General features: G+C 37.7%; 1 protein-coding gene and 1 non-coding gene across 2 annotated transcripts; both read left to right on the top strand.

Moving 5' to 3' along the window:
- The first annotated feature begins 9,327 nt into the window (after positions 1 to 9,327).
- LOC134750783 (octopamine receptor beta-1R-like) lies at positions 9,328 to 42,993 on the top strand. The gene is made up of 4 exons (XM_063686026.1): positions 9,328 to 10,222; positions 38,591 to 38,788; positions 39,591 to 39,758; positions 42,825 to 42,993. Exons 1-4 carry the CDS (start codon positions 9,435 to 9,437, stop codon positions 42,991 to 42,993), a joined length of 1,323 nt encoding a protein of 440 aa, XP_063542096.1. The 5' UTR covers positions 9,328 to 9,434.
- A 27,141-nt stretch (positions 42,994 to 70,134) lies between these two features.
- Trnaa-ggc (transfer RNA alanine (anticodon GGC)) lies at positions 70,135 to 70,206 on the top strand. Its single transcript has one exon. It is a non-coding gene; the product is annotated as a tRNA-Ala (tRNA).
- Positions 70,207 to 72,089: the final 1,883 nt, after the last annotated feature.

Consider the following 72,089-nt stretch of genomic DNA (forward strand, 5'->3'; position numbering starts at 1 on the left):
AAGAGAACAATATAAGAATTAAATTAATTTATATCACATGCACGGATGGGTATATGTACGCATTTTTTATTGGTTTTAATAATGATAATAAATTATTACAGACAACATCTTTCTAGATAACTACATTATATCAAGCCCCTATTCCCTAGCCTCTTTTACTTTCTGTAATAATATTTAATTCAAACTTGTTAATGGTTTTTAGCTATTTATGAATTTAGAATTACTGGTTATTTAAAATTTTCATCTCTCCTTCACGGGACAGGCATTGCCTTAGTGTGGAGGTCAGCAGAATCTGTATCCAAGTGAATATTTACTGGAAATAAACGATTTTTAGGGTTCCGTAAACAAAGGGTAAAATCGGGACCCTATTACTAAGACTCCGCTGTCCGTCTGTCTGTCCGTCTGTCACCAGGCTGTATCTCGTGATCTGTGATAGCTAGACAGCTGAAATTTTCACAGATGATGTATTTCGGGTGCCGCTATAACAACAAATACTAAAAACAGAATAAAATAGAGATTTAAGTGGGGCTCCCATACAACAAACGTGATTTTTGACCGAAGTTAAGCAACGTCGGGCGGGGTCAGTACTTGGATGGGTGACCGTTTTTATAGTTAATGGTACGGAACCCTTCGTGTGTGAGTCCGACTCGCACTTGGCCGATTTTATTTTAATTTTATTTTTTCCCATGATTAGACTAGTCACTATAATTATTCTTGTTTGAAAACGGATATTTAAAAATCCCAATGATATATATGTGTCACTTTGGCTCTAAACCGTGGCTCGCTTTGTGTTAGTAGATATAAAACGGTTGTTCATATAGTTATATCAATCAATCAATCAATTTTTCAGGTAGTATGGCTCCATCGATACTGTCGATGATTTCGCCAACGTCAAAGTGGGATCCACGTGGGATCGAATTAATATTTCTTTATTAAAACATATCGGCCATCGGCCATAGCCAGTGTACGGTAAACAATAAAATTATGGGCCTCTAGGGCTCTAGCCAGACACGGTTAGAGGTAGAAATACCAAATGCTCTTAGAGCACGACGTTGTTCGGTGGTTGTTGTAGTTGTCTCGTAAAACCGATAGCTGGATTTTACGAGAAGCACGTGGACTACCGGCCGTTGACTCCAAAATGGTGGTTAAACACGCTTTGAGATTAATTCTCCATTCACTGCACACTACCACATTAGATTACTTTATCTATCGACAGCTATCGACATTACACATTAAACAATATTTATGAGCGAAAAACAAAGGAATTAATCACGAGGCTACTATCAAGATGGCGTTCGAACCGGAAGCCTATAGTTATATCAAAATTCACAACATTTCCTTGAATTGCAAGTCCCGGTATGACAGCATTGACATCACTAGTCGCACTCTGGCTCTAAGCCTTCATGCTTTGTGTTTGTGGTCAAAAGACCTTCTTGGACGTCTAAATTCGTAGATTAAAATTTCCCAATACTTCGTTGCATTGGGATTTTGGGATCACGGCTCTAGTCACAATCGTCTGGTTCGAATCCGTCACATGCTTTGTGTCTCTGGATAAAAAGATTTTGGACGTATCGATATTAAAAATAAACCAACAAAAAATGAACCAACAATACGTCTTTGAATGAGGAAATATAAAAGTAAAATCTTATACGTATCAATAGCAATCGCGAAAGTGCTCAACAGTTTAATAAATATATATTTCTTTATTAATACCACGTCGGTGGCAAATAAGCACAACCGACTAAACTCGAGTGTAACATGTCCATGCCCGTTGCCGATGCCGAACCTTTATGGACCAGAACACTCCTTTTTGAAAGTCATTAAAATATTCCCAATATTTCCCCAAACCCGGATTCCCGTGATCGCATCACTAGCCGACTTGAAAGAGTTACACGAACTCTTTGTGTTTGAATGGGAAGGCTCTGCACAAACAGATAAAAGGTTACGGAACGTTTTCAGTATTTATGTGTCGAGAATTCAGCTTTTCAAATTGGAAGTTTTGCTCCGCTTCTCCGTATTTTTAAAGATTTCTCGGTCGGAAGGCTACTTACGACAGCTGTTTGTTCGGTTAGATTTTAAGATAGCGGATAAAAATGCCTCATAAAAATGTAGCAATGACTGAGACGGTTAGTGAAATTAGAGGTAAGAGGTAGCTTAGTTTGGGATTGGGACTAAACTGACTAAGCTCGTCTAGTCACTAGACTTTACCTAAGTACTCGTATAGGAATCGAAATTATCCATTTCCAAAATGAAAGATGCCTTTGTTTCCCGTGAAATTTTCTTGAAATTTCCGAGAACCTTTTCAGCTTTTGTAAAGCGAGGTTTAGACTAGCAAGAACTTGCATGCAATTTAAGTTACATTGCAGAGTACTAAAGTAAACTGTATTCAAAAGTTTGATCAGATACCGCAATGTAACGAAAATTGCATGCAAGTTTTTGCTAGTCTAAACCTCGATTACACCTAATTGACCATAACATCTCACCAACGTCTTTTAAAACCGGTAGGTAGGCCAATACGGAATATCACGCGAAGCTCTGCGTAGGTGGCGCCACTACTACAATCCATCACAATCTGAGGGTCTACCGCAAAACAAGAAAATCGAAATTTCGTTATCTAACCCCTCAATCACTTTTGTATATTCGAGCGATGAAGAGGCAACTAAATTTCGATTTATGCGATTCCCGGTAGGCCCTTTCTAAACACAACCGCCTTGATGCATCAATGTCATATTTTATTATTTGTGAAAACTTGTCAAAAAACAGTTTAAAACACAGTATGCATCTATGGTTTACGATGGGTGCTAGTGCTGCACTCTGGCGGCAGAAGCTATTAGCTGTCATTATAGGAGATCTATTCTCCTTTCCTCTCCTTCTTATACTTATTCATAAATCTCAAAAAAAAGCTCAATAAGGCTCAATTAAGGGTCGAAAAAACCATCCTCTATTATATATGTATACAGGGTGTACAACGCCGACACCTAATCGTAACGATCTTAGTAATTACAGCGCTTAAACTCCGAAACACCTGTTAATCAACAGTTTAGTTAAGGATTGTTTGCATTCCAACTTAAGTTCAATATATTCGAGCTTCTACTTAACAAGCATCCAAATAATATAACAATCATTTTGTAGTTTTCATTCATTTTCTATTCATCCATTTCATTTTGACAAACCGCAAGTCCACCGCGAAATCATAAAACAAGCAACATATTTTTATGACCAAGTTCTTTTCGTCTGATAACTTGATGTAGTGTAACGTCAAACGAGATGTAGCATGACACCTCGTAAACGTAAGCTGCTACTCCGTTGGATAATGAAGGTAGCCACCAAAGCACGTATAAAAAATGTCATTAGTTTCCAACCTCTCGGGTAGTCGGGCAGAAATAGCATTCACAGTATTTATACCTACAATTAAATGTGGCAAATTTTCTGGAACAGCCCGCTCAGCATGACTTGCGTTGTCGCGCGCGACATCATACTTGAAGTCGCGCTTGACTTATTTTATGCGAGTCTCGCGCGACATCGCACGTCATGCTAAATTGATTCCTGTAGTGTTATAAATGCATCTTATTTCACTGCGTGAATCACTACACTATATATAAAACATAGTTCCCGTCGCGTCTGAGACGTCTGAAAGTTCGCGATAAACTCTAAAAACTACTTTTAACGCGGTTTTCACCTATCAATAGAGTGATTGTTGACGAAGGTTTAGGTGTATAATTTGTTAAGGCTTTGAGTCACTAGTAGATGTAAAAGCACCTAAATACGAGGAAGAAGTTCTTAGTGAAGAAAACATTTGGTACAATATCAAAACAAAAAGACAAGCCAAAATTGCTAATTGAAAAATAACTCAACAATTTCCTTCGTATCGTCTTAATTATCAAAATAGACATTTAATATCGCAATATAATGAACGCAAGTAAAACAATTTAGCAAGATCATTACTTCGAGCCGCGATCTGATCATTATTGCGGAGAAATTGTACATTATAAAATGTTAGGTTACATTCGGATTGCGACCGCAGCCGTGTTGCTGTTGCAGCGTTGTTAACTTGTTACAGTGCTGATGCAGGCGATATCAAAGTCAATCTCTTAGATAAAATCGTGTTCTAATCACGACAGTAATGCGACATCGATACGACATCAATGCAATTTGTCAAGGATTTATTTTATTTTAATGTGGGGACTCCCACATCGTCCCAATGTCGTCGTGGCATCTCGTGCGGCCAAGAGAGCTTATCTGGGGCGACTAACTGGGAGACGTCCGGTCGGAAGGCCTAGGTACCGGTGGATCGATGAGGTCCAGAAGGACCTATGTGACATCCAGGCTGAATGGCGTCGGATCGCACAGGATAGGAACGAATGGCGAAACCTAGTATCGGAGGCCAAGATCCACTTCGGGTCGCTGAGCCAGCGAAGTAAGTAAGTATATATAATGCGGGGACTATCTTACACAGATCAACCTAGCCCCAAACTAAGCAAAGCTCATACTTACTATAAATACATATTTACATTCATAGCATCCATATTTAAATCAGGAACAAAATGTTAGAGTTAGACCAAGAAAAGTCAGCAGAGATTTTGACAGCACACGCAGTGCCAGTATTATTTATGTATACGTCATAATTTCATAGAAGTTTGACACACTTGAAGTTTGTTTGATTGAATGAACACACAAGTAAATGCCCTTACCGCGATTCGAACCCGGGACCTCCTGCTTCGTAGGCAGGATCCCTACCTGCTAGGCTAGGAGGCCGTTAAACTGACAGTGGTATCTCCCATTTCCCACACACTGCACCAACACTGAAAGTTGCAGTGTTACCATAGCGTTGACGGGCGTCAATTTCCTTGATAAATTGCGTTGACGTCGTTGTCTCAGTACAAACAGTAACACTCTTAAGGATGATTCACGTTAGACCGGGCCGTGTCCGGACCGGAGCTTCCGGCGCTTACTTTTCTATGACATGACAGGTGATCACGTGATGCCTTCCATAGAAAACAAAGCGCCGGAAGCTGTTTAACCTGTCCATCGGGGGACCATATGCCTTTTGTAATAAGGTTTGCCTATGGACAGTTAACAGTGTGGGCGATGTTACTATCGCGATTAGGCAATTCCATTCGCCACTCATTTTATCTAGGACATTGACAGTAAGATCAGCCGCAGTGACGCGGCAACAATACTGCTGTTGCAGTCACTATCCGAATGCCACCTTAATAAGGAATGCGTTGTTTATCAAATTGTATTAGACTTAGCGCTTTTATTAAAACCGAAATTGAGGTGGTATTTGGATCTGGAGGGAGACATCGAAATTAAAGGAATGTATAATTATTTATTTTATACGAGTGTATGACTATAATTACAACCTACCTAGGACAAGATATCCAGCTAGGTGATTCCAACTTTCAGAAAGAGGTCGCTCATCGAATCCAACTCGGGAAAAGTTACGTAACATTTTTTCGTCCAAAATACCGCAGTGTCTTAAGACGAAGGTTTTCAACCAGTGTGTGTTCCCAGTGATGACATGTGGAACTAAGACGTGGTCGCTCAAAATGGGTCTCATAAAAAAGCTCAAAGTCACTCAAAGGTCTATGGCGCGAGCTATGCTCGGGGTTTCTCTTAAATGAGGAATGAAGAGATCCGGAAGAAAACCCAGGGTACTGACATAGGTCAGAGAGTGGCCAGACTAAAATGGCAGTGGGCGGGACACATTGCTCGTAGGATCGATGGATGGCCGATAAGATAAGATCAGATAAGATAAAAATCATACATTTATTTGCATTAAATATTACCAGGTACAAGGTGTTAACACCTTCGTACCTATTACTTACCGTATTTATTTTGATTAGTAGTTATTTATGCTTGAGACAGCATCTTATCTCCGGTGTTGGGCGACATTAACGTTATCTTATTATCTTTGTTTCTTCAACGAAAGGGCCTAGTACGCAGTGTGTTCCAAAGCTCGCTACATTGTGACGAGTTGATAGCATGAGGTTAACCAGTATAATATGCTGGTGTTTATTCAAATTGGAATGTGAGAAAACTAAGAGAAAAACAGAAAATAAGAAGCAAGCTTAGTAACTAGTACGGGAGACGATCGATGCGCGCGATCTAACGGCCTGGCCACGACATCGCGCGGCGGCGGCAGCGGCGAGCGGCGGCCATAGGTTTGGAGCGAGACACAGTGATCGGACCTTTCGTTCCCACCTATGGCCGCCGCTCGCCGCTGCCGCCGCCGCGCGATGTCGTGGCCGGGCCGCGTATTTACAAAAGCTAAACTATTTCAGTCACGCCTCAGATTATAATCGGGGAGCTTTTGTTTATGTATATTAGTTAACAATATCTATACCGTTTCGGTAAAAAGTAGTCACTCAAATGGATTAGCTTTTTGCTTACATATTTTCGAATATTATTCACGACAAAACCTAGTCGAGTTTAGTAACGTCAGTATCGTTTGAATATGATATCTAAATTTTTATAATACTTATTTACTCAAATATTCAAACATTTTGCTCTCACAAAACCTAATAAGAAGTACGAGTACCCTTTAGTACCGTTTGGTAACTAAAAATTGGTAACCGGCTTCGAAACGGGAAAAATAAATCCCGGGATGTAACTGTTTACAAAATGGAAATCTAAAATTACACTAAATCAGTAGGTAGGTTAGGTTCGTTAGGTAGCTTTAAATGCCCGAAGGGCAAACCACCCAGAAATAGGAGCCCCGCGAAGCGGGGCTCCGTCTAGTTAGCTGGAGTTCGTCGGACTGTTTCATTAAAAAAAATGAGTTCACAACGTAACTAGACGGAGCCCCGCTTCGCGGGGCCCCTATTTCTGGGCGGTTTGCCCTTCGGGCATTTGAAGCTACCTAACGAACCTAACCTACCTACCTATTGATTTAATGTAATTTTAGATTCCCATTTTGTAGCCAGTTACAAAACTTATTTACCAAACGGTTCCACTCTGGCCCAATTCGTAACTGGCTACATACAAGGAATTTTTGATTCTTGTTTTGTAGCTAGTTACCAAATTTAGTTACCAAACGGTAACACGCTGGCCCAATACGTAACCGGCTTCAAAGTAACTGGAAATCTTGATTCCCATTCTGTATCTGGTTACGAAATTTTGGTTACTCGTACCTATCAACTGAAATAATTCTAAAAGAAAAAAAAATCTTACGCATAATTAAGTAATTTGCATAAACGGTAATTTATTTAATACAATCGGAGTCGTTACTAAAATATTATTCAAATTTTAGATCGCAACAGACTAGCATTTGTAGTAACAATATCCGTATGAATTTAGTTAATAAAGTCTATACGATTTCAGTAAAATTCTATACTATAATAGATTAGGGTTTTGTTAAGTTTTGTCCAAACAAAAGCTAATCTAGTTCAGTTCGCATCTGAACCATATCAGTATAGCCTTTGTAAATACGCGGCCGGGCCGTAATGCTAAGCGCCTTCAGCGCCCTCATACTAAATGGATCGGGCGTACGCGCGATCGAATGCCGGGCGCCTTCGGCAACTTGATTCCCAAAAGAGTAGAGCGTAGCCTAACGCACAGTGCGCGTTTCAATATGCTGGGCGCATAAAAGCGTCGGCAGTGGAATAGCTGCCTAAGCATCATCTCCTATTTGTACGGCTATATTCACGTTGGATTCGCTCCGGTGTGTGGGATGTGTACTTATCAAGCTCGTACGCCGGAGCAACGTTTGAATTCGCATCAGCGATAATCTGATATTCTGGTTTGTCTGAGCTGATTCTCATAACTGCAATGGGAATAACAGTGATAAGATAATCTCATAAAAATACAAACAAGAAGACGAGCTAAAATTACGCACTCATCGTCACGTTTCGCAGTCGTGTTGTTTTATTGAAGGTGATTCAAGGTATACAGAATTACAGATATAAATAGGTAAATAGTAAGAATTGGCGTAGACACTAAGGGCCACTTTCACCCTCTCACTAACCCGGGGTTTATTGGTTAAACCTGGAGTTACCATGGTTACCAGTACAATTTGACACTGGGTTAACGGTTTAACCGGTTAACCCCGGGTTATTGGGGTGGTGCAAGTGGCCTTATGCCGTATAAGGATTAGTCCGGTATACTCACGATATTTTCCTTCACCGAAAAGCGGCTGGTAAATATCAAATACTATATCGTACATAAGTTCCGAAAATCACATTGGTACGGGGTTTGAACTCACGGCCTCCGGATTGAAAGTCGCTCGCTCTTACACTTAGGGCCACCAGCGCACTAGAAAATTTCTATAGAAAGTTTACTTTGTATGGAGACTAATACTAACATTAAAACTGACATTAAAAGACGCATTCAATTGTTGACAACCTATATTATTTACTAGTCCTTGCTTTAAGCCTCTCAAGTACCTACACCTTATCTTTTTTAAACGTTTTAAATCTCAATACAATACAACACAGTAATTCTAAACTCCAAGGCAGATAAACGTTTTTTCTGTTAACTTTTATAATTCTAAAGTTAGTTCAAATATTGAACTAGGAAAGTTGTGAAATCGTTTTCGTGTTCTGTTAGCATTTCGGAAAGTCGGCAAGGCTCGTTACTTTAAGGTACCTAATTAATATTCTTTCTACTTTTATTTAAGTGACTATGAGATTTTAAATCTTTAATTATGACAATAGATAAACCATTTATATTGATTTAAATTTAGGTCTCTAATTTTTAATCTTTCTTGTTAACTCGGAGGATTATTATTGTATGGTTTTGGGAAAAACTATGTGGTAATCAATTCAAGCTTATGAACTTATGCATTATGTATATTAATGAATTAATGAATTACTAATAAATCATAAAATAAAAGTGAATAACCTCTTAGAACCTTAATATAATATATCCTTATCAATATCATCCACTATGAATGGTATTAATTAATTTCGGATATCAGACTACTGTTATTTCGGGGAAACTATCGAGATATCGTGAGATTTGATATAATACGAAATTGTGATATCAGAGTTTAATAGATAATGTGAATAATATTATTTGTACCTTTACAGTGGCTAAAAAATAAGTGCATTCCCGTTGCCAGGGAGGTTTTGGAATTATACTGAGCAACTTTTACTATGGGACCAACCCCGAAATCTCGAAAAATTTTGGCTGTTTCATACATTTTGGCTGGTCCATTTTCTATGGGAGGGTAATTTTTTTTTCGCGATTTCGATGTTGATCCCATAGTAAAAGTTGCTCAGTATAATCCCAAAACCTCCATGGCAACGGGAATGCACCATCTCTGATAAAAAAGCAACCTAAGATATTTGTATTCTTATTATTGCAAGTTCTCAAAAAAAATATTTTGTTCCAGATCGTACGCCATGCTGCTTCGGACCGAGCGCCGCCGCCGCTCCACCTTTATCTTAACCAAAGAAATTAATCTCACATAGACGCCATATAACATGTGAACCATGAAACTGGACCTACTCTTCAATATCGACACGTTCGACAACCGTACTGTAGACTTTAGAGACCTCTCCACTTCCATGTATCTCACGGATTCTTACGTCAACAAATCTTTAGACATTAATGAGACAACCAACGACTTGGTCTACACACAGTTTGATGACAACCCGACAATTGTGGCTATAGTTGTCATGAAATGTCTTATTATGCTGTTTATTATTCTAGCAGCGATTTTCGGGAACTTACTAGTCATAGTTTCTGTCATGAGACACAGAAAACTGCGCGTCATCACGAATTATTTCGTCGTGTCACTCGCGCTAGCTGACATGTTGGTAGCTATTTGGGCGATGTGCTTCAATTTTAGTGTGGAGATTACCAATGGAGAGTGGCTGTTCGGGTATTTCATGTGTGATGTGTGGAATTCCCTGGATGTATATTTTTCTTCTGCATCAATATTGCATCTGTGCTGCATTAGCGTGGATAGATACTACGCTATCGTTCAGCCGCTGGACTATCCTTTAATAATGACAACGGGGAAACTAGGGATCATGCTGGCCGTAGTATGGTGTAGTCCAGCTTTGGTCTCCTTTCTACCGATCTTCATGGGATGGTATACGACGGAAGACCATCTGGACTTTAGGAAAAGACACCCAAAAGTGTGCAGTTTCACTGTGAACAAAGTGTATGCCGTGATTTCGAGTAGTGTGAGTTTCTGGATCCCGGGAGTGATAATGTTGTTTATGTACTATAGAATATATGTGGAAGCTGATCGACAGGAGAGGATGTTGTACAGGTAAGACTATATTTTTATATAATACCCACAATTAAAAACCAAAGACCGACTCAAATGAACTGCTCAGCTGCAAATTTAAGATGGCCATACACACTAGGATATGCCTGCGCAGTTTTGCCAAGTTTTGCGCATTTGTGGTATTCGACTGTGGAGTTTTCTAACCAAGCCGAGTAGCCAACACGCCAATCGCTTACGCTCCGTAGCGATCGAAACGCAACTGTCACTGTCGCATTAATATGGAAGAGTGATAGAGAGACACAAGGCGTTTCGTTGTCGAAGCGATAGCGGTTGTCATCTTGGCTAGGCCGGCTGCTTCGACTGTGCAGTTGAACTGTACAGGCAAAACTGCGCAGGCGTACCCTTGTGTGTATGGCCAGCAATGGTGCGTTGGTGTGTAGTCCGTTTGTATCTTTGCCGAGAAAATTCCGACGCGTATCAGGTATTCCAAAATATATTTGTAATGTAGAACAAACTTTAAACTAACATTATATTAATCGTACAATGACATAGGTACAGTCTGCATCAAAATTAGTGGATGAAAAAATCCACCAAAAATATCTGCCATAGAAAAAAGTAAGTCATTTATTGTCGCAGGACTCCTGGACTACTTATCCATTTAAAGATATATCTTCATAGTACGCGTGTAAAAGTAAATCTCTGTGACAAATACATTGTTTGATTGATTCATTGTCTATTTTATTAAACTATTGATAATGGTAGACTTTTGACCTTTTTCTCCTTGTATAAAATTCTCGGGGCAATGAATTAAGATTACTGGGAAAAGTTTATAATATAGTTAGGTAAGTTTGTATAACATATATATTATAGTTAGGTATGTCTGAGATCAACCTAATATTTAATTACACGTACGAATTCCGAGTAACTGCTCATAAAATCAGAATTTCGTGAGCAGTTACCTTTTACTATGGGACCAACCCCGAAATCACGACAAAAATATCACCCCGTAAATTATTGCAGGTGACTAAAAAACACCTCTATATGTGACGTTTTCAACCAAAAGGTACCACATTGTCGGTTGTCGATAAGGTTGATTTCTAATTGAAGCTATATGGAAATAGCGCCTTACTGACAAGCGACAATAAGTACCCTTTTGGTTGAAAATGGCACATATCCGATGTCAACCTGCCACCATACCATGTAGGCATCTATTTAAAAATAAACCTTTACCCCAAATTGAGAACCTATATCCCTTACATTTTTAAGTCGTTTAAAAATACAAGCGTTTATGGACGATTGCATCCATGCAAAAAAATAAATAAATTCTCAACTGTATTTTACGCACAAATTGAACTTATAACTTATAGGTAACTTCTGAATCTCTAATGTAAATCGAAAAAAATCTGAATGGAGAGATGAGCTAGGGAACTTCGACAGATACTGGTGGAGAACAGCTCAGAATAGGAAAGAATGGGAAAAACTGGGGGACGCCTTTTCCGCACACGCGACATGCAATCAAATACATATATAAAATTGTAATTTAATATAATTGTAAAAAGAAGCATGAAATAAAGGCTATAACTATTACTAGCTTCTGAATATGTAGCTAACGAAAAACTTGCGGAACCACATAAAGCTGAATTAGATTTAAGTTTTTATATCCCTCTATTGTATAGTTTCCGTGTAACTTCTTTACGTGGCATTTTAACCAGTTTCGAATTCCGTTTACGCTAGGATTTCCATATTTTTCAGTTGAGCGGAAAATTTGTTCTGCGAATACAAATAGTTGCAAATAGTGATTACACGTGACTTTGGCTCGTTGGAGTTTATTGAAATCTAAGCTGGAAAATGTAGCATTTCGTAAGAACTCTCAAAGAAAGTTGATTACAATCTGCTTTTAAACGACCTCTTAGTCTAGGTAGTAGGTACGGTAGTCCCTGCGAAGCAGTAGGTCCCGGGTTTGAATCCCGTTTACTTTTATTATGTTAATTAAATTCAATATCAGATTTTTGAAGCTCAAAATGTATACGATGAGCATCGATAGTAGCGGATGAAATAACGCTCCAAATGCATATGCTATCCTAACTAACTAACTAACTAATATGGCACAGCCCAAAGAGGGTCTTGGCCTCCGAAACGAGAGCACTTCACTTTTCCCGATTCTGCGCCATTTTCTGCCAATTATCGGCTTGAAGCTGACGCAGATCCGCTTCTATTACACTGTCTCCCCAGCGGTATCTGGGCAGACCAAGTCTATCCGCAATCCTGTTTTTTTAGGGTTCCGTACCCAAAGGGTAAAAACGGGACCCTATTACTAAGACTCCGCTGTCCGTCTGTCCGTCTGTCCGTCTGTCTGTCTGTCACCAGGCTGTATCTCATGAACCGTGATAGCCAGACAGTTGAAATTTTCACAGATTATGTATTTCTGTTGCCGCTATAACAACAAATACTAAAAAGTACGGAACCCTCGGTGCGCGAGTCCGACTCGCACTTGGCCGGTTTTTTTAATACAAATATATAATTTTATCTCTACAGTTCGCGTTCTAAAGTACCTGTCACAGTCTAATTGATCTACATACCGGACTTATACAATTTTGTTAATCTATTAGATAATGGTAAATATTATTGACGCATAATCTGATCCGTTACTTTGATGCTGACAGTACTCGTACGTGATCAGGTGATCCATCTGCTCGTTGGCGTTCTATATCATAAAAAAACCGGACAAGTGCGAGTCGGACTCGCCCACCGAGGGTTCCGTTCTTTGTTGTTATAGCGGCAACAGAAATACATCATCTGTGAAAATTTCAACTGTCTAGCTATCACGGTTGATGAGATACAGCCTGGTGACAGACAGACAGAGGAGTCTTAGTAATAGGGTCCCGTTTTTACCCTTTGGGTACGGAACCCTAAAAATGAAGGTCCTATTTTCTATTCTGTACTTATACGGCTAATGTAGACTGGCCGAAGCGCCGAGCGATGAAGCCACGTTGTTTTTGAGGGAACATCGACCGAATGTAACGTGTTCGATGCTATCTCCCGACACGATCGTGTGTTTTCGAGGATTACCGGGTATTTACTAACGGAGTTTTGAATGGTGTGTGAAGTTGGCTTCATTTTTAACTAAATGACAAAGGGTAATATCAAACATCCATTGAAGGTGATACGTAAAGTCATAGAATAATCCATACTTCCATACTAATATTATAATTGCGAATGTCTGTCTGTCTGTCTGTCTTTCTGTCTGTGTGTTCCCTGTTCATGCTTAAACCGCTAAATCGATTTAAATAAAATTTGGCATAGAGATAGGTTAAGTCCCTGAGAAGGACATAGGATAGTTTTTATCCCGAAAAACATCTCTTAAGAAAGTAAAAAGCGGGGTGGAATTGAGATAATTAATGAAATGCCTGCTGATTTGTGTGCATAATATGCTCAAATTGAATGATTGCTATGATAATTTTTCCAGGCGCTATACTTACTTTAGCTGCTGTTACTAAGTGTTACTGTGTTACGCAGACAAAGTCGCGGGCAAAAGCTAGTCATACATAGACGGCTTATCTCCTTGACATGCTTGTAACCAAAATACATACTGCTTATTTTCGTAGTCTACATCGACTTATATCAGTAAGTATCGCTGTCGCGAGTGTCGCGACAAACAAAAAACCGGCCAAGTGCGAGTCAGACTCGCGCACCGAGGGTTCCGTACTTTATAGTATTTGTTGTTATAGCGGCAACAGAAATACATCATCTGTGAAAATTTGAACTGTCTAGCTATCACTGAGATACAGCCTGGTGACAGATAGACAGACAGACGGACAGCGGAGTCTTAGTAATAGGGTCCCGTTTTTATCCTTTCGGTACGGAACCCTAAAAAGTGTAGAAAGCCGTTGAAAATAGAGTTCCAATCACCATCGTCATCATCCCACGCAGACGAAGCGAAACTAAGCAAAAATAATTATACAATTTTACATAGTATTTAAAATTCATTCATTCTTCTTCTTTTTTTTTTCTTTTTTCTTTTTTTTTTCAATTTAGGCATTAACATAATAAACATATGAATGTCAAAAAGTACAGTTGTACAAAATTAAAATTAAACATTCATTCCAAATACACAAATCACAACATACATTACAATTTACATACTTAGAAAATACAGAATTATTAATAAAATCAATTTCAATTACCTATTTAATTTTACCACTTATATAGGTTGTCATAACCCATTTTCAGTCAACCAACCCTATTTACGTATATTTACGCGCATCAAATTGCCTTATTAGGCTAAATAGCCAAACAATTGTTATAGTTACACAGCCTTCATTAACAATTTCACATTTAATAATTCGTGTTTAATATAATTACGTAAAGTTTACACTAGCAATTAGTGCTATGTTCGGTAAGATTATTGAAGTAACACCTACAGGGTGGGAATTCAGATGAGATCAGAAATCACTTTCCCTTACTCACAGGCCACTTTGAACGTACACTGAATTCAGAATGATATTTGAATCACGTTAATTAGTTGTCGTACGTCTCGCCCACGCCAATACATGTACGGACAAGTACGAGCGAAATGTACGATATCCGAATGACGTCAGTTAGATGTCATTCTGATATCAGTGTACGTTTGAATTGGCCTGTCAATTATTGCGAAGTTTTCAGGAAAGAGGCATCTCATTGTCAATTGTGGATATCTCTTCATGACAGTATCGCATTATTTACAATTTACAATGCTTTCTTTTTGGCTGGATACGGCTTAATTGGATACAATTTGTATGCATTAGTAGTTAAATAATATAAATTAGTTTCTTGTTGGCTTGGAAATATAAGGATCAAAAAACAAAACAATCATAGACTATTAAATAAATAAGTAAATTTTACTTTTCACACATTACTAGATTATTGGCAAGTAACATGCCTACTTTTGCGTTGCGAAGTGTAACGTAACTAGCTCATTTATATTTATTTAAGATACAAGTGCGAAAAATAGGACATTCGCAACGAGTGGCGAATTTTAAAACACGACTGACCAATGAATACTCATTATTTTGTAATTCTACTTTACCTATCAATTCTTGGCCACTTATTTTATTCCTCACTAGCTTCTACTCGCAACTTTGTCTACGTGAAATGATGATGATGATTGATAAAAACTATCCTATGGCCTTCCTGGAGCCTCAAATTATATCTAAACCCAATTTCATCTAACTCGATTCAGCGGTTTTAGCGTGAAGAGGTGGCAGACATACAGTTACTTTCGCATTTGTAATATTAGTAGGGGTACCGTCTCAAAATTCCCCCTGTATATTGATAATTGCCGTACGTTCCTCCTAATTACGTATTAAAACCCCACGCATTGCATCTCAACGTTATTTACTATACAATTTTGAACCATACGCCACTTGAAACTAAGTCGATATTCCTTTAAAACCGAATTGCGGTTAGATCTTTTAAGCAAATGGTGTTGTTTAAAATTTCAGTAATTAATGGTTGCGAAGTTATAATATAATTAAAGTTCGAGCCAAGGCGGTGTTCGCATATAAAAATATGATATTTATAATAATAATAATTGATTCTTACAAATCTTAACTTTCTTGGTCTCATTCTACTCAGAATCGTCAGCATTCTGCATCCTACGATTAAAAAAAGATGTCCCAAAATGTCCGTTCCATTACGTCACGTTTTAGAGTGAATTTTTCCACTTGTATGTGCGTGACGTAGTGGAAACTAAAATTTCCAGTTTTTTTTTGTTTTTCTTTTTGAAGATCAGGATGTGCGGGAATCAGGTTTTAATTTTTTTTTTTAAACGTTCAATTTATTAGTACGAGCGTGATGCATAGAGAGCAATAATTATTGCGCCGTATAAATATTAATTCACTAATCGATTTTTTCAATCTGAATGCCACCGGTTGTTAAATCGGTAAACTTGAGGTTATCTATTAATTGCGAATTAGTTTTATCACTTTGGATTACATTACAATCTCTCTAATCCGGCACTAATGCTGACACACGAGAGCCGGATTACTGAAAAATTAGGATTACTGGAATTTAGAGCAAATCTGGATATTATTTATATATTTTTAGTATTAATTATAGGTATACTTAAAAAACACTTTATGAATCTTTTGTACAGTCGCCATCAGATATATCGGAGCGGCCGAGGTGCTCACAAATATCTGAACACGAACAAATATCTATTGTCAAGGGGCTAGGTGCGTGTTCAGATATTTTTGAGCACCTCGGCCGCTCCGATATATCTGAAGGCGACTGTACGATAGGCGAGTGAAAACTGTATCGACTAGTGGACTAAAATAGCGAGTTTTTATTTTTATTTTTAGTCCGTTCGATTCCCGGGCGAGACTTGGGGATAAAAAAAAACTTTGAATGCAGTTTTGTTTCTTTTTTTACAAATATTATGCCTACCTACACATACGCACACAAACAAATATTCTCGGTCCGACAGCTAACACGGGGCTCCGACATGGCTGAATTTATCGGAAGCGCCTTTCCGATATCGGATGTCGGAAGGCGCCTATGATGAAAAAAAAGCTGCAAGAAAGTGCCATTGGCATTAAGTCCGCCTTTTTTGCGTTATTTATTGTTTTTTAGTAATAATAAATAAATACAGACAAACACATATATGTATCTTAAATTTTACTTCCTTCCGACATCCGATATCGGATTGGACAATGTGAAAACTCTCTAACGCGAGGTCTATAGCTCAGAGCCCCTAGTATAAAAATGTAGATTTATAATAAATCGAGAAAACAATCGGATATTGAACTTGGCGCATGCTCTGCCGTGCACATGAATTGCCCTTTTTTATTTTAGGCACGTGCTGTTTATAGCGAAGTAAACTTTAGGTGAGGTATTATTTTTATATTGTTTTAGGTTAGGCACTCTTCTATTTATGTATTAGCATAGAGTAACTTATACTAGAGCGGTACTGTCATAGTAAATTTTGTAACCCCAGTAAATTCACTGCCATCTGTCGACACACTTTAAAACTAAAAATGAAGATTCATAAAAATACGATAAAATGTATTTAAATATGGATAAATGATTTTTTTTATTTGCATTAATTATTTTTATGATTTTGACCCGTGTTCTTTCACTGATATGCGTTAAAATTGTTAAATAAGAAACCGTCAACGCCATCTATACGACTGTAGGCCAAAGCTAGTAGCGCCCTCTGAACGAGAATCAAATTTTTCTTGATTTTCGAGGCACGTTTTTTCCTTAGACTGTATCCATCTATTACGGAGTTATATCTATCTTTGGTATTAGGTTTTATTATAATTTAAGAATAAAACATTGTTGTCGTAAGATGTATTTTTAATTTTCACCACACTAGCTGGTAAAGGCTCTCTTGATTGTTCAAAAACTGATAAGAAAGTTGCATTTTATTCACATGTGACTTGTGAGACAAAGTAATCAAATGCAAATTTTGAGTTTTCTTATGTTTGCTGGTAGAACGATAAGGATACATTTCGAAAATTAGACTTTAAGGTCCGTTAATTTATGATATTGACAAGAAAGTCGCATAACCTTAAAGGATTGCAATAATATGACTCACGCTAGACCGGGCCGGGCCCGGGCCGAGGCGTCAACACGTCATTTTCTATGCCGTCTGATCGGTGATCACCTTGGTCCTTTCCATAGAAAACGAAGCGCCGGAAGCTCCGGCCCGGCTCCGGCCCGGTCTAGCGTGAGTCAGCCTTAACTCAAACAAAAAACGTTTTTGTCCCACGTACGTACGAATCGCAGCTTTCGAACGCCGCTCCTATAAATAATACTAGGAACATTTAATAGAATTTTCGAGAAAATTATCCCATTCTGATTCAGGAACTTTACTTAGGCAGGAGAAAACAAAAGAATATCCAGTGAAAAACATTACATGCTATTGACAAAAGCACTGAATAATTCCCAAGTGCCCATAACCGAAAGCAATAATCACCGCTACAGGATACAGCGTACCTACTGCGTTCATCGACACAGAGCACTTATCAACTAGATGAAGCATTATGTTTAGGTACAATCGAACAAATTGATTTGCGACCCACCATAGATCGTTTTCACAGTAAGTATCATCCATGCTTATATTAATAAATGCGAAAGTGTGTCTGTCTGTTTGTCTGTTATCTCTTCACGCTTAAACCGCTGTACCGATTTAGATAATTTCCATACCGTTTGTGGCTTTGTTTGTTTGTAGCCCAAGGAACGACATAGGATAATTCATCATCATCATCCCACGCAGACAAAGTCGAGGGTAAAAGCTAGTAACATAATACTTTTGTTTTTTAAATCAATGTAATGACGTATTAAATGTGATAAGGTTTCACAATGCGACAGTTGCTCGATACTACTTGCGTGCAATTTATACAGGGTGCCCCCTGATTCCTCGAGTATATCTTTCGTTGCAAGTTTCGCGTGGCGCTCCATTTTGTTTCATTTTAATTTCCCTCTTAAGTAAGTCACTTTGAATACGGCAAAACATGTCCAACCCAGGAGCAGTCAGGGCTACATCGGAAACTTTAGTTTTGGCGCGCAAAATACATTTTAATTCGGTCGGCATAGCATGGACAACTGTTGTATGAAACGGTAGGGTGCAATTATTGAATCATGCTTTTTATGCGACTAAGTACCTAGTTACTTTACAAGTTTAAGAATATTTACGAGTATTTAAGTGTAACTGCATGTCTTTGTAAATGCTTAAGACGAAAGTGGACGACCGCCGCGATACAAAATCGCCTTTCCATACAAACGTAGTCGCCGTTTTCCTCTCTGGATATCAACATTTTTCAATCAATCAATCAATCAATCAATAATAAAAAATAAATCATAAAAAGCCAAACAGAGGGGCACGGGCATGGCAATATACATCAAATTATGCAAGTATATTTTCCACAGTGTCAATATCCAGATAAAATGGGACTACGTTTTTGTATTAGATAAGCGGACGTTTTTCTCTTAACAATGCGGAGTCTGATGAATGAAGTCTGTGATCACAAGATATCAGAAGATAAGGAATTTAATTAAAATTAAATAATGGCCCGAAACGCTATGGCTATTTAACGAGGCCATTTTTGCCCTTGGAGGGATAAATTGCTTATAAATTGTTTGTTACAAATGTTAATGACGATACTTAATAATTCTTTCGACTTTTTACTACTTGCTAATTGAAGTAGGTACAGTAGGGCCTCGATAATCCGTACACAGAGTAATCCGAACATCGCTGTAATCCGAACTGCCGAGTGACCCTTTAAGGGACAATTGAGACAAAGCCTTGTCTTGGTCAATAAAGAGAACCCGGCAGACTAAAATAAATTAGATGAGTTCTTAAAATGATTTCGCGGTAAGAGCATGCAACTTTTAATCCGGAAGGTGAGCATCTAAGCCACTGTAGTCCAGTATTAAAGTCAAAGCCGACCCGGAACGGATTCACTCCACCCCAAATTCCCTAATAAAACAAGAAATTTGCATAGTATTAGCAGGTACAAGTACTTAATTGCAAAGACTGATACCCTAGTTCTGCACGTGCTTTTATTCCTCAAGTGTTCTGTGGCAATTGGTGAGCGAGGCCGAAGAAAGAATGGCCGTAGGGACCTCGCCACCAGGCGGCCTAGCCAAGGTATCAATCGCTTGCGCTTCGCCATCGAATCGCTTTGTGTCTCTCTATCACTCTTCCATATTAGTGTGACAGTGACAGTTGCGTTTCGTTCGCTACGGAGCGTTACGCAGCGTACTACGTAGGTGAACGGCACGCGAACGCGAAGCGAAGCGATGCGGCGCGAGGTGAATCAATCCTTTGAAACCTATAGAAGTGTCCTACGTGGGCGATCTCGTTGCGAACGCGAACGCCGTAGGCCCGTGGCGTCGCTTCGCTTCGCGTTCGCGAGTTGTTCGCTTACATAAGACGCTGCGTTACTTGCAAGCCCTCTGGTGGTGCAGGTGTCCATGGGCGTCGGTTATTGCTTACCATCAGGCGTCGTCGACTGCATTTACCTGCAATATATATCTTAAAAAACGAAATAACCTAATTTGTATATGCACATTGATTGTCTACAATTTACTAGTCTGTGCTGGAACTGACGAAACCTCTCAGATTTCCCTAAGAAAGCGAGCCATGACAAGCCTGTGGTAAAAATTAGCATAGTATTAGTTTCCAGCCCACTGGGTCTTGCTATTCTGCTTTAATATGCTCCATAAATTTTTTAATGGATGTTAGTAGGAACGGTTTTTGTATATTGCATTTGCCTTTTGTAATAAAAGATGTAGGTATTTAAGGATGAGTCACGTTAGACCGGGCCGTGACCGGGCCAGAGCTTCCGGCGCTTACTTTTCTATGACATGACAGGTGATCATGATGCTTTCCATATAAAACGAAGCGCCGGAAGCTCCGGCCCGGACACGGCCCGGTCTAACGTGAGTAATCCTTTATTTATAGAACGGTCCGGGTTCAAATCTAGGCGTCCACCACTTCGTTGTTTGTAGAAAGCATCACGTGATCAACTGATCACCGATCACTCGTCACAAAAACGAGGTGTTGAAAGCTTCGGCTCGGACCCTGTGCTTAATCGATCAGCACTGTACAGTCATCATCAGATATATCTCAACAAGGTATTCACAATATCTGAACATTTGTGCCATTTTCAACCAAAAGGGTACTTATTGTCGCTTGTCAGTAAGGCGCTATTTCCATATAGCTTCAATTAGAAATCAACCTTATCGACAACCGACAATGTGGTACCTTTTGGTTGAAAACGTCACATTTGAACAAGCACTAACGCCTTGGCCGCTCCGATATATCTGATGGCGACTGTACATAAAGAAAAAGAAGAAAATTAAGACAGACGCCACGGGATGTTGCTGAAGGGCCGTTTATTTGAAGATAACGAAATGAACGGCGCTCAAGTGGGCGAGAAAGTGCCAAGTTCAGAGCCAAGTCGAGCAAAGCATTTGAAGTACCTGGATTGTTGATACCTTTATATTTATAACATGTTATACTTTTTACACAATTTTTGACAATAAAATATTATCTTAAGCAAAGCATTTGAAGTGCCTGGATTGTTGATACCATTATATTTATAACATGTTTCTATACTTTTTACACAATTTTGACAATAAAATATTATCTTATCTTATCTTATCTGAAGTCAATCACTGATTCAATGTTTACATTACTTTGCTATTTGAAAAACAAGACAGTTAATAAACCGGCCAAGTGCGTATCGGGCCACGCATAATAAAGGGTTCCGTACCTTCATACCATAAAAATAGCCATACCAGCAAAAGGGCGTATCTTACGTAGATTTTTTATTTATTTTAACTTCTTAATTTAAGGACGGACAGACGGAGATGACTAAACTATAAGGTTTTTGCTATTTTGGCTATGAACCATAAAAACGTTACTGAAAGAAATTATTCAGATAGCAACACAAAATTTGTGAATTTTTCTAGCAAAGCATACTAGTTTGAGTTAAGTGGCTCTTACTAAATCAAGCAGATGGTTTGCCTTAATTAGGTATACAACAATAATTATGCCATACGAATGTTTACTTAGGTACATAAGTAAACATTCCTAAGTAAACATTCCTCATATGAGAAATTTGTGCCTACATTTTAGGTCTCTCAGATTTGTCGTCAAGGGAGCAAATCTTGGTGCCGTCTAGTATTATAACTGTCTCAAGTGCATGTTCCATAAAGTTAATAACGTGATTTTCTCGGCATAATTATTTCACATTCATAGCGGAATCAACAGGTATCAAGTGGAGTGAATTGATGACAATTTAATTTTATTTTGACATCACTTATTTTATTTGACAATACTTGACGCTTCCCACATTATTTATTATTTGTTAGCATATTGTGTCCCACTGCTGGGCAAAGGACTCACCGGTCAATTCGAACAACGTGATAATTACTAGATAGGAGAACAATACGAGATCTAATTTTAAAATAGACACGTTATTTAGTTCTCAACTAGTTAACTTTTGCAGTTCGATTCGAGAAACTAATTGTCTCTTCAAGCTAAAATTATTGTGACGTTTTGGGCTCATTTTGGGATATCCATTGGATGTCTAAGTAGTATCTTAACCAAATCCAAAAGATATCGTTCAAGAGGACATTTGGAATCGTGGAAATGTCAAATTTGACGACTATCTTAAATAAGAATAAGAATAGAATAAATTTATTGAGAATAATTAGAAAGTGGCATGCACAAAAGGGTGTCCGGTAAGCCCCAAACTAGGCTGAGCCTGTATCTTGGGACTCACCAAAACAAAAAGAGTATGAAACAGTTGGAACATTAGACAAATTAAATCTAGATAACTTAAAAATTATGTGTGAGAATGGGTGATGAGGTGAAGAAGTCGTGCTTGTGAGGGTGTGTATGCGGCACTCTTAGCCCTAACCTCTGATGTCACCACATCGAGGCTGGTTGAGAACTGCAGGCAATTATTGAACAACCTTGGAGCCAGGAACAAGGTTGTTCTACGTTGGGTCCCGGGGCATGCGGGTATCGTTGGAAACGAAAAGGCCGACGAACTCGCGCGAGCAGGGGCTAAGGGGAAGAACTACAGTCCTGAGCCGTTTTGTGGGATTCCCAGAAGCCTAACGCGGCTCACCCTAAAGACCTACTGTCAATACAAAACCATTCAACTCTGGAGGGAGAAACCAGGGTTGAACCATTCCAAAGCGCTTATCAAGGCCTTCAGCAAAAAGGCGTCTTCGAGCGCCTTGGCGCTGCCTAGGAACCAACTGCGCAACTTGGTCAGGGTGCTTACCGGGCACTGCGGCCTAAATAAGCACATGCACACTATGGGGAAACGTGACATGGGGCGGTGCAGACTCTGTATGGAGGCAGAGGAGACGCCCCTACACATCCTCACAGAGTGCCCCTGCCTAATGCGCACTCGTGACTTGATCCTGGGTGGACATATATTGCGCCCGGAGGAGTTAAAGTCTCTCGAAACCAAAAAGATCCTGCAGCTGTTTGAAGTTGCAGGTTTGGATCGAGAGTTGTAGTAGGTGGCGATCACAATAGATCAGAGATGGTCGCAGTGATACATAGGCTCTGGAGCCTTACATAGCCCCTAGAAAAGAAGAAGAAGAAGAAGAAGAAGAAGAGGGTGTGTATGTGAATGTTAGTGTGTGTGTGAGTGTGTAAGGTGTAGTGTAGGAGAGCGAAGCGAGCGAGGCAGGACAACTAGAAGACAGACCTAAAAATAAGAATGTATTATATCTCGTTATCGTTTCTGTTTCATTTCTAGTGGACATCAAGTTGATATCTAGATCATTGTTCGAATTGGCCCGTCACTCTCTTTCTTCCACACAATACATTAGGCCAATCTTTCCGAAAGACGTCAAGGTCGTGCCGCCATTTCTTTCGAGGTCTGCCTTGATGCCGCACTAGGTTTGGTGTCCACTCGGCAGTTTTCCCGCAAATCATACAATATTTGTATAGAGGCGGGTACTTTTAAGTGTTTTTTATTTGTTTTTAAATACAGCGTGGGACCATTTGGTCTCCTATTGAGACCGCTCGTGATTCTGAGTAGAAATAATATAAACATTAAAAAGAAAGTGCAGTGTACAATTTAAAAAAAAATGGCCCTCCTACTTTTAATCCATTTGCTAATAATTTTCTTTGAAGATCCTGTCGGTATCCCAACGCGAAACTTCGACTAAATTAATTTCCCTTTTAAGACCTAAAATCACAGTCGTAAGGTCCAAATTAGCATGTTAACATATGATAACATAATGTAGGTCAAACATTTGTAGAATTTGTGAAATGATGTGGGTCCGAGCTATTTTAAAATGAACTTGTGACAGAAAATGTAACTATTTATTTTTTGTTTGTAGTCTTTTAGAAAATAGTAGTAGTAGTAGTAGTAGTAAATCACTTTATTGTACAAAACAAAAATTGTTAACATGAAATTCATATAAATTTAGGTACAAAGGCGAGCTTATCCCTATAAGGGATCTCTTCCAGCTAACCTTAGAGTAAATGAGTGGAAAATTCGAATTAGATAGATAGACAAACTTACAGAACGTACAATAATATTTAAAGAGGAAAACTACAATATTAACGTCTACGAATAACTAAAATACATCAATAGCATTATGCAATAAAATAAATATGTACTAGCATACATAAATATATAATACTAAATAAATATTAAATAAATAAATATATATATATATATATATATATCTATATATATCTATATATATATATATACATAATATATAAATAAAATATATATATTAGTACTCAACCAAATCACACTTCGTGGGAAAGCCAAAGCTTTTTCAGATTCACTGAGTGATGCTACAGACCGGGACTGTTTGAGCGACAGGGGCAACTCGTTCCACAACTTCACCGCGCGCACTGTAATTGAATTTGCATACGTTCGAGACTTATTCGAAGGGATAGCAAGCGTAAGATAAATTGGATATTTACCTATTATTAGTAAAAAAAACATCGCATAATACATGGTGTGATTTTGTGTTTGAGCCAGTAGAAGCTTTATATACAAAACCTACTCACATTTGAAGGCTTTGTTTAAGTATTAGTGCACACCTTGGCTGAATACCAATTATTTATAATAATGTAAATAACGCAATTATGACAATGTATTATCAATACAAATAAAGAATATATGAATATGATATACCCGATGGCGACTGTAATATCTAAAAGGAATATCTAATCTAAAAGGAAAAAACACCAGTTTAATTATTTTCTTCTACCTATTTGAATTTGGTCAGACATAACAAAATCACGGTGTATATATGTTAAATAGGATTTATTTATTTCTTACTTTTGCGTGTGACAAATTTGTACATTCTGCTTTTTTTTTATTAATGAGGGCTATCGTTTTTTTGCTCACCAGTTAGCGACTCTGTTGATGGTGGTCCAAACGACTAAAAAACAGCTGTCAGTCATTGAAGTGTCAAGTGACATTTGACATTTCGAACTATGGAAAAGACCACCATCTACAATAGCGCCCCTAGCGGCGAATTCATACGCGTTAGCCCTCATTGTAAACAAAGACAAGGAACAGAAATCTATACTCTTTAAGCTTAACGTAATATCTGTAAGTCAATCAGTAAGTACGTACGTACTATGATGGTCGTTCTTGTCTACGTGACAGCGTGATAAAACGGCGCGCGGTGTTAAAAAGTGACAGTTATTTTATCAAGTGGATAAAACCATCCATAACACGCTGGCAGGCCCCGATTGACTCAAGAAACTGTCAGGAAGTGACCACCATGTCGTTACACTTTTATATGGCGATATTACGGACAAACCGTCGCGTTCAACATATTTCTGTCACTATTAGAGTCAAATTTGGTCTCAGCGTCGCAGTGCTGCAGTGTAGGAGCTCGAATATTTTCATCTGAAATATCATGATATAATTGAATCCGGCACTACTAGTAAGAATATTATACCTCAATCATTATATAATCATCTAATTTAATTTAATCATATATCATTATGTAATTAGTTTTAAATGTTTTAAATTCATATGGTTTTTTTTTCTGGATTAAATAATTTCATTCATTCATTCATAAAGGCTTAAATATAATCCTTTCAATATCTATACCGTATTCACAAAAGAACGAAAGTGCCCTTTACTATTTCTAGTAATTTTAACCACACACCGACCTTTTAATTTTCCAAAGTAAATAAATCCATTTTTCTTTAAAATCCCGGCTTAGGTACTGGTACTACAGTGAAAGGTGAGTGAAAGAGATTTAATAATGGCTATTTTAATATTTGCTTTATTTCTCTTAACGGAGGAATTAAATTCCTTTTATCTGTGTCTGATTTCATTCAAAAGATTTCGAAATTCAATATATTGGTTACCGCAAACCGTTCAATTTTTACCTTTTAATCCGCTGATTTTTATTTTGTTGTCCTTTTTTTTAATTTCGTAAAATGGGTGGAAGATAAGAGTTCCCTAGTACAATATAACGCTACGTAAGTGAACAACTTGCGAACGCGAAGCAAAGCGGCGCGGCGCGGCGGGCCCACGGCGTTCGCGTTCGCAATGAGATCGCCCACGTAGGACACTTCTATAGGTATCAAAGGATTGATTCTCCCCGCGCCGCATCATTTCGCTTCGCGTTCGCGTGTTGTTCGCCTACGTAGTACGCTGCGTAAGCGCAATTTCCTACCTACAAAATCGGCCCCAGAGTTACGAAGACGTGTGGAATTTGTGTAACTTGACGGTAATATCATATATTCATTTCTTTGTCCCAAATTGAGATTTCCACCCAGAATGACGAGCTCTTAAAACTTATTATTATTATTACCGACGCCAAAACATCGACAAGAAAATAAAAAACGGCTTAAATAGCTTCTGAAAATACTTACACTATAAACTGAAATAGATATCATACAGTGTATGATATACACTAAAGAAAACGTGACCAAGTCCACTCAACTGGTGGCCGAGGCGGAAATCAAACCCGCGTCTTCAGCTTACGCGGCTAACGTCCTGACCTGACCACTAGACCACCCGACCACAAGTAGTCACGCATCCGTAAGTAGTTTTTTTTTATTCAGAGATAAACTAAAGTCGGGGTCGATTGCCATATCGTTCGATACCAACTAACATGTGAGATTTGTCAAAATTGTATGCAATTGACATTTCATTTCGAATAAAACGTGATCTCGACTGATATTAGAATAGAGGTCAATCTAATTCCTTTTTTTTTCAGAGATGTTCGTGAATGTCATTACCAAATCTATTTTGAATTAATTTTTAACAAGAAGAAACGTCTGCGATCGATGCTATTAAGCTTAGAATAAATTTTTCCACTTTTAAATTTATTGTAAGCTTAAACCGATTTTGATATAATAATGAAGCTATTACAACATATTTACACAAGAAAGCTGTAACAAACAGTTTACCTTAAAATGTTGGCCATTATTTACGGATTTTGAAGGCATCATAGAGGGTTTATGATATGTGTGTAGACATAAAAGATTTAAAGAAACGGACACCTGTCATTGTCAGAAATTCCGTTTACACATATTCATAATGGCGTACAACTGTGATCGAATACCGTAAATATTTGATTTGAAAGGTGTCTATTGTTTTTGTACCTCTATTGTTCCATCATGATCAATATCGAAATCGTACCTTACATTCGCCGACATATTATGTACGAAAAACAAATACGACTGACATTGAAGGATTCATTGTCGGAATGTTTACAAAATTGCGAAATTTTTAACATGGGAAAGCTTCCGAATTTTCTCATATCTTTATAATAAGTAGATATATTATATGGGTAACGAAATATTCCATACGCGGGAATGTCATCATTTGTCATAGCGGTTGTGGATGGCAATGGAACTTATCAAACATTTTCGGCCTAGGCCAGAGGATATTGATTATGATAAGTAGTTAGTTACGTATTAGTTATTAAGCGTTGGTATTTGCCTAGCGGTAAGAGCGTGCGACTTTCTATCCGGAGGTTGCGGTTTCAAACCCCGGCTCGTACCAATGAGTTTTTCGGAACTTATGTACGATATACCTATCATTTCATATTTACCAGCTGCTTTTCGGTAATAAAAAAAACATCGTGAGAAAACCGGACAATCGCAATAACCCTAGTTTCTCCTCTGGGTTGGAAAGTCAGATTGCAGTCGCTTTCATGCAAACTCGTGACTACGCCAAGTCTTGGGATTGGTTGCTAAGCGGACCCCAGACTCCCATGAACCGTGGCAATAAGCCGGGCCTAGGAAGAAAAAGATATTGTTATTATTATCACACCTCGAAAAACAAGAAACTTGTGAGGTTATACAATATTTGCTGAAGTACTTATGTTAATCACATACTTACTTACTTACTTACTTCACTGGCTCAGTGACCCAAAAAGGATCTCGGATGTTAATCACATAGAAAAAAAAAACCATTAAGACTAAACTACTTCAAATAAGATAATCTACTTAAGTGTTTATGTCATATTTTCATTTTCTTTATTTACCATCTTTCTTCTTCATCTATATTCATTTTCACTGTGAGCTAGAAATAAACCTTTATTTGTGTCTAAAACAGAAATACTAGATTGGTAGAATAAATCAGACTTAGGGCGTAAATGGTGAATAAAACGGTTAGGTAAACCTAGACAACTGTGAGGTGATTTGTCTGTGAAGAGAATTTATGAAGGCCATGCTAAAATGGACCTTCTTTTTCTTAACAAAAAATTGCTTCCATCAAATTGATGATTATTTCGTCAATGTCAATTAAAAGTGTTGTCGTAGAGCTTGACGTTATTCGGTATAGCTATAGTATTTTTCAAATAGGAAAGGTACCTACGCTGACAGTTAAACCAAAAAAAGTCTGCAGAGATTTTGACAGTACACGCAGTGCCGGTGTTATTTTAAACGTCAAACTTCTATGAAAATTATGACGTATAACACTGGCACTGCGTGTGCTGTCAAAATCTCTGCAGACTTTTCTTGGTCTAACTAGTCTAGATGCCATCTCCATACAATGTATAACCTAAAAACGCCAAATCTCGCAAAATTGTATTGAGATGACATCTATCAGATAGGCACGATGGATTGCCGGGTCTTGTCTGTTTACGTAAGACGCTGCGTAACTGAAAACTTATATTCTAATTTACATTAATAAAGTTGAGTGACTAATATCTCAAAATTATTTTTAGCTTTCCGTTGTGGTTTTTAATTCTTAATTGGTCTGTCTGTACGTACGACGACAAATCTGTAAATGTTTTTGACAACAGCTTATTACCTACTTATTCTTGTAACCACGAATTTCGTAATCTATTCATACGAGTAAGTAAATAACCCAGCCACTTAGTTAAATGGCTTGTTCCGAGGCACATTATCTAGTAAATGCTTGCCGAATATAATTTATTGGCCAATTATTTCAAGCACGCGATGAGACAGTGTGGGCTCATACTTTATAGGGTGTTGAGGAAATATAAATGTTTTCTGTTAGTGGAATATGTGACGGAATTATAGCAACATTATTTTTAATTAGTTTATTTGTAGTCTTATATACTATTATACTTTAATAAGAGCAACTACTAATCAACGTAATGCTTTACGAGCACAATTTTGACATTGGCGAAAACATTATAAAATAAAATATATGGAATCCATTTTTTAAAAGAAACATAATACAATTTTACGGAAATAATTAACGAAAAGTTACAATGCTGCGATAATTAGAATTGTGAATATTTCGTTTGTCCATTTACGTTAATCACGACAGACATATTGTCGTTTTGCCTCTACGAACAATGATAGTTATAATATCATTGTCTACGAATCGTTTTCGATACATACAGGAAAACCGTAGCTTAGCGGTAAATGAGCTTAAAACTAGCGATATACTACATATAGCATAAATCGGTATGGAATATATCATACGTCAACGTCGCGATGTGTTCTTTTGTAGAGGTAGGGTGTTATTTTTATTTATTTATTTATTGATAATAACGATACAGCTATCATAACAGTTGCCCAGTTATGTAGTGTACGATGAGTATTTGATCTTTTGACGCAGTGTGGTCCATTTTCATGATGGAAATTAATTTTACAACTTGAGTTTCTTGATATTCGACGAGCCCGTAGAGTTATTAATTTAATTTAATTTAACATTTTTCAAATCTTTACTTTTATTTTACTCGCGACGCGGCGCGCGTGCGGCGCGGAGCCCGACATCCTGGCAGGGTCGCCATGTAGAAGTAGTTCGGATAGCTAATGCATCTTTAATATACGACACAGCGGTTTATATACTCTCCCGTTCGTCGACCTACATCTAGATACTTATATGTAACTTATGTACTAACTTACCACACTACACTCTCCGCGAAGTCGCGCCGCGATTCACGCACATAGTGTGGAGGGGGCTAAAGGTAAACGAATTCAAATCGGAAAACGTCGGGCGTAGTGATTACAAAAACGTTAAATTAATTTTCAACACAGTTGCTCAAAACGACGTTTTTATTCCACCGATTTGAAGCTCATAATCCTAGATATTAAACACGCGTGCTTTTTCAGTATATTATAACACTCGTGCTTTTTCATTATATTATCTGACTGAGTTAACAAGGTAAGTGATTGCTAATAATATGCATGGAAACGGAGCCTTCTTTAATTGGTCAGACTGGCGGGCACCGGCGCGCCCGACCGCCTGCCGCGGCCCGGCCGGCCCGCCCGCGGCTGGGGCGAGGGGGGGCCGGCAGTATGACAGATTTGAGACTTTTACTAAATGTTTTAACAATTAAAATTTGATTAATATGACTCTTTTTTTTCCTCGCAAGTGTGTTGAAAAACGTCGTATGAAACGCGTGTGCATTGGTTATTACACACATCGGCTTTCTTATTGCGCGCTCGCTTACAGCTCGCGCACACAATATCGCCTCCTGTGTATAACCAACTTAGCACTATTAATTCCATGTGCGACCGGCTGGGCCCTCACAACCTTTGCCCATTATGTCCTAATCCAATCAAAGCACAAACCCGTACGAAATATTTACTCACGAAATTGATTCTAAATTCAAATAAAACCATACCACAGCTTATTTTTTATTACCCGATAATCCACCTTTAACTGACGTGTTAGGGTTCACATTTGAAAGTAGCTTTAACTGTTGATATAGATAAAGAATTATTGATATATCCCACTTTTGAGAGGTACGTCTCATTACCACGTTGTCACAAGGTAGATTATGTAATATTTTTTTCAACACACTTGCTCAAAACGACGTTTTTATTCCACCGATTTTTGGTTCATAATCCTAAATATTAAACACGCGTGCTTTTTCATTATTCTATCCGACTGAGTTAAGAAGGTAACTGATTGCTAATAATATGCATGGAAACGGAGCCTTCTTTAATTGGTCGGACTGGCGGGCACCGGCGCGCCCGACCGCCTGCTGCCGCGGCCCGGCCGGCCCGCCCGCCGCGCCGCCCGCGGCCGGGGAGAGGGGCGGCCGGCAGAGTATGAAGTATGAAAGATGCAAGACTGCATACTTTAACAATTAAAATTTGATTAATATGCAGTTTATTTTTTTTCCTCGCAAGTGTGTTGAAAAACGTCGTATGAAACGCGTGTGCATTGGTTATTACACACATCGGCTTTCTTATTGCGCGCTCGCTTACAGCTCGCGCGCACAATATCGCCTCGTGTGTAATGACCAACTTAGCACATCACAATGTACTATTACAGTACATCTGGTGCTCCATTAAGACACCCTGTGCTATAAGCACATTATGTAACTACGTCGAAAATTTAAAGGGCCATATTATTATGTACTGTAAAACGTTGTATTACGATACATGTGCGAAATTGCGAATAGGTAATTCGTAACGAGTGGCGAATTTTAAAACACGACCGAAGGGAGGGAGAATGGATTTTCTGTTTTTCACACTTGTATCGTAAATAACTATTGGATTATAATTGATAAATTAATTCAGATTTTAAAATATGTTATGGTTTTGATATTAGATATAGATTGTTCGTTTTCTAAATATTTTTTTACTAAAGCGCCTTTCTGACTAGTCTACCGACAATACGTATAGGCACATACATTTTTTTGACAATGGAAAAAACCGGACAATGCGAGTCGGACTCGCCCACCGAGGGTTCCGCACTTTTTTAGTATTTGTTGTTACAGCGGAAACAGAAATACATCATCTGTGAAAATTACAACTGTCGGTTCATGAGATACAGCCTGGTGACAGACAGACGACAGACAGACAGACAGACAGACTAACAGACTGACAGTGGAGTCTTAGTAATAGGATCCCGTTTTTACCCTTAGGGTACGAAGCCCTAAAGAGGTATGATTAGATTAGATTGAACCAAACTATCTAAAAAGTTGCCGGCTGCAAAAAAAAAATCAGAGGGAGGATTAGGTATTCGAAAATAAGCCGTATATTGCCTTTATAAGGCAAAGGGAATATGTTTCCCCACGTGATTTTGAACTGCATAAATTCTGTCACCCTTCTGCCTTATAAAGGGTTAAATTGGGAGCGCCAAGTCAAAAACATCCCATTTCAATGATATTGTGATGCGAAATCGAATTTGAATTAATTTACTTCGCTCGGTTAAGTGCTGGAGATATCACAGTGAAAAGATAGCAGTAACGCAGCGCACTACGTAAGCGAACAACACGCGAACGCGAAGCGAAGCGATGCGGTGCAGGGTGAATCAATCGTTTGATACCTAGGTATAGAATTGTCCTACGTGGGCGATCTCGTTGCGAACGCGAACGCCGTGGGCCAGCCGCGCCGCGCCGCTTCGCTTCGCTTTCGCGAGTTGTTCTACGGTAGGACGCTGCGTAAGAATCGACATAAACCGATGTAAAGTTGAAGATAGTTGATATTCGTAGTGTCAAGGGAATTCAGCGCTTTGTGTTGAAACTGTACCTATATTTCAATCTTGAAAATTTCTTTAGTGCTTCACAGTTTGACTTAATTCACCGATAGATGGCGTTAGTAGTAGCGATTTTGGAAATTTATTTGGGTTATTTTCGGTGGCAATTAATACTAAAATATTTGTAAAATTATTTGAAATAACGTGTAGGTATGTAATATTTTGTTCCCAACGCCTATTTTCTACAAAGTTTTAAGATTTTTCCGGACTTCTCATTTTTCACTATGCCTTAAATATAAATTAAATGCGACGTTTTAAATGCCTGACTGGAAATATTTAGATAGATAGCGTTTATTCGTGGCAAAAAAGAGGAAAACACGTACATAGGAAACACAACATAAATAATATAAGCCACGAAATGGTCCCGACTCAGCATGGTAATTTCGTCCCGTAATATTTTCAGAGACGATTAAGATAATTTATAGCGAGCTGGACATTTTAAATTCATTCATTCATGAATTAATCCCCTTCATTGAAGTGAATCTTGATAATTGCATGACAAGGATTATCTATTTATGGTGAGGTGAGCCTTGGTCAACATTTCAATTAACTTTATCTCAACATACATGCACTAACTCGGGGCACGAACACTAAAGAGATGTTTATTATTAAACTTTATTACTTTTAGCGCCACTTGCACCATCCCAGTAACCCGAGATTAACCGGTTAAACCGTTAACCCAGTGTCAAATTGTACTTTGTAACTCTAGCATTAACCAGTTAACCCGGGTTAGTGAATGGTGCAAGTGGCTTTAAGGGGCTCGGTAGACATGATATTGAGCCTCTTACGAGGTAATAGAGGATCTTCAATGAGCAAATGTACAAAAATGTGCTTATTCTTTGCAAATAAATACTTACTTACTTATAAATATACATTATTAAACTTTAATAATAAACATCACAAAATCCCTAAGAAGAGGAAGAAAGCCCAGAACCTAACCCCTATGACTTAGGATAGAGGGTCCTGGCGCCGCCGTACAAGGATGACCGACCCCATATAGAACTGGGACTAACGCAGCGTACTACTTAGGCGAACAACACGCGAACGCGAAGCGAAGCGACGCGGCTCGGGGTTAATCAATCCTTTGATACCTATAGAAGTGTCCTACGTGGGCCATCTCGTTGCGAACGAACGCCGTTGGCCCACCGCGCCGCGCTGCGCTGCTTCGCTTGTTCGCTTACTTAAGACGCTGCGTAAGGGGAGGAGGAAGAAGATTACTATAGTATTCGTGGCCCAAATTGGCAGACGTATGTATATCAAAGGCATTACTGCCCGGCAGCGTTGACGCGAACGATGTTACTGTCGATTTCCTTGCAGATAAATTGCTTACGCTGCGTCTTACGTAAGCGAACAACTCGCGAACGCGAAGCCATAGATGTGGTATTAAAAAAATATATGACGCGAAAATGCATCTTAAAATAAAATGACATAAATTTCTCTATGAACGTGTCACCTTAATGTCCCTTTTATTGTCACCATATTGGCAACAAAGAAGACAAATTACACAAAGTCCATCGTAAAGCGCTCTCAAAGATTTATTACACTAGAGACGCTACGAAAGCACGCTTAATCTTTACGATGCCTTATATCAGCATAACGACTTGGCCCGCGCACTACCGTGCACCCTACATCAAAATGTAATCAGGACGGTACGTTTACGTTGCTGCAGACTATATTACAGAGGATTCACTGTAATAAAGCTATAAATGCACCGAAGTTTTGATCACTGGAGTAGTTTGGAACACTGACACCCAACATTGGTTTTGCTCTGTAGTCGTAAAATAACGTTAGTAAAATTTCAAATGTTGGGGTTCCCTGTTTTTCTACATTTATAAAATTAAAGCCTTAAAATGTTTTGGAGACGAATTTTTACGTAGAGTAATTTATAAATAAAACTGATAAATAATAATTTATATATAGAAAGTTGTAGTATATATTATATGTATACTACAACTTTCTCGCGTAGGTACTCGTTATTGAAATTTTTCGAGGTTACCTACGACACTTAAGTTTTAAAACATTTGGAGTTTTACGCAAGGAGCCCATTCCTTGTTTTCAAGATTAGCAAATCCATACTAATATCCATACTGACATTATAAATGCGCAAGTGTGTCTGTATCGATTTGGACAAAAATTGGTATGGAGAGACTTTGGGCCCCGAGAAAGGATTTTTCATTTCACGCAGACGAAGTCGCGGGCAGAAGCTAGTAAAAATATAAAATAACAACTTTCTGTTAAAATTATAATCTATGACACCTACCAAACCTACCCTTTCTTACCAAATGTAGGGTAACCTTATTACGCATTCAGGTAGTGTATTTTAAAAGGATATTATATGTTTAGATGAAGGACAAGTTAATAACGAATAGGAGTTTAGGTCTAAAATGGCTAGGTAAAATCATGTTTGGGAACGGATTAGGCGGTTACATTTAATCTTTGGGAAATGGTAAATGTAAGCAGAAATGGTAAATACGGGTTCCCTCATATTCTGGCATAATACTGATTGTCAGAAATACACTTCGCATAACATGTATCGCAGAAACACCTTTTAGTCGAATGACAATTTTACATTACTATTACTACGCATACAATACATTTTGCAGCATATTATTTAGCAGGAGATTATTTTTGCCGACTTTAGTTTAGCTTAATTTTATGTACCATCATAATCATCCTTCTTCTCTTATAATGCATAATGTTTATTTCTGCTAGCAGAAAAGTGGGTTATGTAAAGTAATAAAAAACGAATGAATGCCAGAAAAGAAGGTTAGGTTAGAACTGCGACCTCCTACAAAAACGAACAGCTGCCAGATAAGTAGGTTAGGTTAGAACTGCGACCCCTACAAAAACGAACAGCTGCCATAAAAGTAGGTTAGGTTAGGTTAGATCTACGACCCCCTACAATAACGAACAGCTGCCAGAAAAGTAGGTTAGGTTAGGTTAGGTTAGAACTGCGACTCCCTACAAAAACGAACACTGCGGAAAGGAAGGTTAGGTTAGGTTAGAACTGCGACCTCATATAAAAACGAACAAATGCCAGAAAAATAGATTAGTTTATAGTTGCATAACATTAAGATACCTATCATTCGATTATCTTTTAAATTTCCCTGACGAACTTTATAGTTACTGAGTATTTTACCGTATAAACATACTTTAAAAACTAGCAAAGATCAATTCCATCAAAATTCTGTCCGAATGTCTGTTACCTCTTAACGCTTAAATTGCTTAATTGATTTAGCTGGAATTCGGTATGCAGATATTTATGTAGATGATGCTCTTAGTTATTTGTTACTTCGACACAATGTATGGTTCACATGACTGACACGTAACACTGACAGCTATTTCTTCTCCAAAAATATGCTCGTACGCAACTTTGAAAGTTACCCAGTACACAATTCCCGCCTCGTATCATTGAGGTTTTCGGAACTTATTTACGAAATATTATTTGATATTTACCAGATTGCAGTTTATTTTATTTACTTATTAGTTATTTCTTATACGTAAATTGTTACGCATTAGGCATTAGCATTAGTGCACACTAGCGCACGATCTTCTACTCGCTTGTGCTCTCTAAGCAATTGGAATATAGCTACTCCTGTTACCATCGAGTAAAGTATAGTACAATGATGTCCTTGACATGGTGTCCTATATTTTTGTAATAATGCCGATTTTGCAGGGTTATTTCGTTACACTTTGCGCTCGACTCATTTTGCTGAGTACCTTTTCTCGTGCAGTGGCAGAAGTTATTAAACGAAAGAAGGGTTTCACAACAAATTGTGCGCAAGTAATAGGGAATTTTACGCGAAACTGCGCAGGTGGCGCCACTACCACAATCGCACAACAAGAAAATCAAAATTTCGTTATCTAACATCTCTGTCACTCTTCAATATTCGAGCGATAAAGAGGCAGATAGCGAAATTTCGGATTCGCGTTTCCCGGTAGGTTCTCTGTAAACAAACCGCCTCGGTGCATCAATGTCATATTTTATTATCTCTGAAAACTTGTCAAAAACCTGTTAAAGGCACTCATGTATAAGTTACTCTATGGTTTACTAAACTGGCTAGTGCTGCACTCTGGTGGCAGAAGATTGCAGTAATTAAATACCCCCTATTTTGAAAACTTCGTCTGCTAGATTTGCTGCTGAGTGTAACTGACGAAATTCAGTTGCTACCTTTTTAAATGTAGCAGTCAAATTGTTCGTTAGAATGTTCCGGTTTCCAAAAAAGTGCGATATTAAAAATGTATAACCTTAAAACGCAAAATTTTATTAAGATGCGATCATCTAAATAAAATTTTACTACTGCCACCGTACCCAAGCTATGCGTAAAATACTATACAATGATACAAAAATCCCCAATACGGCCTTGTTTTGCAGATCGATAAAGTACCTATGTCATGGCATGTTCTTTTTCGCCCGGTAGGTATACTAGGTACGTACCTACATGTCATGTTCTTGTCATGTAGGAAACGTTGACGGTTCGACGTATTTTAACTTTTTTGAGAGAGCAACGATGCAAAATTCAATTGGATGATTTTATATCTATCCCTTTTGTTTTCTTGTTTGCTAATATCGTAGTAAAAGGGAGGACATGGTCTAGCTTCATACCCCGATAGTAGCAAACAAGCTTACAGGGTTTTGCAACTGAATCCCAAGATTTAGGCGAAGCCATTATTTTCTGTCCTGGGAGGACACGTCCACGTAGTCCCAACTTGTGTTTTCCCACAAAGTTTTCTCTTCACTAATGAAGGTGTGACTAGGGCCAATAGCCGATCACTTCATTATATAAAAATAAAACCGGCCAAGTGCGAGTCGGACTCGCGCACGAAAAGTTCCGTACCATTACGGAAAAAAACAGCAAAAAAAATCACGTTTGTTGTATGGGAGCCCCATTTAAATATTTATATTATTCTGTTTTTAGTATTTGTCGTTATAGCGGCAACAGAAATACATCATCTGTGAAAATTTCAATTGTCTAGCTATAGCTGGTGACAGACAGACAGACGGACAGACGGACAGCGGAGTCTTAGTAATACGGTCCCGTTTTTACCCTTTGGGTACGGAACCCTAAAAAGGAACTGATAAAATATCAAATGGCATTATTATGAGCCAGAATTCGAACCGCTGACTTTCGATTTGGCTGAATAAATGTAGTAGTGCTAGTTGACAATTTTTATTAATGGTATCAGTCGATCAGGTTTGTTTTGAGGATCAAATGTCTGTATGGGACCCATTGCCTTAAAGCAATACAAAAGTCACAAATTATGGTCAAAACCTGAAAAACGCTCTTTATTGACGAAACATTCCTAACAAAATATCAATACTTTGTGACGTTACTATTGCTTACAAGCCGCTTTGATGTATGGAAAACAGGGAAATTGCGGTTTTGTCGGTGAAATATTGCGTTTATGTAAGAGTTCTGTATTGTCTGTTATTAATAAAAAGTCGAATGGAACCATTATTTTTTTCCTTTATGGATGTTTAAAAAAATCTTAAATTATAAAGCTTTGAGGTCTTGTATTTTTTTATTATTCCCATACATTTTTTAGGTTTACAATTTTTTGTGATAAATTGCTCATTTTCTATCTACTACTAAATTTAGTTATAAAATTCAACATGGCTGTGTCAAGATCCCTAAGCTAAGCTATTAAGCGCCACTTGCACCATCCCACTGACCCGGGGTTAACCGGTTAAACTTTTTTTTTACACAGGGGTAAATGCATGGGGTGGTATGTGGGACTCGCTTCTCGCTCCCGTAACTTCCTCGTTGCTAGCCAGAGAAGGGGAGGACAATACCCACTACATCCCCTGCGGCGTTTCCGTCAATGCCGTTGAGGGGGGGGGGGAACCTGGAACTACCATGGCTACCAGTACGATTTGACACTGGGTTAACGGTTTGACGGGTAAACCCCGGGTTAGTGGGATGGTGCAAGTGGCCCTACGTATCTCCACTTTAGCCTCACGCTATCTTTTGTTCATCAGGAGTAAAGTAGCAGCCCTCCTGCTGGACAAGCATCTGCAGATCAACGGCATCTCCATGGGCGAGGTGATGCGAGAGCGACAGAGCATACAGATGCAGCCCGCTTGCAGCAACAAGATGAAGAGAGAGAGGAAAGCGGCGAGGACGCTGGGCATTATCATGTCTGCGTTCTTGGCTTGCTGGCTGCCTTTCTTTTTATGGTAAGTTTACTAAAATAAAAAAACCGGACAAGTGCGAGTCGGACTCGCCCACTGAGGGTTCCGTATTTTTTAGTATTTGTTGTTATAGCGGCAACAGAAATACATCATCTGTGAAAATTTCAACTGTCTAGCTATCACGGTTCATGTAATACAGTTTGGTGACAGACAGACAGACAGACTAACGGACAGCGGAGTTTTAGTAATAGGTACCCGTTTTTACCCATTGGGTACGGAACCCTAAAAAAACTGAACTTACCAGGGCCTGTTTTCCCTCGAATTTTGATATACCTATTTAGGGTTACTAAATGGATTACCGAAAGTTTTTTACCAAAATTTTATACCAAGAATATAAATGCGAAATAATCATTTCCCAACTCAACAAACAGCATAAAAATGTTTCACAACAGAATTTTTTGCAAAACAATGTTTAGACATTTCCTCATTTGGACAATTTTTATTTTACCATTTTTTTGTTACTCGAAAAGTTCCATTAACTCAATCACTGCCAGCGCAAGCTACGCGCTACGAACGTAGCCAAAACACAGGAAAATCCATATGTAGCGAATAGCGCCTACAAACATAGATCCCGCCTAATAGGTCGCTGGCAGTGAATGTATTAAGGTATGATGAAAATCCAAAACTTGCCAATCACCAGTATCGCCATTCACCACCCCCGGATTAACCCAAATCCATCCATTTCGTATAGGTCTCTATCGACTTAACAGAATAAACCAGTGGTCAACTTAGTGTTTGGGTGTTTGGGTCTTAGCGGTCGGGTTTGATAATGATTGTTCTTCAACAGGTACATAATAACAGCGCTCTGCGGTCCAGCGTGCCCCTCCCCTCCAGCCGTGGTGGCGGGCATGTTCTGGGTGGGCTACTTCAACTCTGCGCTCAACCCACTCATCTACGCGTACTTCAACCGCGACTTTCGCGCCGCCTTCCGCAAGACGCTGGCCTCTTGCTGTAGGTCAGTCCCCACCCAATGTGTTTACCTACTCATTACGGCCCGGCCACGACATCGCGCGGCGGCGGCAGCGGCGAGCGGCGGCCATAGGTGGAACGAAAGGTCCGATCGCTGTGTCTCGCTGCAACCTATGGCCGCCGCGCGATGTCGTGGCCGGGCGGTTAGTCTTAGAGCGTCTGCTAGCTGACGTGGGTGCACGGGTCGGGTGCACGCGCTCGGGTGGAATTATATTTTTTGTTAAATCGCGCATCCGCTCTGTATGCCCGCGCCAGCTAGTGGATGCCCTTGGTTTCCATCATATAATCCAGAAATGTTATTCCTGCTGTTCTCAATTTGAGCATCTAATGTCATACCGATCATCGGCACTGATAAAGGTACCGTTCAGATACACCAGCATTACTGCTGCAATATTGCAGCACGACAAAACTGCCGCAAATGTCATAAATCCGGGCAGCAACATCGATTTTTACATTTGCGACAGTAATGCAGCCGACTGAATTGCTGCAGGAAACGCTAGAAAGTTAATAATGCTAGTTAATAACAGTAACCTTAACGCTCTGACTCTGACACTCATCAGATCTCAGCTGTCGGTATTGAATACCTGAAAATCATATATATATATTGGCCTGTCAAATGGTGAAACAAGACGAGCGTAGTTTTGATTGCTCAATTTCTGCTGCATTCGGTTTCATAAAAACGCCTGTTTGGTTCACGCGGCGACGCAGAATGAGTGGTCTGCCGACTAGAATTTCTGCTGAACTTACGTAGCTTACAAATCACATGATTACGCTTGAACCCATCCTAAGTTTTTATACATTTGTTACCTCCACCATATTCCTTCCGGATGCATTTCTGATTTAAAAATCCTGCTAGGCTTTTTGCGTTAGTAAAGATTATGCCTTGATTTGTCCAATACCACAATAATAGAATAATTAGAATTACTATTGTTTCCTTACAAACACTCAGTAATGGTATTCGATTTGTCATACATATATATAAATAAAATTTATCTGACCTGCTAGCATGAATTGCGTTCTCGCGCGCGACTCCATACATCTTGGGTGACTTCAAGTATGTATGGACTTGAGCGCGCGGGAACGCAACTCATGCTAGACACGCGGTCTGAAATGCAAGTTATGATGGAAAATTAGTAGATTGTGTCACAAGGGAGCAAAATGACATATTTACGGCGAGGGCGTACAATTGAATCCTAAACGAAGCGAAGGATTCTATAATAGAATCCCGAGAGTAGCGAGGGATTCTAAAGTAGAATCCTGAGCGTAGTGAGAGATTCAAGTATGTTACGCCCAAGATGGAAATAATTTTGCTACCATGTGACACATATTGCTTTTCACATCACCTATGAGGTAATTATAATGTTTGAAAATATTATTTAAGCTAAAAATAACGCGCAATTTTTTTTTAAATAGTGTCCTAGAAGAGAAAAGTGTTACTTTGATCCCTCCTAGCAGGGAAGAAAAGTGCCACTTTGATCCTTCCTAGCAGGGAAGAAAAAGCCCTTTTTCGATTTGGTGATGTGAAAAGAAACCCACAAACATGAACGCTGAACACATACACTCCTTTTTTTGGACAGTCGTGTAAAAAACGAGCACATATAAAACGATTACATCCGCAACTCGCGTAATCTTAAACAACAGCCTGTTACAGTCAGGATTACCCACTTCCATGACACATTTACGGTCTCGTAAAAGGAAATAAAGGGACATAAAAGGATTTGCAAGGAACCGTCAACCGCTTAGGCCTTCAAAGGTAAGATCCGATATAGACGGAGAGCTAGCCTCGGAAAATGATTCACGATTTCGAGAGCATCGAAACAGTTTGCTATGAGTACTATCATTTCCTGGAAAAAGTTTTTGGGTTCAAACTTCTGGCAGCTGTTCATCGGTGGAGGTCAGACAATGCAGATAACTTGAAAGATGCAAGTTTTAGAGCTCTGGGTTTGGTGTAGTATTATTAGGGGAATTCTGTATTTAATTAAATTATATTGGAAAAAATAGGCAACTCTAATTACAGTAATTACCTACTCTAATCCTCCTACTATCTATTTACTACTTTTTTTTTAACACCAAATTTTATCTAATTCTGAGGAAAAAAGAAAAAGTAGGTACCTACAGCTTAATAAAAAGCCGCTCATTAATCTCTTCAAAACTATTCTTAATCTCAACCAGTCAGTCTTTCTCCGAGAAAATTTTAAAGCTCGGAGAAAATTTTAAACCTGAAGTACGAGTATAGGTAGCTACCCGATTGAGACGAGCCCAGTTAAATTAAATAAAGATAACATGAAATTCTTTTTAGGGTCCCGTACCCAAAGGGTAAAAACGGGACCTTATTACTAAGACACCGCTGTCCGTCCGTCTGTCTGTCCGTCTGTTACCAGGTTGATCTCATGAACCGTGATAGCTAGACAGTTGAAATTTTCACAGAAGATGTATAGGTATTTCTGTTGCCGCTATAACAACAAATACTAAAAAGACTAAAAACAGAATAAAATAAATGTTAGCTATAAATAAAATAAATGCTCCCATACAACAAACGTGATTTTTGTGCCGTTTTTTGCGTGCCCTTCCCCTTCGTGCGCGAGTCCGACTCGCACTTGGCCGGTTTTTTTATTTTATTTCGTTTTCTCAATATTTTCGGTGTTATACGGCAAATATTTCTCTGCTCCAAGTCTCTTTTGTTCCTCGCAATGAAAAGGAAGCAACAGGTTTGGCCTACCTAATATGTTTTGCGAATACGGTTATGTGAAAAGCTTTCATGTGGCACACAAAGTTGGGATGATATGCGTACAGTCAGGTATTAAACAATGTCTGCACAAGCTTTTATTCCTTTAACAATAAAGACGTATTTTGTTTTAATATATTCCTTTTATATTAAAAAATAACAATACATTTGTTGAAAAACGAAGATATATAAAATAAAACTAAATTAAAACTAAAAAAAACTAAAATACTTTAAGTTTTCCTGAGACTCTCTGAATCTCTTTTGACAGTTCTTTAAATATACCTGGACCCCAATCTTTTTTTATAAAAAATCTTTTTTTGTCCCCAGATCACTATGCGGTGATATGCCCTACCGCCACTGCTGTCCACGGCGGCGCGAGCACCACCACTCCAACGTGTCCTCAGACATCCATATGAACCACTGTGTCAAGTCAACTTCAGCTGATCTGTTGAGGGTGGTGCCCGCCTCATCGTCAAGGCCAGATGAGTGCGATTAACAACCATGTTACCAAAACTGAAACGCGTCAAATATCCATCCATAATATGAATAACTGTGTCGAGTCAACTTAAGCTCATCTGCTAGGGCTGTACCTGTGTGTAGGGCCGTGTGTAGGGAATAAAGTTTGTACCAAAACTACAACGCATTAGACATCCATCCTGAAGAACTGTGTCAAGTCAACTTCAGCTGGCCTGTTGAGGACCTGCTTCATCTAGGCCAGATGAGTCAATAAAGAAGGTTTTAACACTCGAAAGTCATTAGACATCCATACGAAAAACTGTGTCAAGTTAAATTCAGCTGACCTGTTGAGCCATGCCTGCTTCCTCTAGGCCAGATGAGTGCGATTAATAACCATGTGTAGGGAACAAAGATTGTACCAGAACTACAACGCATCAGACTTCCACCCATATGATGAATTGTGTCAAGCCAACTTCAGCTGACCTGTTGGGGTTCCTCTGGTTTCATTGTCATTTCCAGATGAGTCAGATTACCAACAAGATATTGAGTACATGATAAACTGTGTCAAGACTGTAAAGTCCATCTCAGCTCAGCTGACCTGGGTGCATAGCCAAAGTGACAATCGCTTGCGCAAGAACAACAAAGCGCTTTATGTCTCTCACTCTTCCATATTAGTGCGATAGTGACAATTGCATTTCGTTCGTTACGGAGCGTAAACGACTGGCATGTTGGCTAGGTACCCTGTTGAGATCTGAAGGCCAATTGAAACTTGCATCTTGACATCAAAATGCTATCAAATTGATGTCATTTAGTTATCATTCGCGCGTGCATTTCGCTCGTATGTATACTTGCCCGTACATGTATTGGGCATTTGGGCATGAGGCGCGGGCGAGACCCACGGGACACCATTAAGATACAAAAACCATTTAGTAACAAAATAACATCATTTAGATATAATTTTGATGTGAAAATGTAAGTTTTAATTGGCCTCCGGGCTAGGATTAACAACATTAAGGTGTAAGTAATAAAGGTTGTACCATCAATCCAACGTCATCAGACGTCTAAGTGCAAAACTGTGTCGAATCCTCCTCACCCGATCCCCCGAGTGCGATTTGAGGACTATATAAAGTGTCACAGCAGAGGTTGTGATTCATTTTATAGTTTTCCAATAAGGATATTAGGGATGTTGACTGTATGTAAATTATTTCACACCATACACGAACCATGGTGGTGGTAGTTTTTTGACACAATTCATTTTTAATAAATCGGGAAGTAATAAACCGTGATAGTTGCAGTTTAAGATTAGTTATAGTTTTGTCATATGAAATGGAAGGTTGTGATGTTTGATAATTTTCAACACGTTTAAGGCATCTTTTGAATTAAATCAGGACATCCTTAAGTCCCCGGCAAGCTCGGCCGAGTTGCACCTTCCCATACAAACGTAGTTCCACTCATTTTTACACTACGTTTTGAATTGTAATGAAACTTTGCACATACAATGACATGAGGTATATCTAGGTCTGAAATTAGTTGATATAGCTCCAGTTTATAAAACAAACGAACTAGAGCAAGAACAAGTTTTTATATGAAAAACTTAAATTCGCTTTATTTTTTTAACTATGATATCTGAAGCTACATAAACTAATTACAGACATAGATATACCTTATCCTATTGTTAGTACAAAGTTTCAGAGCAATCAAGCCATTCGTTTAAAAATGAGAGCGGAACTACGTTTGTATGGAGAACCAAGCTTGCTGGAGACCCTTAACTTCACACGGCATTGTTTGAATTGATCCCCTTCACATTTGGCACTTCTTTTATCGAATGGTTTCGACTGAAGCCTTCGCCTCTCGTGAGACTAACAAAACACTACAAAAGACAAAAATCAAGATTGTTACTGTGAAATTGTAAGTTTTCTCTTGTTCCTGTCAAGCTGTTGCCATTTCTTTGTCTAAGCAAATAGGGACTCTAGCGTTGAGTGACAAGGTCAACTGTCGTTTGTCTAAAAAACCCTGTAACGAGACTTACACTCTACGCGAACGATGTAGCATACTATTTCCTTTAAACGAGATATAAACGTATATTTCCAAGGAAAATAGAACGTTAAACTTCAGGCATAAAGTTGAGAAATGTATGTAGGATATTCAAATAAATAATGTAGGTGTTTTCGATGAGGCAGTTGAAAAAGATGTGTACTTAAGACGATAGTGGAGGACCCGCGCGAAATCGCCGTTTCATACAAACGTAATCCTCATTTACCTCTCTGGATATTAAGATTATTGAAAATATTTGAACACAAATAGTTGTATATCAACCATAGCTATACCCCTACGATTGTTGTTTTTTTTTTGTCAAAATTTGAATTATTATAAGAGTTAGAGCATTCAAAAATTTATATGAAATTTGTTTTACGCTCCTAATTTTTACAATAATCAAAAAGTTCTAACGTTCAAATTTTTTCGATTTTCTGATTATTTTTACCATACCCATGCCATAAAAATAGCTACATATATTATGGTTAATATACATTAAATTACTTAAAAATATTTTCCATAGTGTCAATATCCAGAGAGGAAAATGGGGACTACGGTTGTATGGAGAAGCGGCCGTCCCCTTTCCTCTTAAGTATGGATGGCGTGATTCAGATTTGCGACGATTGAAATCCTATTTTTGTAATAAAACGTAGCGATTTATTGGACATGTGAAATTGTGATTTGTGATGGTCGAAAATCGTTTGACACAAATAGTTTTTTCGATGTGGCAATATAGACAATGGTTTTAAGCGCAGCAACAGATTATAAACCTTATTATGGATTTCTGTTACAGAGAATATGCTGGCTATACATTATTGAATTGAATTATCATTTATTCACAGAACATATGGTATTTGAAGCCCATTGCATTTTTTTATTTATTTAAGGTATTTATCTTCGTTAATTGAAACATCCTCATCCTTAATCACAATTTTACTAAAGAAAAATTAAAGATCAGACCAATAGAATAATGACAAAAGTTAACTATTAAAAAGAACATTCAAATAAGTAGGTTAAAAGTGGCAACATTTGGACGTACATGACATTTTCATACTCCAAGGAGTATTGAAATCTGCAGGTGCGAAAATTCTTCCTGGTCAAAAATTTCATAGGGTTATTATAAATAATAAGTAGATAATTCTTTTAAACTGCGTTATTTTATATAATAAAATGGAACAATGTAATTATATTTAATTTGAAGTTAAAAAAGTAACTCGAGTTTTGAGTTTGAGTTTTTTTTTGTTTGCATTAATTTAAATTTTATTTACTTGTCTATTGCATTTATAAAGAATGCAGTTCGCAGATCCCTATTATATTATAGAAGATTGCATTTGTTTCTTTTTCCACCCTCCAGGTCTAAATTTTAGTCATGCTGTGTAACCCAATTTTCAAAAGTATTTTTACCTACAATTTTTTTTTTATCCTTACGTGATGTTTTAAAGTCCCTACCTAGCTGCCCTCCAAGAAAACCCGTGTTTATATTATCCTTGTAGCTACAACCTTTTTGCAAATAGGTTGTAAACGCCCCGCCGTTTATCCACGAGCCTCATTACGAAACGCTACAAATCACCCTAAGCTGTTAGTGAACGGGTGTACGGATACCTATACGACTTAATTTAATCACACAATTAGGTATGCCTAAAAAGACGACGAAGCTACTATGAGACTAGTTAGGAAATACGACTTTATTTAGCGTTGCTGAATTGATTATTGTTTAGTGAGATTTCATAAATTTGCTACAAGCGCTTAGTGACAAAATGAATTCGCACTAAATACTAATGAATGAGTAAATAGGTTTTAAATCAGCTTGCAGCATATTTGACCCAAACCACAGGCATACAATATCCTAGATCTGTGGCCCAACATAAGATACAAACCAAGAGCGCAAATTAAATAAAATGTTACAAAAAGATTGATTGGAATCGAAACTTTCTGATGATATGATTTCTCTCAGCAATACAAAATGTCCTAGGGCTTTACACTTGACCCTGGCCTTGCTAGAAATAGTTCATCCCCTTTCATGTCTGTTAATAGCGTATAATGAATGCGGGCGGAAAAAAACACCTAAATGGTCGCGTACTGTGCGGTTTAAGAGGAATTTCCTCCCGCGTACGCTTCGGCTGTGGAATGAGCTCCCTGCCGAGGTTTTCCCAAGGGGCTACAGTATGGGGTTCTTCAAAAAAGGAGTGTACAGGTTTTTAAAGGGTCGGCAACGCGCGTGTAATATCTCCGGTGTTGCAGGCGTCCATAGGCTACGGTAACTGCTTACCATCAGGCGGGCCGTATGCTTGATTGCCACCGACGTGGTATAAAAAAAAACACCCTAGAAAAAAAACAGCTATTGAGGGTTGAATCAGCTCCTGAAACATCTAAGCTTCTGATGCGCTCAATAATGTATTTTCAAAGAGTCTCTACAATATCCATGTGGCCAATACACAGATTGTAAATATTAAGCCAATCCATGTTACAGTAATCCAGTTAACATCTAAAATAGCGGATGTGACCACACGTCAAAAGTCCTACCGTACTCATAAAAAATAAATATTTGAAAAGCTATTAGGGTGGCAGATAGGTACTTTTAGCGCGTTGTTCTATGCGCTACTATTAGTGTCCGAACGAAATCGGATTTTTTGCCGGAACCGAAATTGAAGGTTCGGTTTTGACGAAACCGAACAACCAACGGCAGTTAGCTGAAACCGAACCTTCGGCTGAAAAAATATTTTTACGGCGAAACCTGCAGAAACTGAAACAGAAACTTTGGTCGGACTGCAGCTACTATTGATACTAACACCAATCCAGCCTTGAAAGAACAAAGACCTTCACAAAACTTACTCATTTAAAATGAATTATTCAACCGGATTGCATTGGCAGTTATAACTGTGTAATTAACATTAATGGTTCACAGGAGACTATTTCCGGATATCCGGATGCATTTAAATTGGTATTTAAAATGAGGTCATGTTCAGACATTGAACAAGTACCTGTGTTCTGGTGAATTAACCAATAAACTGATCGAATGAGTGAATGAAACTATATCATTTTTATGTATGTTTAAAAGCATTCGGACTTTAAAAATCGGTTATTGGTATGGTAATACATGCAGTTTTCTTCGATAGGTACCAATATAATTAATTATTATTGACCTGGTATTATGTCAACATTGTATTGAGGTACGACTGTTTGCGGTAATGCGGTAACTGTTGTAAAAGCCACCACTCGGCACTATTAAACCTACAATAATAGAAATGTCATAAATATTTCATTTGGCGGCAAATCTTTCATTGTTGTAGAGGCTGGGCTGGAGAGTTATTAAGTTCAAAACTATGAGCATGCACCTCTAAACCTCTGCCTATAAACCTCTTTTCGCCGAGATATATTAAATTATTAGATACTGGGCTGGGTACTGTTTCACGACTACTAAAACGAATTATTTTTTTAACAAGCAGGAACATCTGCGACCGATGGTATTAAGTTTAGAATAGATTTAAAAGCGCAAAAATACTGCCTTGGGCTTGAACTCACTCCATCTTAATTTTTCCACTTTTAGATTTATTCTAAGCTTACTAAAACGAATATTTTTATTTCAAAATATTTATCAGTACGGTTTTTACTCACTATTATTTTTAGTCGCTTTTGGCGACATGTTTCGGATTCTTTGGGAATCCATCCTCAGGCACGAGTGTCCGCGGCGGTTGTACGTCGTGCACTGCCCGCAATAATAGTGAGTAAAAACCGTACTGATAAATATTTTGAAATATGTCTCACGATAGTTTAAGTGCGAATATTTTTATTATTTAATAGATAATAACTTTTTCATCTTTATTGCTAACGACCAACATTACATAGCAGCTGAAATAACCACGAAATAACTGTAGACTTATACTACCTTCATTACTAAAATAGTTCATTATTTCGAACGTACCTATGCTATCGTGTCAATGGACCAAATAAAAAAAACTTTTAATCGGGAGTACATCTCGTCAATTATTTTTTTTATAAATAAAATCAGCATGTATCCGAAGACGGCGCGGCGCACAAATTTTGGCCACCAGACAATCTTCTGCCTTTGCATATTCTTTCAATTCAAGGGAATTTGCTTCATATACACATTACATGTTCACCTCCACAGACACAGATCTAGAACAGCGTTGATGTGCTTTGAAGTCAGGCTATAGCTTAAAGTACAAAAATATAAAGGACGGTCTTGAAAAAGAAGCCATTAAAACAATGTTTTGTGAATGGCTGATATAATTGGAATTCTTGAAATATTCTTCATGGTCCAGAATGCTCTTTCCGAGTAATAAACAAGTCCTTGGCCTTTCGAGAATAGCTCTCGTTTTATTTATAGCTTTATTTACATTTTAGCTAAAGTTATTTTTAATCAGGTATTTAGATTAGATAACTAGAGATTCTATCCGTTTTAAACATACCCCGGGAGACAGGTGTAAAATTGGATTTGACGTTTAAATAGTGTTAGGGCAAGTGATGATTAATATAAATCGATGTCGATAAAATGATGGCGTAACACAGCACCAATTTTTAAATATAGTAATCTCTTTAAAAATAAAATTAACTGTTTTATTTATTTATTTATTATTGTCTCACTGCTGGGCAAAGGCTTCCCCCTCGATTCCCATTCATCTCGACTTGCGTTAATGTCAAATGTCAGATATTTACAGTTGCAATAGGAATAAATGAAAGAGGTTTGCAAATAGATAATAGTTCTAATGCTCTTAATTAATAATGTTTACATCAATGATGAGTCACTTTTTGTTATTATGAATCAGAAATGCTTTCTACTAGTATCGATATCGATAACACTTAAGTCGATATTTAATTAATCACTAGCACGGGTACGTTTTTGCCCCCGAAAAATCGGGCTATGGATATAAACTTAGTTTATCTTGGATTAAAACACCCTTTACCGTACTCAAAATACCTATTATACCCGACGTTGCAGCATTATCAATTTCGACCGGAAGCCGAAGTAGGTCACTTCCGGAAGTCGTCTGGATCGGAAACTGCAATTCCCATTCATTTAATACCATTCACTGCGTTGTACCGAGGAGCTGAATTATACGCTTGGCTATGAAGAAGTAGAAGTTTGACGTTTATCATAACACCTGCACTGCGTGTGGTGTCAAAATCTCTGCACTTTTCTTGGTTTAACTCTGCAATAATTTGTCGAAAGTTCTAGTTCTAGTATTTTTTTTTTTTCAGTGTTTAGTGATATAAACATTTATTTACATTTATTAACATTTATTCTGGTTGCCACTTTTAAAATCTCTTAAGTATGTATGATATGTCAAAGTACAACATTACCTATTGACAATACGACACAAAAACTGTAAATTATGTGTAAAAATGATTTCGTCGTTTTACGTCAATTGTACGTAGATTAAATTAAAATTAAATTAAAAATTAAAATTAAAATTACCTACCTACTTGTAGGTACAGGTCGACGTGAAAATGTAATATATTAACACGTTTGAAAAACTTGTCGACATTTTTGTCATCGGTATTAGTATTATTACGTGAATGTACAGTCAGCAAATATATTAGCTTAGCACCTCTGCATACAAATATGTACATTTATGTAATATATGACAAGAGAAGACGCGTCAATACAGGATGGATTTTCAACGACCAATACTCTGTGCTAGGTGAAAATGTAGGTTTTTACAAAATATACAATATTATAGTTACTACGTTATATTTATACTGAGCAATCACGGAATCAAAAAAAGGGTGTTTTACAGAAAATATGATTAGATGAAAATACTGTATCAGCAAACTATTTTTTTGCGATTCGTGGCTCCATTGTAAATTTTTTAAGTAAGGCCAACATTTTCACCTCGTAGTCTCGGTCAACGTAAAAGACATCCTGTATAAGTGTATATATAAATATATACATAAGTATATAGTGTGTATATAAAGTATGGTAAGTCTGTAAGACCTTTTTAGACCCTACTTGGCCTTCAAACCGTTTCCTGTGATCACTACATTGTTTAAAGAGCTATTTATATATAGAAAATTTATATTTTCAAAAAAATTAATATAAATATATTAAGAATATGATTAAATAATTTAGTTTTAAGTTAATGTAAAAATATCTACACACTAGTATTTTCCTGCTCATGGAATAAGTTGTTAAAATGCATGGCTATTTAGAATTATCCGAATCATTTATAACCCACTAGTTTCACATTCGTACGAATGGCAACAAATCAAATGACGTGACGAATAGCAAAACGTACCTTTTGACACTAACAGATCGGATCTATAACTAATCCAGATCGAATTCGTAACCTGTTTTTAAAATCAGCATACGCCTATGTTTGATGATCACCGTTCAAAATAGCCCCATCGGCATCGGTACTTAAACGCCCCAAGCGATCTATTTTATATTTATGCAAGAAAGTAGCGGAAATGTTTAATCTAGTGTTAATAAACCTGAATTTACTAACTTTGACATATCTATAGTGTAAAATAGATAAAATAATAATTCATAAGATTATAAGTGGCAATTTGGGTGCCAAATAGATCAATTTTAAATGTGGATCTATTGTAAATATAAACTGATATTTACATAAATCAAATATGAAATGTACGGGTATTTACGAACTAAATGTATATGTAGATATTATATGTTATATATGTACAGTGAATTTAAAATATTAATCTTAAATGGGAAAAGGCTAGCGCGTATATCAGTTCAAAATGATAATTAATATATTGAAATAGATCTCTGAACAATAAATCTTATTATATATACCTAATGAGACATGGCTGTAATATAATATAATGTTTAATTTTTCCAACAACATGAGGTGTATTGGGGTAACTTCGGAAGCGGGAACTTTGAAATGTGACAAATATTTACAAAACTAGAAGCATTTTCTACTGTGTAGCAACTGTACGCAAGATGCCATGGTAAGCGTTGCAGTAGCGTAAGTGTTGCTAATTATATCTGCCATTTTCAAAATTACCCCGCTTTCGAAGTTACCTCATTGCACCCTAATATAGTCAATAGTCACAGTAAGTTAGAATGTATATACAAAGGAGCATCCCACGGGCTGTCCCGTACAAACGCATTTTATTTTGTGTATTAGAACTTTTTTTCGGCGTTTTAAGCTGATGATTATTTTTCTGCCCGTATCTTTGCCACAGAAAAAGAAACTCCTAGACTTGCAAATCTTCAGAAAATTCGCGTTTGTACGAGACAACGGTAGACTATTTCGTGGAATGCTCTAAAGTGTACCCATTTTCACGGCTCTTGAGTTTAGTTAGTAAGTCATTCACACGACAGAAAATAAGAAAATATGGTTAGTTTTTTTACATCAACACATTATGCGTATTGAATGCTGTATCATAGACTTATTAACTTTTAACCGCACAAATAAATACCAATATGCAGTTATTATTTTATGATTAACATTTTTTTGGATCTTTTCTTAATGATTGCCGCAGTAGTTCCACTAGCCTTAATGCTGCTTATAACATATCTATGTGACTGTTTAAGAGTCCTCGGCAAGCTCGGCCGAATTGCACCTTCCCATACAAACGTAGATTCGCTCTCATTTTAAAACTACGCGTTGGATTGTAATGAAACTTTGCAAATACAATGACATGAGGTAAATCTAGGTCTGTAATTAGTTTATATAGCTCCAGTTTATAAAACAAACGGAGTGTACAGGTTTTTAAATGGTCGGCAACGCGCATGTGCATCTCTGGTCCATAGGCTACGGTGACTGCTTACCAACAGGCGGGCCGTATGCTTGTTTGCCACCGACGTGGTATTAAAAAAATATCGAAATATGTGCGGGTAGGTACAACGAACCTGCTTATACCTGCTAATAAATTCGTCACTGCTTCAAGTCATTATCTGTTACGTAATGTATTAATTTATAAAACATACTATTACCTGTCTGTGAATATTTCATAAGATATGGCATTTATTTTTTCATTCCGAATATTTTCCTATAAAACTGAGGGGAACAGTTTTATTACCCGCTTTAGAAGGAATCCACAGCGATACTTACAGATGACCTCCGATTAGATAGAGCATATAAGATGAATAGCGTTTGACTTAGAAGATCTCACATAACGCCCGAATTGCCCGATGCTGTGCAATAGTTACAAAACTTGGATGTTTCATTAAAAAAAATGTTTTTATGTTTTGCTTATCTGACATTGATTGGTGGTGGCCGTGTAGAAGCGGTGGTGGCCGAGTGGATATGACGTCCGACTTTCAATCCGGAGGTCGCGGGTTCAAATTCTGGCTCATACCAATGAGTTTTTCGGAACTCATGTACGAAATATCATTTGATATTTACCACTAGCTTTTCGGTGAATCGTGAGGAAACCTGCATTCATCTGCGAACAAATTTAAAGGTCTATCGCGAATTTATTTTGTTACCTTTATTTACCGACGTTTCGACACAGGTTTCACTGGTCGTGGTTAGCCGCGACCACGACCAGTGAAACCTGTGTCGAAACGTCGGTAAATAAAGGTAACAAAATAAATTCGCGATAGACCCGTTTCTAAATGTGATTTAATATGTGTTTAAACCGCGAAAGTTTTAAATGTTAAATTTAAAGGTGTATGTGAAGTCCTCAATCCGCATTGGGCTAGCGTGGGGACTATAGCCCAAGCCCTGTCGTGCATGAGAGGAGGCTTATGTCCAGTAGTGGGACGTATATAGGCTGAATTATTAAGTATTATACATCTGACTTTGATTAAATAAATAGGTACCTTAATAGAGTATACACGGTGAAATACTTTATAAGTACATCACCAAAGCCGACATGTTAAAAAGTGAACCAAAAAGAAAGCATGAAGGACTGATATTGAAATGTAGAAATAGTGTGACAGAATGGCTTAGTTTAAACGGCGCTTTTGATAGCATCTACAAAAAGCAATGCAGATATTCCTTATATTTTCTATTTCTATTTTTATTTATTCACCATAAAAGTATATGTTCATTACATGGTATGTCGTTACAAGCATTATATATTAATTAAGATATGAAACAAAATGACAATCACATTATAACAAAAAAAGTACGACAAAAATACGATATCAATCATCCACTTATTCACGATGATTGATACAAAACTATCCTTTGTCTGTCCCCGGTTCTTAAACTATGTCCGTAACAAATTTCATCTTTATCGGTTCAGCGGTTTAAGAGTGAAGAAGTCAGTTACATTCAAATTTATAATACTAGTAGGAATGCGGTATCTATGGGAGGTGATCTGCTATATACGGAATCGAATAGCATTCACGTGGTATGCGCATATTGGATTCCGAGCTTATGGTATGTGAAATAAAAATACCATACACAAACTGCTCGTTTCATTAATAGGCTGTTCGAATTTCTTACATTTCATCAGGAAAGATATGGGAAAGATTCTCCATACAAACGTAGTTCCGCTCTCATTTTAAAACGACTAGCTAAATTGCTCTGAAACTTTGTACTTACAATAGGATAAGGTATATCTATTTCTGTAACTAGTTTGTGTAGCTTTAGATACCATAGTTAAAAAAATACAGCGAATTTAAGTTTTTCATACAAAACTTATTTTTGCTCTATTTCGTTTGTTTTATAAACATGAGCTATATAAACTAATTTCCGACCTAGATATACCTCATGTCATTGTATGTGCAAAGTTTCATTACAGTCCAACACGTAGTTTTAAAATGAGAGCGGAACCACGTTTGTATGGGAAGGTGCAATTCGGCCGAGCTTGCCGGGGACTCTTAAAATCCCGCGATCAGGAAATGGAATTGTTGAACACTGATTTAAACTTTCACGATTTTTACTCATTATTATTCACAACGACGGGACTTAATCGCTTAAAATAAGTTTTAAATTTACCTCCGACGTTTCGAGGACAGCGTTGTCCCCGTGGTCTCGGAGAAGTGGCTAAAGTTGACATCAACATCTTCTAGGCGCGCGAGTTTTTCGAACTGCCCGCACTTGGTCTTGTTTATTCACTTGAACGTTTTGCGTACTAACCAACGAAATCTTAATTCAATCATTACAGGCGACAAGTAGAAAAAATATAAAAACAGAAGTAATACTTAATTAAATTAACTAAAAATATCTTCATATACACATATTTACAAGTAAAAAATGGGAGCTAACTCGGCGCCGGGTAGTAGGGTGCCCAGAAGGCTGGACGCATTGCCGCGCTGTACGCTGATGCCAATTCGCTGGACAAGGAAGGAACCAGCCCTCTGGTCACCCGTAACATATGCAAAGTGTGTTGTTTTGGGTTATGATGATATAGTAGTGGACTTATAATTTAATGCTAAGGCGAAGTTATGTACTCAAGGCGAATTTAGGGTAGGTAGTCTTGCCAACCTTTATTTTCAATGAACTACAACATTAATAACGAGGTTTGCAGTTAGATTCCATTAGTTAACGATGGCGTTTTTTACTAAACAAAACACAATATTGCAAAATGGAAATACAATACATCTCACGTACTTTGTTCTAAAACTATATTAGGTATACCTATTATATATTTTTGAGAAGTAGATTAAATCAATAATTAAACGATAAAAATAATACTTACTAAAAAAAATACAATGCCCTTTGGAATTGTCACCAAATTATAAACAATGAACTCTGATCCACGCACAAAACTTTTTATTTTATAATTTTGTACTAAAATGGGATTGAAAAGTTTTAATAATAAGTATAAATCACGGGTAGTTTGTGTGTAAAAAGATTAGTGATTAAGTAAAATGTGCAATATTTTCAATTTATTTTGTTAAGAGTGTAAAAAGTATCGTTATAATAATAAACTGTAAAGAAAACATTACATTGTTTTATTTGGAACCTTTAATGAAACGAAAATATATATATTTTTTTTTTTCAGGGAATTAGTGGCCCAGAGATTAGGTACTTACCTTGAAACTTACCTTACTTTTTAAATAAAATCTTATACACACCCAACTTGTCAGTAGAAAAAGGTAGAAAATCGAAAATTAAATTTTCCGTAAAACGGGGTGGCTTTCAAATGCAGGGGCGACTTTGAAATGTTAGTTTTTAAGCCATAATACATTTTTAGGCGAGATTTTTTACGGTAGGTCAACATCAATTTATGGTAATCTTACTAGATACAGGAACAGTTTCAGTAAATAATGAATAATGGTAATTTTATGACTGTTTCAAAACCTAACAAAGTAACCACAAATTTTCATAAAGCCACCCCGTTTCACGGTTCTATGGGAGATCAACCCTTCAGGCCTACATTTTTTCAGTTAACAGAAGACTAATTCAGTTAACAGAAGACTAATTCAAATTTAATTGTGACATCAAAAATTATACCGTCAACCGGGGTGAAAAATGATGGCTGGGGTAAATAGGAACAAAACTTAAAATGTGATTTACATGACAATTTCTTTAAAAATACCTACACGAATTGTATCATAAAAAATCTACTACTATTTTCAATCGAATGATTATCACAGGTAACAACGCATAGGGGAGAGGAGCCAAAAGCGGGTACCTTGCCTTGGACTGGCAAAAACTTGGTGTCGCTGACGTGAAAGTACCTACTTAATTTTTTTTTTTGTACAGCAATATATTCTATATTTGATGTCATATAATTCTCTTTACCTACTATGTGCACAATATACGTGACGCACGTCAAAATCGGTAGGCTAGAAAAAAAAATTGAAGAAAGATAATTTTTTTTTTTACACAAAACTATAAAGTTTGGGGGGGCTGAAATTTTGCATACTTGTCACTAATAGAAAGCCACGTCATCAAAAAAAATACAAGCCATAACTCGCTGGGGCTATTATATAATCTGTGGCTGGGGGCAGATTCACTTAGCTTATCCTGGCATGACCTTTGCTAGAACAACAAAAGGCCAAGTACATATATGAAAATACGCTGTTTTATACTTAGAATTAATTCCATACCATTTTTTAATATATATTTTTTTTTTGCGTTAGCCCCCACTTAAAAGCATGAACTATGAAAAGCATAGACATAGTATATGTATATACAAGTAATTATAAACGCGCCACCCAGCGACCGGGGGTAAGAGAAAGAATTTTCATATCAAATGTATACCTACTACGCAATTTATCCGGTTTGCATGTCTAATGTCTTTTTTCTTTCACTCTTATAAATTTCGGTATTTCGCCATAGCCCCCTTGCTATGATGCCCACATGATGCCATAACCCGACCATGAAAAAATGCCCGGTTAGTGATAAAGATTATCGTGGAACTATTTTCACTTTCCTCTTATAGGAAGCGCAATAAGACTATCTTTCTCTATCAAAGGCCGTTGATAAAAAGCCATTTCTGGTCTATCAGATGAAGATGGAGGATTTAATTTCCCAGTGGTCCCGTTTAGTTGAAGCTTTCTTGCTATTGGATGGCTTAGTAGAACTTCCTATATTGGTTCGATTCCTAATTGAATAGGAAAAAAAACGCCATGAAATAATCAGTTTTCTTAACGGAGTATACAATACAAATACATAGTAAATACACATGTATTTAAGGCGTTATTTATTAATGCGCTACATGCCCTAATTAGCTAATAATCGTCGGTCTTAGTTTATCATTTTGACTTAAGAGTGCCCGGCAAGCTCGGCCGAATTTCACCTTCCCGTACCCCATATCCCAACGGAGTTCCGTTCTCATTTTAAAACTACGTGTTGGATTGTAATAAAACTTTGCCATACAATGAAATGAGGTACATCTAGGTCTTAAATTAGTTTATATAGCTCTAGTATATAAAACAATCGAAATAGAGCAAAGACAAGTTTTGTATGAAAACCTTAAATTCGCTGTATTTTTTTTACTATGGTATCTGAAGCTACATAAACTAATTTCAGACCTAGATATACCTTATCCTATTGTAAGTACTAAGTTTCAGAGCAATCTAGAATGTCGTTTTAAAAGAGCGCGTAACTACGTTTGTATGGAGAACCGAGCTTGCCGGGGACTTATGCATTTGTAAGAAAGGGACTGACATATTTAATTTTAAGAACCTCTGTAATACCATGGTTTGCAACAAATAAATGATTTTGATTATAAAACATAAATTAACTAATTGAGAATTGTAAGGTTTTATGAATTTTAATTATTTTTTTAAAAACGACGCTGAAATGTTCACATAGTTTTCTTCAAGAGTACCTACCTAGAAAAAGGTCACTTCTGTGGATAATACAATCAGTTAACGACTCTGGTACATAGATATCCCGCTTTTCTTATTTTAGTATCAAGCACTGAAGGATGTATCCCGCCTAGGTGCCGCGTAAAAATTTGCTTTAGGTTCCCTTAAATTTGCAATGTCTACAGGAAAGACGCGAACGAGTTTGCTAAAAAATGTGTATGACCCTAATAGCTTTTGTGCACGAATAGTAAGAAATTTAATTGGTTCGTTAGACCCATGTTCGTGTTTTTTTTTCTATTGAGGTAAAGTTGTTTAATCAGATTTCAGATCTCTGAAGTTACTAGAGAAAAGGCCTCAATTTTGTTACTCATATTCTTTCGCAATTGTGTTATGATCTAATAAAGCGCTATGATTTTTCCAAAACTCCGCTGGCTGAGCAACCGCACCTTAATAACCAATTTGTGAGAACTTTTTTACAACCCAAAAAATGCCGAAACGGCCATTTTGTGTTAAAAACGTTGTTCCGCGGGATGATGGCGTGTCAGACACGGATTATGAATTAGTATGATGGCTGTAAAAAGCTTCATTGCGATTTTATTGCGAGCGTACCTAAATGTCTTGAGGGCTTCCGACTTTTTTATATATTTTGTGTGGTGTGGCATTTGAGCTATGAAAGTCTCATTAAACATAAATAAAAACAATACATATATATTAGAAACTTTGTATCTCCTTCTGGATTTCACGGGCCTATAAATCCCGGTCTTTTGATAGGCTTGCGTGGGGATATAGATCCAACACGTAGAGGCCCCTTGGAGAGCTTTAATGTCATGTAGAATGCCTGCTGGAACCCGTTCACAGGTGCAACAATAGACACCCATGAACCGGTCACAGCAGGCATTGGGACTATTGTAGAAAAAGTGAACAGTATAATACCGGTTTATGGATTGAAGTTTGGCTGGTCAAAAGATTGGGCTATTGCTGAGAGGTCCGGACACCTGCCATAACAATGTTAGAAACTTTTATTATTATAATCCATCCTCTCCTAAAACTGAAACTAATATTATAAATTTAAACTAATATTATAAAAGCGAAAGTGTGTGTCTGTTACCTCTTCACGCTTAAACCGCTGAACCGATTTAGATTAAATTTGGCATGAAGATAGTTTGGGGCCCAAAAGAGAATTGAATTATTTTTATCAATCATCATTTTCATTCCATGTAGAAGAGAACGCGGGCAGAAGCTAGTCGGCTGCCCCAAGCAGAAATCAAGTAACTCGGTTTTGACAAATTTTTGAGGAGAGCAAAAAAACGTAATTCGTTAGTTTTGTTAGAAAATTTGTCTAAAATGTAAAAAAAAATATACCATTAAACTAAGGGTGATAAAATTAAACTTATACAGAGTTTATTCTTTTACAATTTTGTACATAAAACTTTGTACAGGCAAATTCAAGTATCTCGTTTTAGCTTTGAAATAGCAAGCACTTTAGTGTTCATATAAACTAAGACTATAATGTTAACAGGAATAAAGGTCACTACCGACTAGGTCAGACAGGTCAGTTTTCTGAAATAAGTATTTTAAGGGTCTTCGGCAAGTTCGGTTCTCCTTACAAACGTAGTTCCGCTATTATTTTAAAACGACTAGCTAGATTGCTCTGAAACTTTGTACTTACAATAGGATAAGGTATATCTATGTATGTAATTAGTTTATGTAGCTTCAAATACCATTCTTAAAAAAGTACAGCGAATTTATGTTTTTCACACAAAACTGGTTTTTGCTCTATTTCGTTTGTTTTATAAACTGGAGCAATATAAACTAATTTCAGATCTAGATAAACCTCATGTCATTGTATGTGTAAAGTTTGATTACTATCCAACACGTAAGTTTTTAAATGAGAGCGGAACTACGTTTGTATGGGTAGGTGCAATTCGGCCGAGCTTGCCGGGGACTCTTAAGGTTCCTTCCTTACTTTAGTTAACACTCAAATAAATACATATTCATTCTTGTTTCCACGAATTGTGCGTAAATGTCATATCTATTTCAAGGTATGTGTGATTTTATACGAAACGCTACAAATAGCCTTATCTTTCTACCTGCCGGATTGAGGTCTCAGGGGACGGCGCTAACGCGATTATCTGTGCTTAGAGCGCAAGGCACGAGCGGCAGCGGGGGCAGTAGCGACAGCGGTCTAGCTAAAAATGGTAGGAGTCTTGTCTGTCATGTCACCCTGCCGGATTGAGGTCTCAGGAGACGGCGCTAACGCGATTCTCCGAGCCTAGTGCGCAAGGCACGTGCAGCAGCGGGGGCGGTAGCGGGAGCGGTGAAGCTAAATATGCTAGGAGGCTTATCTGTCTACCTGCCTAAGCGGCCCTCTGATCCTCTCAAATGCGAAAGATGGTTCGCTACTACGGCGAAGCACACGAGGCTTTCTCTATTCCAAATAAATTTCACCTTCCCATACAAACGGTTTCGTTCTCATTTTAAAACTACGTGTTGGATTGTAATGAAACTTTGCACAAACAATGACATGAGGTATATCTAGGTCTGTAATCAGTTTAATATAGCTTTAGTATATAAAACAAAAGAAATAAAGAAAAACAAGTTTTGTATGAAAAACATAAATTGGCTGTATCTTTTTAACTATGGTATCTGAAGCTACATAAACTAATTACAGACCTAGATATACCTTATCCTATTGTAAGTTCAAAGTTTCAGAGCAATCTAAATAGTCGTTTTAAAATGAGAGCGTCACTACGTTTGTGTGAAGAACCGAGCTTGCCAGGGACTCTTAATGGTAAAATGCTAAATTCGTCACAATGCTACAAAGGCTTATAACTTAAACCACACCTAAACTTTACCAAAGATTGAAAGTATATGTGCATGTCACAGTAATTTAATAGTGGCGTAGTATCGCCGCCATACTTGTATATTTATTATGTTTGTGTTTGCCTACCGCCGACAATTTGGGAGGCTGAAACTAAGTTTGTGCGGCGTTTTAGCTTCTGAATTATCGGGAGCTATAACCTAGATCTAGAACCTTTGGTAGGGCTTGGATATGGCACATTTGAGTTATAAATAATTATTTCGATTTATATAATATGTTTATTTTTTATATAACATGGTGGAATTTTCAGTTTTCTGGTTAGATCAGTTTTAAAATGACTTGAGATTAAAAACTAATCAATAAATTATTTAGGTACATAACGAATAAATTAAAAAGTGTTAGCTTTTAGCTGAGACCAGTTTTCATAATAATATGAAGCTTAAGAGTAAACTGGTCAAAACATACCTACCATATTTATTTTGAAAAGTTATATTTGGTGAAACATCATAACGTATGACGATTGACTTTTCATACATTTTGAATAAAACGTGTGGTATTGCGTTTAGCTATTCTATTCGCGATATAATCGGATCATGATGATATGCGCAGACATCCGTCCGTCGCCGTCAATGCAAGCTCCTGATGAACTCCTCGGTACGGAGTGAAACATGTCAAGCGTTTTTCGACTTAAAATACGTTAGTGACCCGTTATTAATATATTTAATATGTCTGTCTCACGGAAGTTTTGTTATTAAAAATGATCTGTAGTTATTTAAGTACTATAATATACTATAAATAAAATTATATGCCATGAGACGAATGTTTTTTTTAACACAAACATTTATAGAATTCAAACTGTTGTGAGACATACTAATATTAAATCATTTTACGGTTTAGACTCACTTGTTTTAGTCACTCGCGCTTAAAACTAAAACACTAAAACAAGTGAGTCTAAACCGTAAAATGATTTAATACAAACATTTATATTATAACTCATTCTAGTCACTAATAAGAAGGCTCAAATAAATTGACTAAAATTTAATCTCGTTCAGACGATAAATTGAAATGAAATACCACGAAATAATACTGCCATCAAAGTATTAACATAAACTGATGAGTTTGTCTCCCACCCGTATCTGTAGCACTTAAAATACACAAACTGAAGTTTTAAAGTACCAGCAACATAAAATATCAACCCGCTTTGTTAATGAGGAACTTATGGCCTTTTAGATTTCGGCGAGACATTAACATTTTCAACACCACTCCATCTATCTACATTTCCCTCGAGATGTTTTTAGTTTTAAAACACGTTTACTGTAAAAATTTGTCGCCCACAGGTGATTTTATAAATCAGCAGGCGTATTATGGATGACATTTGACATATACGTTAGCGACTTCGTGAACTCGCTCGCACAAATAACTTAGTGCGAGCGAGATGCACTGCGATCGAGATTCCGCAATCGCTAACGTAAACGTCAAATGTCAACTCATGGTACGGCTGGGTCAAAATTATCTTCGTTGTCTTATTTCTGACCACTCTGTCACGCTTCTATTTTTATCTTTTATCAAATAAAAAAATGTTGAGTGCTATTGCATGTCTTTTTAGCTGTATATTATAATTAGAAAAATTAAAAACGAGATTTCATTTTGAATTTTTTTCGAAAAAAATGTGCCGGAGTGGAGCTTTTTGTATGAACAAAAACATCCGTCACATTTTTTTGGGACAAAAAATAAAACAACGAAAATAATTAACGGTCGTAAGTTCGAAAGCTCATCCAATAGTTTACCGTATTCTTACGTAATAAATTCCAATGGTTTTCCAATAACACGTTTTATGATTGTTATGCTTGGTGGGGTAAGAAAGTTGTCGTTATTTATTTTATCTACTTACACACATAAATATCATTACGCTCTATGATGTGTTCATAAACTGCAAATTACGGTCAGTAAAGATAAACTATTTTGTTAGAACAAATTTCATTCCTGCGAAAATAATTATTAGGTATCAGTTATCGTTATCGACATTATACTACGTGATAATGATAACTTATCACGTAGTAATAATGTCGATAACGATAAATGACATTCAAATTTCTAACATCTCTGAAAAACAAAGGTATTTGATTTGACCTTTTTCTAGTAACAGCGATGCATGAGTTATAAATATAAGAAAGCCCACTAACGTCTGGTAGCCACATCCCAACCGTAATTTTATCTAATTAATAAATAAAAAAAGCCCCTTGAATCTTGACTGTATCGTGATTGCAAAAAACCGTGAGCGATAAATCCAAAGGTCACAACAAGCTTTGTCGATATTCGTATTTATTCAAAATCCATTTCGAATGGAAAATAAATATTTACCCAAACTCAATGGGAATTGTAACAACTCACGTTGGACCTTTTCGCCACTTAACCTTTATTTATATTCCTATTCAATTCTTTATTGCAGATAACAAATGATCCATATAACATTTAAATTAGTGTACGTACGTACACAGTTAAAATAACAACAAATAGGAACACTTCAAAATTATTAAAATGATGATACGTTATGATACTTGTTTGTGGAAGGCTCAAGAGGTTTATTTGTGGACTAAGTTCTGGATATTCGCGTATCCTTATTAGCTGGCTCCCGAAAATATCAATAAGTTTATCTATGGGTCTATCGAAATTTAAAATCAGAAATTGGTTTGTTATTGACATGATACGAACATTGACATAAGATTTAAGTTGCGATTTTTAGCTTTCAAGTAGGCCGCCAGAATATATAGTTTTTTTAATGCTCACATGTATGTCTTTGGAGTAACCACTTCAATTGAATAAGTATATTAGATTATTTTAAACCGGGTCACTCAAGTATTATTAAGTCGAATAGCTCGACATGTTTCGGTCCAATTTACGAGGACCGTCTTCACGGAGCCACGACACGTCTTCACTGGTCGAGTGAATTAAATAAGTATAAGCTAAAATTAATGTAAACGGGTTACTCACTTATCATACGAGTGACCCTACAAGGGTTCCGTTTTTTTTCTTTTTGAGGTACAGAACGCTAAAAACAAGAGAAAAGACTAGTAAAAATTATTTTCCTTGTCTTGTTTATTACCACTCGGTCACGCTTCTATTTTTGTCTTTTTTCAAATAAATAAAAAAAAGTTGAGTGCTATTGCATGTCTTTCTATCTGTAAATTATAATTATCTTGGGAAAAATTAAAAACTTATTTTCACCCCATACAAAAAGCTCCACTCCGTCACATTTTTTGGGGACAAAGTACAAGACAACAAAAATAATTTTGACCCAAGTACACCAACTGAAGGAAGCTCGCCAAAGATCGTGACAACAGGAGGAGATATTGGAGGAGGCGATAAGCATCGGAGGCAAGTAGATGAAGTTGACATCCGAACGTCACCTTAAGAGGATAGTGGACCAATTCTCCATATAAACGCAGTTCCCATTTTCCTCTGCTCCACTGGATACTGATATTGTGGAAAGTAGTTTTACACGAGTTATTGTATATTAACCATCGCTTTCGAAGTCGTTTAACTTTTGACTTTTTAGGGTTCCGTACCCAAAGGGTTAAAAACGGGACCCTATTACTAAGAATCCGCTGTCTGTCTGTCTGTCCGTCTGTCACCAGGCTGTACCTCATGAACCGTGATAGCTAGACAGTTGAAATTTTCACAGATGATGTATTTCTGTTGCCGCTATAACAACAAATACTAAAAACAGAATAATATAAATATTTAAGTAGAGTGCAAAACAAATTTCATTCAAAATTTTAAAACTCCCTCTTTTATAATAATTTACAAAAAACAAAACATATGGTTACATTAAATTGCGTTTTTTTTACAATATTAATATCCAGAGAGGAAAAGGGGGACTACGTTTATCCTCGTAAGATAGCCTAGACTTTTCATGTGCAAAAACATGATACTCGATATCCATCCTGAAAACACAAAGCTGACTATACCCGATCACTAATCCGTCGGAATCTGCAAACGCCTCAACAAGGGGTGGGGGAGGGGGAGGGATTTGCATTTGAAAATTGCTAAATAAACATCCAATTCGCTATCTATTTCGCGAGTATCTAATTGTAGGGCGGGGTCTAAGTGGACGCGGTTTTCAACCCCTGGAGGGAAAGTGCCTTAAAACCTTAAGTTAGCTCATTTTACTTAAAGGAAACATTCGTTTATTTATAAAAAGAAACAAAACTGCATTCAAAGATTTTTTTAATTCGCTTGTCTCGCCCAGGTATCGAGCCGACTAAAAATTCCAAAAAATAAACACTCGCTATTTTATTTTACTAGTTAGTCTATATAGTTAACGTTAATGATAACATTTCTCCACGAAACATTAGGTCTTACACTCGTCTGTCGTATAAAATATCCATAAAATCGATTATTTAGTACTCACGAGTATTTTTAGACAAGCATATTGGAAGAAAAGATGAAAAATATTTCAATGCAGTTTTGTTTCTTTTTAAAAATAAAATAATGTTTCCCTTAAGTAAAATGAACTAACTTAAGGTTTTAAGGCACTTTCCTTGCACGCTAGCCCTAACAGCATTTATACGTCATTATGACGTCAGCGACGTCATTATGACGCCATAATTACATCATTATGACGTCGCTGACGTCACTTTGCTACCTGATGCACGCTGCAAATGTGCTCGCAATCATATTAAATTTATAAAACCGATATGCGTCACGACACAACACAACACGACACGACAGACAAATGTGAACCGAGCTTAAGTCTTTTTTTATGGGATTTTGAACAGCGCGCCAAGCGGGACGTTTTGGAAACTCAAAATCCCATTCAAAATGACGCAAACGCGTACGTCACGTAACGCTATCGAAGGAAAACACTAGGGGTACAGTTTTCCTAGTAATCGCTCTCACTGCGTTCACACTTGGACCACACCCGCTCGATACGTTCCGTTCCTCGCATAATCGGGCCTTAATTATCGCAATCAACTCATAGCGGACCAATCCCGCTCCGCTGCCGCGCCGGCTCATCGAGCGAGTTGCGAACGTTTTTGAGTTACGAAGAGGGAGCGTACAGTCGGGTTTAGTAACTATAGCAGGCCAATTTATTTTGTTTTGGTTTGGGATTTTATTATATAATATCTGGGAGACTGAGCTTTGCTCGGAAAACATATAAAAACCACATAACCTAGCCAGATCGATTATTCGCCGCGGAAACCCCCCGTATAGTAAATTTCATCGAAATCGTTAGAGCCGTTTTCGAGATCCCCGAAATATATATGTAGATATATACAAGAATTGCTCATTTAAAGGTATAAATAAGATTTTTATAGCCATGCCATGATGTCATGATGTACTTGTCCATACATTAAAGTAAAGTAACGTAGATACACGTAAATAATGATAACGTTTCGTTTCGTTTTCTGAAAACGATTGTCATCTTAGCTAGGCCCCCAGGTTTACATTATCCCTAAGACCTGGGACGTGACATGTTAATAAAGGCGACATCACAGAGCATTGAAACCTAACCTAGGGCCTAACAACTAGTAACAGCCATATCAGAATTCACAATGCCCTACCGAGCAGCTGTCAGCCCAAAATTGCCTTCCATTTATTAAAGCCCCATTAATATTTGATGAGAGGTTGGGATGTCTGCATTCTTAAAGGTTACCGAGGTTTTGACTCAGAGAACTAATTAAAGTATAGTCACTTGCAATAATATGTTACTCGTTGTGTAACGCTGCGTCTTACGTAAGCGAACACTCGCGAACGCGAAGCGAAGCGGCGCGGCGCGGCGGGCCCAAGGCGTTCGCGTTAGCAACGAGATCGCCCACGTGGGACACTTCTATAGGTATCAAAGGATTCATTCACCCCCCTCCGCGCCGCGCCGCGTCGCGCCGCTTCGCGTTCGGGTGTTTTTCGCCTACGTAATACGCTGCGTAACATATTATTGTAAGTGACTGTGCCTACTGAAGGTACAAGATTCATAGTTGTCACATACAATTGTAGGTTTAGAATTTAGAGAACCTACTATTATTTAGTTAGGTAGTATGTACCTCCAAAATTTACGTTAATGTTACGATTCTTTTTGAGTCACATTAAAAAAAAATCATAAACTTGTCACCTAGTATAACCCGGTAAAGGCCTTTTATATGTCTATTTACGGGTCTGTTTTGTATACCAAGGCTGGAGAGCCTTGCTGAATGGAGATTGAGCACGATTTTCCGCGTCCTATTAATAGGCGTCTGTGTAGATTTTTGGCAGGCCTTTACAATGTCTACCCAGGAGGTCCGTGGATATACACTATCCCGTCCTCCATTTCCAAATTAAGATTATAATTAGGTATACATTTCGTGTACAACTTTGCTAATGACTCGCTTGAGTTCGCTAAGTGATTGTAAGCCGACTGGGATGACACTCGACCGCAATATGGGTCTGCGGCTCAAATGGGGACTACAGCGATTCCTGAACTTTATTATTTCATATTTCTGTGGTTCATTCCAATAATGCAATTCATCATCATCATGTCAGCCGATAGACGTCCACTGCTGGACATAGGCCTCCCCCAAGGCTCGCCACTCCGACCGATCCTGTGCCGTTCGCATCCTCCGAATTCCCGCGACCTTCACCAGGTCGTCGCTCCATCTCGTTGGAGGCCTACCGGCAGTTCGTCTTCCGATACGCAGATGCCACTTCAGAACCTTCCGACCCCACCGGCCATCAGTTCCGCGAGCAACTCCGAAATAATGAAATTACTAGATAGATATATAAAATTTATTAGAAAAGCAATAAAATGTATTCATCATCATATACTTAAGAGTAAGTCTCTTGTCGGTGGAGCAATTTCCATGTTTCGCGGTCTTCTGCCTTCTCTTTGACAGCCTGATACGACACGACGTTGAGTTTTTCCTTTATTTGATGCATGTACGCTCTCCTTGGTCTTCCCTCCTTCCTCTTTGCTTCAACTTTCCCTTCTATGATGTTTTTGATAAATTCGTCGTGTCGTATCAGGTGCCCAAGCATCTTTCCTCTTCTATTATCTATAGTTCTTAACAAAGTCCTCTTTTCTCCTACTATACGTAAAACCACTTCGTTGGTTTTTTTTTCAGTCCAACTGATCTTTGCCATTCGACGCCAGCACCACATCTCAAAAGCCTCCAGCCTCATCCTATCACGTTGCCTCATTGTCCACGTTTCGCTTCCGTACAGTGACAGTCTTTTTATTTCGAAAGGTGATAAATCGTAATACACCTGCATAGGGTTGTCAAAACTATAATAAATGAGTAAAATAATACATAATAACGATTGATTGACGCTGAACTCTTATCATCGGTACCGTTTTGACAAATGAAATTATGTCCCCCAGCCCCTAGAGGTATAAAGGTGTATTTAATTAATATCGACCACTTAAAATTTCTCACAGACACTATACGACAGGTCTCACAAACTCACTACGTGTCAATATACCTTACGGTATGATGGTCTCTACGACAATTCATTTTAATAATTATGTAGGTACCTACGCACCATATTTTATTTACCTAATGTTGCTATTAGTCGATGTTTGTACATTTTACGTAAATACGTGCATAAAAGTTCGCAAACATAGGCGGTATGTTGGTCGCATTTTTATCACCTGTCATGCCATGTGTCACTCTCGCACTTACATATTTGTTAGAAAGTGACAGGCATGGTGACAAATGATAAAGAGCCGACCATCTTAGCCCTACTGGTCTACTCAAACGAAACGCGGGGCACCTGTTTGACCTGATTTTTATTTATTATTTATACCTCAAGGATGAGATACTCAATTATTTCAAAATACCCATGTCGGTGTCGAACCGAGTTTAAAGGACCTATACCTTACCTATAACTTTCTACATAAAATCATCAACTATTATGTTAGTGAGTAACGCTTTTATGAATCAGCTTGAAAACGTAATCTTCCATCGTTGAAATATAATGCCCGTATAAGACGGCTTGGGCACTAATAATAGACTAAGAGCCAACCGCAGAAAATGGTACATTTTAATAAGAGCAACGAAGCCGCAACGGGAACATCAGAATAACAAGGGATAATAAGGGATTATATTCGAATTAGATATATTATGTATAATTCCCCTTAACACTGCACCAAACCCAGAACTCTAAAACTGCATTCTTCAAGTGGCGTGCACTCCCTGACCTCCACTGAAAAACAGCTGCCAGAAACCTAGGTCTAGTAATAAGGATATTAGTATAACATACTGTCACATGTCGCACGGGTGACTAAAAATATGTGAGTTAAACCGTAAAATTAGTTTAATTTTAGTAAATATGACTCAAGACAGTTTAAATATGATTATAGCAAACTAACTATCTATAGTCTGTCAAGTCATTTCCGTCAGTAGAAAAAAGCAGCAAATTAAAAATGTAGGCGCGAAGGTAATCGTCCCATAGAAAATTTGAATGTCGCGCCTTTTGCTACTGACAAACTTTTGACCGGCTATAGTTTCGTTGCCCTTGTAATCGTGTACCATTTTTCGGTGCCAGCTCTCGACCTATAAGGCCTATGTCCCATCTGCTGTAGGAGCAAAATGGCGCTCGCAGCTCGTTATGCACTAAGTGGTGGCGTGGTTCCGTTGTATCAAGTAATTTTAAAAATTTACGTGAGCAATTGTATCATATCAATAACAGGGTCATACGGTCAGGCTCAACTCCGTCAAGCTTTTCATACATTTAGTATGGTTTGACGGAGTTTAGACGCAGGCGCAAATCTGGAACCAACAAATCAAATTGAGATTTTTAAATCTGATCACCGCTATAGGTAGGTATTTTTAGTCACCATCAATAGTAGCGGATGAAACAAGAGCCGAAAAGTATGTCTGCCATCTGGGAATTATTTTTCCAAATAGAGATAGTAAGACCAAGAAAAGTCCGGAGCGCAATATTTTGACAGCCAATATAGGTATGGCAATGTTTTTTAGCAGTCACTAAACGTCATTCACGTGGCATGTGTATCGTCAGAATTATGGAATAGTCAGAATCGTTTAAATACCACTTTGACAGTAGAAAAAGGCGGCCAACGTAAAAAATGTAGATTTTTCATAGACGGTAAACATGTTAATATATTTTTCCTTTTTTATTGTGGGACGTACCATATTATTACAATCTATAAATATTCGCGTATTATTTATTCGCGTTGATTGACGGATGGTCAGCTGGCGCAATTGGTAACGCATTGGACCGGCAATCCAAGGATGTGGGTTCGAGTCCCACGTTGACCAGAGTTGATCATCGTTGATTTTTTCATTGTGATTGACATTTGTATATACAATTTATAGACGGTAAATATGGTGTAAAATTTCACAAGTATCAAGACCTTTTAATCAATTTTCTGTTGTGTTGTTTTATCTTGATTTTTTTAAAACTACTTTTTATATAGCGCTGCAGACTTTTCTTGGTCTTGCTTCTATATTTATTACAGTTTGCGTCCTAAAGTATATTTCACAGTTTTCTATTACAGTTTATCACAGTTTTCTAATTCACGGTTCACTTTAGCATGACGTTCCGTCATTCTACGAACAGTGGCACTGCGCAATCAGTCGGTGGATCTCTTGTGGGATATGCAAACACTACGGACTTTACGTGTCTTTTGCAGGTTTAAACCTCGCTCAGAGCTTTTACATGGCTCATTACTATACCTAATTAGTCAATTAGCGTAGATCTTAGTTTGAACAATTAAATAGTTATTTGTTATACAAGGGTGCAAAGTTGTATTTTACCCGCGAGTGTTTCAACATTTGCACCCGTGTGTAACACAAAACTTTTTCCCCTCACTATAGCGAGGAAAGTGCAACATCCATAGACGTTAGATCATCTTCATCACTGGAATCACTTATTTTTTTACGATATTATAACAGAAAACACTGGAAATTCTGATTTTTACGTGAGTCGGTGAGAAGTGTTTTTAAGTAAAAAATTTGTTGACAATGTTGACATTTCTGTTCTGACGTATGAAATGTCAAGGATGCGTTCTGAAATTGCATCGACTCAACTTGTGCGTTCAGAATTATATTTAACATCATTATAAAAAATCTAACGTTTCTTATGGAATTTGCGAGTTTATCACTTAAAATTATTAAATAAAGCTGAATTTGGTATTTTTTATTAGATTCTCAAACCATTTATTTAATGATAATTAATATCGAACGAACCATTATTATGAGCGTTTTACGTTTTGTTATCTGTCAAGCTACTTAAACACGCTCCATCCAAGGTCAAATTACTTTCCCCACTAGTGGATAAAATGCGTTTTTCCCCGCTTGTTTTAAAGGATAAAAGACGGCTTTCCGAGCTAATGAGGGGAAAAACCTTTTACTCAATGGTAGCTAACGCAGCGTCTTACGTAATACGCGAAGTACTTACTTGCGAACGCGAAGCGGCGCGGCGCGGCGGGCCCACGGCGTTCGCGTTCGCAACGAGATCGCCCACGTAAGGACACTTCTATAAGTATCAAAGGATTGATTCACCCCGCACAGCATCGCTTCGCTACGCGTTCGCGTGTTGTTCGCCTACGTAGTAAAGGTGGGCAAAAAGATCTGCGTGGAGACATAAAAAGTTCGGTGACCATACTTCGAACATAAAATGTTGCAATAGTTCTAAAGTGTTCCGGTTAGAAGATATCTTTGTTAGACGCATTTAACCCGGTTGACCTTTACCCATACCATGAGTCACTGACAGTGGGAAAACTGACATAATATGTGCTGACAGAATTGTCAGTGCCAATCCGAACCCCTAGTGTAAATTTCATTTGATAGCGTGACAAGCGTTCGCGTTTTGTCTACTTTTGTATGGGAGTTTGAACAGCGCGTCAAGCGGGACGTTTTGGAAACTCAAAAATTCCGTACAAAATGACACAACGCAAACGCGTACGTCACGTCACGCTATCGGATGAAACTTACACTAGGGGGGGGGGGTCACACTTATGTCAAAAGTGTGTGAAACAATATATATTAATATTAGGTCAGCTTTACGAAACAAATGACGTTGTAGTAAGTTATTACCTTGTCATTTGTTTAGTCAATTTGTTATTATTACTAATAACAGGTATATAGGCTAGCTTTTGCCCGCGACTTCGTCTGCGTGGAATTAGTAATTTGGGTACCTT

The sequence above is a fragment of the Cydia strobilella genome, chromosome 20 (assembly GCF_947568885.1).
Source record: "Cydia strobilella chromosome 20, ilCydStro3.1, whole genome shotgun sequence".
NCBI lineage: Eukaryota > Metazoa > Arthropoda > Insecta > Lepidoptera > Tortricidae > Cydia > Cydia strobilella.

Bases quoted from the DNA above. Each gene is read 5' to 3' on its own strand.
- LOC134750783 (XM_063686026.1), top strand. From the start codon at position 9,435: ATGAAACTGGACCTACTCTTCAATATCGACACGTTCGACAACCGTACT. The intron at 10,223-38,590 runs GTAAGACTATAT...TTTGTTCATCAG, and splicing joins CAGGAGAGGATGTTGTACAG to GAGTAAAGTAGCAGCCCTCC. The intron at 39,759-42,824 runs GTCAGTCCCCAC...TTTTGTCCCCAG, and splicing joins ACGCTGGCCTCTTGCTGTAG to ATCACTATGCGGTGATATGC.